Source organism: Lathyrus oleraceus, chromosome 1 (assembly GCF_024323335.1).
Source record: "Lathyrus oleraceus cultivar Zhongwan6 chromosome 1, CAAS_Psat_ZW6_1.0, whole genome shotgun sequence".
Classification (NCBI taxonomy): Eukaryota; Viridiplantae; Streptophyta; class Magnoliopsida; order Fabales; family Fabaceae; genus Lathyrus; species Lathyrus oleraceus.
The window spans coordinates 156,850,364-156,922,452 of record NC_066579.1 but is presented as its reverse complement, the minus strand read 5'-3'; positions in this window follow the sequence as shown (position 1 = coordinate 156,922,452).

Here is a 72,089-nt window from a genome sequence, read left to right as displayed (position 1 = left end):
TTGGAAAAATCCTCAACAAAAAAAAATAAGACCTAGTGACCACCATACCAAAATCAAAGGGTCACCAATATCCATGAAGAACAAAATAGGATGACTGTCATTTCAAGAGATCTTACACTGCTGAACTCTCATAAAAGTAAAGTGTGTGCTAAGTTAACTGAACGTAGGATTGGAGATCATCGTGAAGAAGGGGTGGGTTAGAATAGACTTTGAGCTTTATATCCTTTTGTTTCGATAACCATGAACCAAGCACGTTACAACCTTCAAAATACCTAATTGAAGCAAGGTTATTCTGAAAGCATATTACATCAAGGTTGTGTAAGCCGGCTCCTAGAGATTTGCTAATATTTTATTCTTACTGTATCACTCATACACTAGGTAAATCAACACCGCGTTTGGACTCATGGTCCACTCGTCACTCACTACCATAACACTCGAAGTGAATGATTGCTTTTTTAAAACTTGCATAATTATTGCATTAAAATCACCATTTCTTGAATGAACAATTCTTAAACTACAAGTCAACACTTGACATCTAGGAAATTCCAACGAGGGGAAATTCAAGAGGCACTTGATCGTTGGTGATGGCACAAATCAAAACCACCTCGTAATCCTATGAATCAGGGGCATATCATCTCTTTGATTATTTTGAGCTAAGGGTTTGCCAGCATAAGGAAAATCTCCAAGCGTCGGTTGATCAAGGAGGAAAATCGCTTCAAAACTCAATCCACCTGGGCAGGTCCCGAAAAAACTCAATCAGGGGCAAATTAGTCGAAACGTACAATGAAAACCAACTCCTAAAGATCAGTCGATCACGAAGAACCATTTCGAGAATCGGCTAATCAGGGGCAGACCATTACAAGATTTAGACATTGGAAGAAACGAACTCAGGTCGTGTCATGGGATAATCATTCCTAAAATCTCCCTTTCAAGGAGAATTCCCTTGAATACCCTTACAGACTGGGGCAAGATAAGTTATAAGGGGCAATTTCCCTTCATATCTTCATTTCGGTCAAGCAGACTGTGTCGGACAATGGCAAACTGTTTGAAATCACAACCAAAACATCGAAAGTTCACACTAGTACCACATCATATGGTGACAAGAATCCTTGGGGCACGTCAAAGGCATAATCATCATACGTTGATCATGTCTCTATGCTCAGTTACAGGCTGGCCAGACACATCAGAAGAAGAAGTCGAAATCGCCTCAGGGGCAAAGACACCATGTATCAGCAAGAAATCAAACTTGGGGCACTGAGAGTATCCACATCAGTTGTTTGAGCATCACATCATCGACTACCGAGTGTCGGGAAGTCAGATCCCTCCACCAACCAATAGTCCAACCCGCATTGACAATTACCAGAAAAAAAAACAAAGTCCATTTTGTTGGCATTCTCACAAAAACAAATACAACCATCACTGATGTCCAGAAAATGCATCGCCTTTGAAAAGGAGAGGGGAAATCCCGAATAAACCAATCATTCCTTGCAGTCAAACATACATCACATGCACCGCATGCATCACCTCATACGTAACGCATACATAACATTTATGCATATGGCACGAATTAAGATCCAAGGTTTAGTAGTAGGTACCCAAGCCAACCCTCAGTTGAGTCGTTGTTATTTTCCCTGAGTAAGTTCCTACCTTGTATCATTGGGCATTCCACATTGAACTATATCCTTTAACCTTTTGTTGATGGGACGTAACCCTCAGTCGAGTCATTGTTATCTCCTTTGGATTCCTACCCTACTGTTGGGCGTTCCCCATTAAATTACATCCCTTAATCTTTTGTTGGTGAGATGTTATCCTCAGTTAAGTCAAAAAATGTTTCTTTAAACTTCTACCTTGTTTCTCATTGAGAGTTCCTTAATGAGTTGTTTCCTTTAACCTTTTGTTGATGGAAATTACATCTTTCAGAGTATTGTTCTGCAACCTTTTGTTGTTGATACCCCCAAGCAGTCTCACCCAGTGATGTTCCGATGATACCTAACAGGTCTGTTCTATTGGAACTATGGGTCGGTAGTTTGATTTTTCCAATATTTTTCTCACTATCATCCTTTTGGTGAAAGTCCATTAGGGAATAATATTAATCATTGCCCTGTTTACGGTAACCATTATCCTTTTGGTAATGGTAAATCCCGGACATTTGTGATTTCACCATCATCCTTTGGTAACGGTGATCCTTGAAGTTCTGTCCCAACCCTCATCCTTTTGGTGAATGGCGACCTCTGCAATTATTATAGCTTACCATCATCCTTTTGGTGTCGGCGATCCTTGTGGTGTTAGGGATCCTTGTCATTTTGGTTCAACCATCATCCTTTTGTTCATGGTGAGCTCTGTTATTATGTCTAATCATCATCCTTTTGGGGATGGCGTCCAGTTCGATCTAAAGATTAGCCTTTAGGTGATAGATATTATGAAGTTCGATTTAAGCTATCATCCTTTCGGTGATTGTGACATTGGGAGAGTTCAATCTCATTGTCATCCTTTTGGTGTCAATGATATTTGAAGTTATTATAACTTATTATCATCCTTTTGGTGGTAACAAGTTTCGAAGTTATGATCTCACCGTCATCCTTTTGATGACGGTGACTGTCGACTTATAGTCATCCTTTTGGTGATAACGAGTTTTGTTGTTTGATCCTACCTTCATCCTTTTGGTGATGGTGATCATTTAGATTGTTGACTTATTATCATCCTTTTGGTGGTAAAAAGATTTGTTGTTTGATAATACCTTCATCATTTTGGCGATGGTGATTGTGTTGACTTTTTTATCATCCTTTTGGTGGTAACAAATTTTGTTGCTCGATCATACCTTCATCCTTTTGGTGATGGTGATCGTTGACTTATTATCATCCTTTTGGTGATAACAAGTTTTGTTTTAATCTTACCTTCATCCTTTTGGTGACGGTGATCATTGAAATTGTTATGACTTATTATCATCCTTTTGGTGATACCCAGTTTTGTTATTAGTTTCATCTTCATCCTTTTGGTGATGGTGACTGTCGACTTATTATCATCCTTTTGGTGGTAACAAGTTTTATTTTAATCTTACCTTCATCCTTTTGGTGACGGTGGTCATTAAGTTGTCAACTTATCATCATCCTTTTGGTGGTAACAAGTTTTGAAGTTTTGTTCTTACCTTCATCCTTTTGGTGATGGCGATCATTAGAGTTAATGACTTATCATCATCCTTTTGGTGATAACGAGTTTTGTTGTTTGAGAGTACCTTCATCCTTTTGGTGATGGTGACTTCCGACTTATTATCATCCTTTTGGTGATAACAAGTTTTGTTTTAATCTTACCTTCATCCTTTTGGTGACGGTGATCATTGGAGTTATTGACTTATTATCATCCTTTTAGTGATAACAAGTCTTGTTGTTGGATCTTACCTTCATCCTTTTGGTGATGGCGATCTTTGAAGTTGATTGAGTTAACTATCATCCTTTTGATGGTAGTCTTTTTATTATCCTTTTGGTAATGGAAAGCTTTATCAGGATAACCATCATCCTTTTGGTGATGGACATCACCCTTTTGGTGATGGAAATCTTCAGATTTTATTGTGTTTGTCTTTCATCCTTTTGGTGATAGAAAATTTTGTTGTTGATCTTACCACCATCCTTTTAATGATGGCGATCTCTGTTGTTGTTACTATAACCAGCATTCTTTTGGTGATGACTACCTTTGAAGATTGGTATTCCATCATCCTTTTGGTGATGACGATCCTGAAAATCATGGTGAATTACTATCATCCTTGTGATGGTGGCAATTAATTCTACTGTCATCCTTTTGGTGCCAGAAAACCTATTCAATTTTAATCTCCCCATTGTCCTCATGTCAATAGAGACCTTTGCAAGATTTGAGTGTTTGACTCGAGGGTTGACATTGATTTGACATTCTACCCCTAATACCTTGGTACTGTTAGAATTCGTTGCATTTTCTTTCTGCATTTCTCCATCGCATTTCAAAGGACAAAATTTGGGTCTTTTCGTATTTAATTACCTTCCACCAAGAATGTATGAAAACTGTTGTCATTCTTACCTCTAGTTCAAGTTAATTAAATAGGGGCAACTGTCATACCCCAATTTTTTCAAAGCATTTTTTAAATTTTCATAAATTTGATTTCATTTTTTATTTTGCATCATATGCACAGCATGACATGCATTTCATCATGAATAATACCAAAAATATCGATCGGAATGAATTATTGAAAATACAGTCAAATTGGTTAAATCATTTCTCAAGAACGTGCAAAATCAGCGGATAAAAAAGTTTCAAAATTAAAATTGCAAATACCAGTGTTATTAATCTACGATTCACGAGGTTTAATCTGGTATGCTCGTTATATTTTTCGACGGCTTTTTCAGTTGCATTTTAATCCGTTTGAGCCTTTTAACCGATGAAAATTTATTTCAAAATTAAAAGAAACGCTGTATTTTTTCAAGAAGTATATTTCATGCTGATTATTTTTGCGCGTCCGATTTAATTTTTTGAGCAAATTTTCACCCGACTTTTATTCATTTTTATTCATTTTAATTTTACTCTTTCGGCACAATATTCAGAAAAAATAAATAGAATTTTCCATGTCCTTATTTTATTTATATCATACTTATTTTAGAAGTTGGGAATTTTATTTGGTTCAGTTGATTTAAATGGTCTTAAATCGATTAAATAATCTAAAAAGGGCATTTTAGGCATTTCCAAAGTTGATCACAATTTGTGTTTCTTTGTGTCTTTCTTTGAGTCAATTGTGATCGTGAGATCAGGATTAATCAAAGGTCCATGTTGGTGATCCATGTACATTTCTGTTATCCAATCAAAATTAGGATTTAAATAACTAAATTAGTTAATAAAATCTGAAAAAAATATAGAATGTATATTAATTGGTTACTCACAAATAATGGCCACGTGTCGCGCAAGAGGGGGAGACTATCCACTCCCAACGGATCTTTTGGGACCACTGACAGCAAGGAGGATAAAAAAGGGGAAATAATTGAAAGAGAGGGGACGCTCGCTGATTTTTAAAGGAAAAAGGAAAAAGGAAAAGGAAAAGAGAAAAATAAAGGCTCCACTCATAACAACCTAGCTACCTCTCTCTCATAGGCTCTCTCTTTAATAAGGACTCCTGCTATCTCTCTGCGAAAAAAACAGTAAAAAAGAAAAAGGAGAGAAATAAAAAGGGATCTTCATCACTCCATTCACCTCCTTCCCCGAAGCCTCATTCGTCATCCACCGCCAGAACATCTACAACGCCCAACCCCCTTCTTCAACCTCGCTCTCCTCCCAACCGCGTCACCACCGCGCCGTCACAATCACACCCTCGTCTCCGTACCTCCGATCTTCGGAAACTTCTCACACCACCACACCTCCGTTCACGATCCACACACCACTCACCTCCGTCAACAGGCAACTCCGATGCCGCTCTCACCATTCTCACCACTGTGAATCTCCAACAACCTTCAAACCCTCCGCCAAACCACCATTGTCACGTAAACAACCAAACTACACAACACAAACCGCCGCTCACAACCTTCAACCGTCCGACCGACAACTTCACGCGGAAACCTTCCTCACCTATTCCGCCGCGAAATCTCACTACCGGATCTGATACCTGAACCACCCAACTCTCACTCAAAAAACAGCGATCCCGTGAGGTTTACCGGCCAACACAACAAATTCCATCTGGCGTAGTATTCGGTAATTTCGGTTCAAGTTTTCTTTCTATTTTGATTCTTGTCAACTGCGATTTGGCAATATTCGCTGGGTTATGTTTAGAATTTTGGATTGCACTAGTTATTTATTTCTTACATTCTAGTTTGTGCTTGCCATATGGATTTTAGTTTTTTTTTGCGTTTACAGATTACGCGTATGTCCAATATTTTTTGGTATAAGGTTTTATCAAATGGTTTGATTAAAATTGGTTTATGCTGAATGGTGGTATTGGTGATGTTGATGGCCACCGTTCCGGCCACTATAGTGTGGGTTGCTGGTAATTTGATTTTACGTTGTCCATTTGTGCTGAATAGTGGTATCGGTGGTGTTGTTAGGCATCTTTTTTCGGCCATTGTAATTAGCGTGTTGTAAATTGAATTTTATTTAGTTCATTTATGCCAAGTGTGGTTCGTTTTTTTGTGTGGTTGTTTTGGGTCCCAAATAACATTTGTTGGGCTGTCCATGATTTTTGGGTTTCAAGACTAGCATTATCATGCGGTGATTTGGTTAGAACCAAATATGGGATAATGATTAGTCCATTTGCAAGGGTGAATAGAAATATATAATTTGTAGGTTTGTCCTTGTGAGTTTTATGTACGTAAATTACTTTCAAATTAGACAAACTTTTTAAGGACATTGTGAATAAAATAATGTTGAGTTGTTGTTTAAATTCCATTATATTTAAATTGGATTCTTATACGGGTTCAGCAAATTCATGTCGCTATACCATCAAAGTTTCAATAAACTAATAGGATATTTCACCGCGTTTGGATTTTGCGAATGAAATTAACCATATTGTCATTTTGCACAAACCGGTTTGAGCACACCGATTCAATTAAACAAAACAATACCGTCGCTTAATCATTTCTCTTTAATTATAATAAATCAATTAATTGAATTTGGACGAATCAGTTAATTACTATTAATTAGTTTTAGTTAACTTAATTATTTGATTTAATTAAATAATTTTGATAATTAATCTCAATTAATTTAGTTAATCAAACTTTAATCAATTAATTTTGTTAATGGACCGACTTATCTTATCATCAATTCATAATCATTTCTAATAAATTTGATTTCATTCAATTCATCATCGGTTCAAAACCACTTTAAACCATTAAAATCACATGATTCTCGATTCAATGTCGAGTCCACTTTCCATACCTTGTAAGTCGGTTGCTTTTAAGCATCGCCATCAACATCACATAGCCTGCTCTTGGGCTTTCTTACAATGAGACCTATTCGGTTTTGAATAAATCGATTAGATGATTGATCCACTAAATAAAATCCAATTTATTTACAAACACAAATTAAAAAACCTCGATCCAATATCGAGTATTTTATTCAAAATTAATTAAAAATACCTAGGTACGATTAAATACCATTTCATAATAACGAAATGAAAAAGGGGATGGTTTTGAGCTTTAACCTCCTCTCCTCGATTATTTGAATACGAGTTCTCTTGCTCGGTTAGTCGAATGATCGTCATTTCTAATCCGCTTAAACATAAGTAAATAAAAACATTCTTACAATAAATGAAATGAAAAGGGGGATGGTTTTAAGCCTTTAACTCCTCCCCTTGATTTGTTTGAATACAAGTTTTGTTACTCGGTCAGTTAGACACTCGTCATTTCTTTACAAACTTCTAAACCCAATAAAATCAAAAAACTTTCATAATAAGCTAAATGAAAACGGAGATGACTTTGAGCCTTCAACTTCTCTCCTCAATCGTTTGAATACGAGTTCTCTTACTCGATTAGTCGAACAATTGTCATTTTTCCATAAACTTATAAATTAATCAAATCATTTTCATAATAAGTTATACAAAAAGGGAGATGGTCTTGAGTCTTCGATTCCACTCCTCAAATGCCTGGATATGAGTTGTTTTACTCAGCCATTCAAGTTACTTGTCGTTTAGTCTAAAATACATCAACCATACATAAAACTATTTTCATAATCACTCAGATGAAAAAGAAAGAGGTTTAGAGTCTTCTATTCCCTTTCTCGGCTATTAGGATATAAGTTGTCTTACTCGACTATCCGAGTAATCGTCATCCAGTCAAAATACCTTAATTATTACTAAAACCTTTTATAATTAAGGATGAAAGTGGAGATGGTCTAGAGTCTTCGATTTCTCTCCTCGGCTATTAGGATACGAGTTGTCTTACTCGATTATCCGAGTAATGGTCATCCAACCAAAAATATCTTAACACAACAAACCTATCTTTTCTCGCCCCCGTGTGAGCAAAATCAGTCAAACAAAACATCTAACGTATTAATTCAACTTGTCACCCCCCCGCGTGACCAAAACTCTATTAAAAAAACACTGTTAATCCTTTCTAATGCGCGCCACAAACTAGTTCTTAAGCCTCCGCCGAGAGTAGACAAGCTAGCGTTTAACCTTTAGAACGCGATCTACATAGTTTTTCATAAAAAACACCAACCAATCGTAGTTCCCCGAACTACGAATGCTCTGATTTCCTTATTGCACCATAAGGATACGTAGGCACAAGATTACGAGATCTTGGCGAGCACACTAATAAAAAACCTCCCTATTCCCGCTTCCGAGGTTTCCATCCATTTCTTTTGATTATTTTTACCACTCAAAGAAAACAAACAACATAAATTAACATTCAAATCGTAAATTAGAACTAAAAGGTTCTCGTTGAGTACAACGGACGTGAGGGGTGCTAATACAATCCCTTTGCGTAATCAACTCCCAAACCCGAATATGGTTGCGACGACCATTATTCTATTATCTTAAAGGTTTTATCGATATTTTCCTATTCCTTCATTGGGATAAATAAAGTTCGGTGGCGACTCTGTTCGAACAAACATTTTTCCGCGTCCATCGCGAGGGATCGCATTTTTCGAGGTGCGACAATAGGAAAAACAAATTGGCCTCCCACGGACCAGGTATTACCCTTAGTCTTGATGGTCTTCTATATTAGATAGATACCTATGTTGCTTTGATTTTGGCGAGTATGTCTTTGATCATGTTGTAAAACATGTTGAGTCCTATGTTCTTAAACATACCATTGAGTTTCCTTCTTCAATTTTTAGTATATTAAGAATGATATTATTACTAGTGAGGATTAACTTGGCACTGCAAATAGAGGTACGGAATTTCATTTACAAATTGTTTGCTGTGAAATATGTCCCTGCCATTATTCTTCCTAGTGTTTCTACTGTTGATGAATATGGTTTGGCTATTGATGAAGATATGATTGATGCCACTCTCTTGCATGGGCCTGTGAAAATTCATGTTCTCAAGGAACTAATCCATGAAACCAAGTCTCTCTAAGAAATTATTTCCACATCAACTACTAGAAAAGGTGTACGTGAAGGACTCATCAAAATGCTTACCCCTCAAGTTATTGGTGCCTCCTCATCTCAGACTACTGTTCCAAATGTTGAGAAGATTGTTGTGCTAATGGATTTGGATCAAGATATGTCCAATCATGGAAAGAAAGACAGTGATGAGGACGAGGATAAAGCCTCTTCGAATGATGAGTCTTCTAATTTGTATTAGTGATTTTCTTTGTTTTTATGGCGGTCTATTTTTATGATTGAGAATAGATTTAATTCTAGTTTGTTTTATTAGTTTTGCTTTGACTTGTTCTATTGTTTTGACTATGTTGTTTCTCCTTTATCTTTTTTGAGGCAAATAGGGAGTGAATGTTTCTATTTTCTAGAATTGTTAATTCTTTATCCCTTATGTTATGTGTACTCTGATCTATAAGAATGTGTGATAATCTTTGGATTATTGCTTTGCCTAAAAATAGTCAAATGAGGAGTTTTTTTATTACAAATGATTGGCTAATTTCTGAGACAACTTCTTAAGCAAGATGTCTCAACATTTATTACAAGATTTGGTTATATTTTAGTCCATCCAAAAGTTTGCAAAGCTTGCATTTGGAGAAATATTTTAATCCAAATCAAATTGAAGAGTATTTTATTAAATCATATATCTAAATGAAGAAGATTTTAATTGGATATGATTTAATTAAAAGATATGGATTTGGTTTTGTTAAAGAAAATTTGATTTACTGATTTTGGATTCAGTTGAATTTTCGTTAAACCTTACAAGGATTTTCGAATGGATTGCTTTTATTTTTAAGGAGTTGGTTCTCCATGTTTGAAGACTCACCTGTTTTGAATAAAGATTATTGAGCATTGTGTTTTGAGTTTTGTAGAGTCTTCGTGTTTTGACTATTGTGCAATACTCTATATCTAGAGGGTGTTTCTTATTTTAGAGAGATAAAGTATATGGTCTCTAATTGTGATTCATCACACCATATATAATTGGATCATACAAACACTTTGTAAAGTGTTTGAGTGTACGTGAGAGGATCTCAAATTCAAATTTCCCGAGTTGAGATACGTGGAACACGTCATGAATCCGATATATAGAAGGTGGAAAAACTAAATGGTAAGCCACTTCACCTACCTGACTTATGATCTGATATAGACCAATGCATCTCAGACTCAACTTCTTTGTCTTGAAAAATCCCTTCAACCCTAGCTTCAGGATATCCTTCAAGAATAAATTATCTCCCTCTTCAAACTCTACATAACTTTTCTGACGGTCATAGGCCTTCTTCATCTTCTCTTGAACCATTATTTTTTTCATGGTTTCTTTGATAACACCGCGCCTTTATTATTTCCAAAGGAAAGGGAAAAAGTATGAACAAAACCCAAAGAAGTTTTAAAACAAAAACTAATAAAAAGAGATAAGGGTTCAGGGTTAGTTATGCAAATAGAAGATATTAACACCCTAAACATCTATAGGAACCTCTTTTTTAAATCTGTGCATTTTGGCTTTAAAATGGTGTTGTTTGCAAAAGATTAGGGAGATGAGAAGAAAAATGTTTTTTTTTATAATTTTTTTTGTTTGCCAAGACTTCCTGAGTCTCATGCCTACGTACCAACAAAGTGCAATGGAGGATCAAAACCTCGTTGTTTGTGGTAAAAATAACAAAGATGTTAGTTTTGATTCATTTTTAATGAAAATACATTTTGTCATTTTAAGGAGAATACTTATCTAGTCACCCACAAGTATGAGAACTTTGCATCACCATAGAGAAGGGCTCCAACTTGGATAAAGATCAACAAGTATGCCACTAGCTCTCTTGGGTGGAAAAGAATTATCATCGATGCTATAGGGATAGGAGAATTACATTTGAACTATGGAAAAGACTCATGTCTAAGATTTGAGAAAAGTTTAAAAGAAAAAGTGCACCAAGGGAACAAAATGGTATAAATGAGTTATGCATTTTTTAGTCTTTTTGAAATTGGTATGAATATGCTTAAGATGTGTTAGCATTTATTGAGAAAAAGATTTTGAAAATCACTTGACAAAAGTAAATGTTTTTTAAGAAAATGATTCAAGTTAGGAAACAAGAAAGTTTTGAAAAAGAGAGAGGAGATTTTTAAAATTACAGAAGGAGAGGAGAAGAAGAGACTATTATAGAGCATAAAGTAAAAGCTAGGGAGGAAAGATATAACCAAGAGATAGCAAGCTTTATAACAAAAGTCAAACAAAAATTCCCTCCTTCAGATTAAGTCTCAAGCAAGCCAAATAAATAGAGAATAAATCATGTATCAGATGAAACAAAGATAACCAAGTCAAGTCTTCAAAAGAAGTCCAAAGTCAAAGGTACCAGATGAATCTCAATGTCTCAAATCAAAAGCTTCTAAAGCAAGGGTCAAGACCCTAGTTCTAAGTCCATAACTATATAACAATACTAAGGATAGTAACTATACGTGCATGAATCAAGAGAACGATTTTTTAAAGGCTTTTTCTTTATTAATATCTTTAAAAGAAAAAGAAATCCAAATGGACAAATAACAAAGAACATAAGCATAAACAATATGATATGAGATTCTAAAAATAAAAACATAAAGTAAATGTCAAAAGAATAAAGAGCATAAGATAAACGGCATTAAAGTAAAGTTAATACAATAATATGTTAGTAAGTAATGTTAGTGATCAAAAAGAGAAAGACGATTTGGTTATTTTTTGGAGAATACTCAACTAGATAAAGTCAACAAGTATGCCACTAGCTCTCATAAGTGAAAAGGAGACAATATTTTCACACAATACAATGAGGAGTATGATACTTACAAACTCACTTATGAAAATGACTTACTTTCGGGATAAATTTAGCGATATGTTAAGTAATCGTAATTAGTCTCATATAGAAGTCACACCTATCTGAGGCCAGTCAATAATAATGTTTGTGTTAATATATGCTAGAGACATGATATGTAAATCACTCTTCTAAAGCCATGTCACACAAAAAGAAAAGAGGATGAATCAAGCACAAAGGCTAGGAGGATGGTCCATTATTTCAATTCATACTTCATAGTACTTAGGACAAACTTATGCATCAATCCAAACTACCTTAAATGATCCATGATCAATTAAGAGGTAAATTTGAAATGATGAAAGTTCATCAAGCACCAATCCACACATCATGAATAAGATGGACACAAATCATCTAATTGATCAAGAGGAAAAGGAAGAGACGGAGAAGAAGAGGACAAGATAGATCACTCCCCAATTGGATTAAAGGTTTGATCAAGTCATCATCAAAATCAATCATCCATTTTGGTGGATTAGGGTTTTCATCCCATCAACACCGAAGATCCATTGAGTTTGATGAGACCTATGATCAAAACAACCATGATCCAAGGCCAACAGAAGTCAACAAAGGTCAAACAAATATAAAATGCAATGCAATAAAATAAAATGCATCAAAAACATTTTTAAAATGAAATTTAAAAGGGAAATAAAAGACAAAATCCATAAATTCCTTCAAAACACCAAATAAATGGCCAAAATAATTATGGAAGGTTAGAAATAAAATAAGAAGCATATAATAAATTTTTCAGAATTTTAAAATGCATAAAAGTATTTTTAAACTAATTAAAACAAAGGAGAAATGAGAAAATTCAAGAAAAATATAAAATCATGAAAATAAAAGAGAATTTTAGAAATGATTTTGGTATTTTTTGGATATAAAATGAATTTTAAAAGAAAATGAAATTTAAAATAAAAAATAAACAGAAATAAAATCAGAAAAAACGCGGAGCGTTAGATCTGGCTTCATTAATTGACGTGGCAGATCCAACAATCACAAGGCTGGGACGCATGGTGAAAATTAGCCAAAATAAAACACATGATCTAATTCAAATTGGACCAATAAAAAAATTTCAAATTGTAAACGTGTCTCCAAACTCAGATGACCTGAGATAAACTCCGGCCGTCTTTCCCGATGGTCTCTCACAAGAGTTTCATCGTTTGGTAAATTCATAACTTGAGATCACCACCAATGTGATCACCTCCTCATCACGAATTCAACCTCATGCTCCAAATTCGATTATCTAAAATGTGCATGAGGAATTCCAGAAAAGTTTCAGAAGCAAGAAAGCCACGGAAAATAAAATTAAATGATGAACACAATCAATCAACACAGGGGAAACCATCATAGAGTGAATTACTACATTGTGGTAACTTGTTCAAGTTTAAATGATGCTCATAACTATCTTGTCCAAATGGTGATCAGAAGTTGATAAGGCTCGATCTAGTTAGAGCAATTCAGGAGGTTTTGGAGCTTGGGAATTGTTGCAAAAGCTTCAAAGAAGACTGAAGGTGCTAATGGAATCAAGAAATTGGATTGAAATAAGCTGGAATTCAAAACACAATAGTTGAATTTTCTGGAGAAATTTCAGATTGAAGCAGGGATTCTTGGCTCTCAAAAGCTTCAAAATGAATGCAGTAGCTTCCTCTATTTATAGGGAATGTGTTTGGATCCAAATATGTGTGGAATCAAGCTTAATTCGTGCAAAACTAATTTGATTAGAATGTATGGAAAGTGTGACTTGCAATCCATCAAAACTCAGCGAAATCATGCGTTTCAAGGGTCAATTAACTTATGGAGACTTGATAAAACATGTTTAGGTCCAAAACGCATGGTAATTTGGATTGTAATTGAGAATTAGTGAAGTTCAAATTTGGACCATGGTGATTTCTTCATTTCAAGTTACCATGTTCAACTCAATGGGGCATCTTACTCAGGAGGCTTTTTGATCCCATTCTTTTTGCAATGTGTTGACATCATATCAAAGATTACAATGTTCCAATAAAGGTTGCATTTACTTGAGCACAAATTGATGGCATGTTGAAGTTGGCACGAAAAATTGGTCATGTAACTTAGAAAATTCTAAGTCCTAAGTGGATGAAAATGACCTGTAATGTCTCAATGAACTTCACGGTCTTCCAAGCATATTTTGAGTTTTATCCTTGAAGCAATCTTTGTAGAGCATCACAAATGATATTGTACAAAATGAATCAGCCTTAAATGTTGAAAATTGAAGAAGTTATAAACCTTGAAAGTTGAGATAAAGTAACTTGAAAATATGTCAAATTTCAATAAGTCCACAAATGACCTATAATGTCTCCAAAGTTTTGATGATCCTCCATGCATAATTGGCTCTTGTCATGTAAATTTAAGTTGGAAAGGATATTGATAAGAGTCATATGCAAAAATAAGCACTTAAAAATATTGAGAATTTACGGAGTTATGATCCTTGAAACTTTGACTTCAAATGTTTACCTTTTGGTCAAACCTCTTGGAATAAACTTGTGCACTTCAACTTTTATTGCATCTCGAGGTACATGGATGATCATATGAATTCGAAATAAGGTATCCTTGAATGTATTTTGACTAGATAGCTCAAAGTTTGAGGTAAATTGTTGAAGAAGGCATGGAAATAAACACATGAACCTTTGAATTTTCTTGAGGAAAAAAACCATAAGACTTTGAGATTCTCTTGATCTAAATGATATTGAAATATGCTTGAAAACCTTAGTGAACATGCTTGAGAGATAACCCCCTTGAAAACCAATTGTTGACCATACTTTGTTGAGGAATGATAACGTGAAACTGTACCATTTATTTTACTCAATTCGCATGCATTTTAGTATGATTTTTTTGTATGTTTTATTGTATTATGCCGATGTTGGTGCCCTATTTAAGGTATTTGTTGATGCAAAACTCATATGTGAGAAAGAAGTAAAGAAAAGAGAAGAAACAAAGAAAAAGGGAAGAAAAGAAGAAAATGCTAAAAATGAAAGTTCTTGGCTTGTGGCGTTGCCATGGGCTTGTGGTGTTCGCAACACCCCTTGCCACATCACTTCATACTTTTAGTACCATGGCGTTCTCAGCATTCACCATGGCCCTGTGGCGTTCGCCACAAACACGCAGTGCTATTTTTTCAGCAACTGCAAAGAACATGGTCAAAAGACTCCCTGTTTTTCCTCAACCACTTCCACACGAATTTAGGGAAGTTCAGCTCCTACTTCACCAATATAAAAAGACTGAATCAGAAGAAAAAAATATCAAAGTTTTCATCGTGTAATTTGATTTTTAGTTTTAAGCAGAAACACTCTAAAAAGTGATAGTTCTTCCACATCGGGAGACTATTGCACCTTTGTTTTTAAGTTTACAAGTTGCTTGGGTCAAGTGTGCTGACATCGTTGTAATTTTTTAGTTATTATTTGTACTCGAAGAATCCTCCGAAGTTTAATCCAATTATTATTATTCATCAGGTTTCTTTTAATTACTTAATTCTTTACTTTTCGCTTTAATTTGCAATTATGAATTTCGATTATGTTTATGTTTAAGGATTCTATGTGTATGATTAAGTTTAAAACCATGTCTGGCTAAACCTTTCGACATCGGTATGTAAGGACCGTCGTTTCGACAGGATTCTGTAATAATTAATGATAATTTTTATGAGTTATTTTTCTGGCTCTGGTTTCCACTTCTAATTTAAAAAGGTTTTTGTACGAGAGTGAAAAGTCAATAAGGTTATAAATCAACAGAGCGAGAGTTTGAGATTTTAACTGGATACTGGTTTCTAGGCATTAATCCTAAACACAACGAGTACGCTTTAGAATTAATTAGGATTTATCAATTTCCAAAAATTACTTTTAATTCAGGTGGGTGAGCGAGAGAATTTTTTCTTGGCTTAAGAGTATAGTCCAAGCCTAGAACACGAGAGTGTGAGGCAAAGTCTTTTAATTTGATATTTTCTACTGAAAAGTGATTTACCTTATTTTAATGTTAATTATTTACCGAATCCTCAAAGAATGATGTGATTTACATACCGATGCCTCTTTATTGAATATTTTAATTATATTATTATTTTCGGTTAAATTTTATTTCCCCGTCTCTCTTAATCAATCTAAGAAAATTAAAGCAATGATTAGCCTTAACTCTACGTAGTAACTTTAGATAACGATAGTTTGATCTTTGGTCCTTTGGGTTTAATGCCTTTTTAAAACTACGCGATATGACTGTGTACTTGTAGTTAGCCATTTCGATAGACATACTAAGTCGCGATCAAGTTTTTGGCGCCGTTGCCGCGGACCAATTAAGTCAATATCGTAACTCCATTGTTACACCGTATAGACTAAGGCACTATTTTCTCTATTACTATGTATCACCCAAATTTTCTCTACGATTACCACTTCCAGTATTTTGAGGAATCGCAAGATTCCCATAAATCCGACCTCGTATTATAAATCTGACATAGATGCCAATATCATTGTCAAAGAAGGTATTAGAGGGTTGACGTTGAAGTTTCTATTGGAAAAAGCCTTTTCTTTTGCTACTGCTGGTAGCATGATGGCCTTTGAAACTATTATTATCTTACTCATCTATGGTTTGGTCTTGTTTCCTAACATTGACAATTTTGTTGATGTTAATGCTATGAGGATCTTCTTGATTAAGAATCCGGTTCTGACTCTGCTCGGTGATACTTATTTATCCATTCATCATAGAACTTCTAAAGGAAGTGGAACTATAGTTGGTTGTGTGCCTTTACTATACAAGTGGTTTATTTCACACTTGCCGCAGTCTCTTGTCTTCCAAGAAAACAAGGGTTGTTTGAGGTGGTCTCAAAGAATTATGTCTCTCACCAATGATGACATAACTTGGTATTCTTCTGTTTACGACGATGTTGAGGTTATTGATAGTTGTGGGGAGCTCTCTAATCTGCCTCTTCTTGGTACATAAGGAAGAACCAACTATAATCTAGCTCTGGAAAGACGTCAATTTGGGTTCGCTATAAAGGACAAACCTAATAACACTTTGTTAGAAGGTTTATTTTTCCAAGAAGCGAAAGACACTCAAGGGTTGAAATCTAGGATAGTGCATGTTTGGCACAATATTCATATGAAAGGGAAAGGTAAGCTTTGATTGAGGAATTGTGTAGCTTTGGAGCCTTACACTAGTTGGGTGAAGAAGAGAGCAAAGGAATTCAAAGTTCCATACGCTTATGAAAGACCTATGTCCTTAGTAATGGTCAAATCTCCCAATATTAAAGGCATATAGGAGTTGTAAGAGGCTTTGAATAGGATGAAGCAAGAGAGGGATGATTGGGAAAGAAAATTTCACACCTCACACCTTGAGAAAGTAGAATTGCAGAAGCAGCTAAAAGAAAAGGACGAATTGATAGAATTACTCGAGCAATATGTTGTGAAGAGATCCAAAAGCCAAGAGGATTAATTTTCCTCTAACAGTTCGTCATCTACTCATCTCCCTACTTTCGGTGTTTGGAAAGGTATTGTTGACCAGCTCGTGATAGAGAAGGATGTTATGAAAAGTAGCTACGAAAGAGAGATCAAAAGGATTTGCAAGAAGTTTCAGCTTGGAATTGGGTCGTCATTGGACATGATTCCACAAAATCTAGTTTGTTTCTGCTTATGATCATTGAAATTGTGTTTTCGATTGTAATCCTTTCTATTATTAATAAAATGAGATTTTCAGTACATTAAAATGCGTTATTCCAATTACGATATTTGAAACTTATATCTTAAAAGTTCCTTGAAAAATAATAATAAATAATATAACATTTGCATTTGCATATCATGCATCATCTTGCATCTTGGACTTGCTTTGAGCTAGTTCTCCAGGTGTCTTATTTCTTTCTTGGTCTTTATTCAGAAAAGTTGTTGTATCGGTACAATACTCAAGCTAATCAGTTGAAAAAGATGGACCGCCTAGAGGAAGAGAATCGTGAGCTCCGTGAAGAGGTGACATCTTTGAGGGACGATTGCGAAAGTCTTACTGCTATGATGGAAGCTTTGACAGCTACTTAGAATTAGCCTCCACCTCCTCCTCCAACTCCGCTTTAAAGGACCGCGATTTCCGATATTGTCTCTATGCTCGTCTCAATGGCTATCATCATTGATCTATAGCACCACATGCCTTCTGGTTTCCCTTAAGGCATGCCTCCCAACTTTGTGCCTGAGGGGTACCAACCTGAAGTTCTAGTGGCTCAACCTAAGATATTTGTACCACCTCTTGTGGCTCACGATGTTCCTTATGTCGAAGAACCTATTTTTCACACTGACCAAAGAGATACTATTGGTGTCTGTGAGAGAATGGACGAGTTCCAGGATCAATTTCAGGCTATGCAGAAAGAGATTCAAGCTTTAAGGGGGAAAGATCGGTTTGGGAATAATGGTCATGATTTGTGTTTGAGGTCCCTAATGTAAAAATTATGCATAAGTTCAAGGTTCCGGATTTTGAAAAGTACAAAGACAACTCATGTCCTCTGAGTCATCTGGTGATGTACGCTCGTAAGATGTAGACTCAAACCAATAATCATCAGTTGTTGATCCACTACTTTCAAGACAGTTTGACTGGGGCTGCTTTGAAATGGTATATGGGGCTAGATAGTACTTAGATCTAAACATTCAATGACCTAGGTGAGGATTTTGTTCGCCAGTACAAATATAATGTTGACATGGCATTGGACAGAGATCAACTCCATGCTATGTCCTAGAAAGATAAAGAGACTTTCAAGGAGTACGTGCAAAGGTGGTGCGAGATTGATGCACAGGTTAGTCCTCCGTTGGGGGAGAGAGAAATGACCAAGCTATTTTTGAAGACATTGAGTCTGTTCTATTACGATCGGATGGTTACAAGTGTGCCTAGTGACTTTACTGAAATTGTGAATATGGGTTTGAGGTTAGAAGAAGGTGTCCGTGAAAGACGGTTGAAAGAAGGTAGTTCATCTAATGGTTCCATAAAATATAGGAATGGTTTACCCAAGAAGAAGGAACACAATGCAAACTCTATCTTGCAAGAGAGACGTAGAAGACTTCCAAGGAACAGTCAACATCATCAACATGTGGCATCAGTTACTCCAGTGATTAATTATGTTCCAGTTTCTCAAGCAGCACCGAGTTATCAACCACGTTTCCAACAACGCGTGAATCAACCATATCAGCAAAATCGTGTCCAAAGGCCTGTGCAATTAGACCCCATTCCAATGACTTATGCATAGTTTTTTCCAGCTTTAATTCAGAATTTTTTTGTGCAAACACGGACTCCACCAGTTGTTCCGAAAGAGCTTCCGTGGTGGTATAAACCTGACCAACATTATGCATTCCACCAAGGAGCACCTGGCCATTATATTGAGAATTGTTTCTCCTTGAAGGCTGAGGTAAGAAGGTTAATGCACAGTCGTATCTTGTCATTTGAAGATTCTAATCCCAATGTACAAGTTAATTCGTTGCCCAAACATGGCAATGCAACTGTGAATATGGTCGCAGGATGTACTGGGAGGTACTGAGTTTTCAACGTCAATCTAATCAGAAGGTCCTTGGTTGAAATGTACGCTACTTTTTGTGAGTTGAGTTATTATGAGCATGACCATGCTTCTTTCCAAGTTTGTTCCAGAGATCCCCGAGGATGTGCTATTGTAAAAAGAGACCTGCAAGAGATGTTGAATCATAATCTTATTCAAGTTTAGAGGGACAGGTATGAAGATGAGCATGAGGTGAACGTCATAGTTCCCCATTTTAATATCCCATAACCAGTTTTTATTGTGTATGATGGTCAAAATATTGTTACTACTCCATTGATTATTCGTTTGGCGGGCCCTACAACTTACGAGTCTGATAAATTTATGCCTTACAAGTATAATTCTACTATGGTGGAAGACGACAAAGAAGTGCCTATTTCTGCTTTTCCGTCTATTGTGAACATCACTGATGTAAGTGGTGTGTGTAAGACCCTAATTTTGACCCTAAGATCCCTCATGTTATTCTCATCATATGCATTAACATTGGGATCACAACTTGACATCCTCCTTACACCTCATTCATGGGGTTTGCATTGGGAGAGATCACCAAGCACACTTGATTGTATCATAATTCATTTTTCTTTGTTTACTAACCAAAATACAAAAAATATGTCATTGTATAGCTTAACTCTTTTGTAGGAAGTGCACATGCTCACCTATGCTTTATCAAGCTCACATCTAGGGTTTAAGACCCTCGTTGCAAGGAGCTCAATCAAGAAGTGGTTTACTATGGCTCTAAGTATCATATATGGATCCCCATGATCGTCACATGTTATTTTATCAAGAAATCATCAAGAGTTTGAAGTTGGTTTGCCTTGGAAACCCTAGTTCATCTGGGTATCTTATGTGACTTCTTCAACAAGTTTCTTCACCAATTGGTGAAATATTTCAAGGGATATTTCACATTTCATCATCTTATTCATATATTAACCTAGATGAGTCCCAAAAGTCAATATAATATCAATTTAGCAAGTCGGTTCATGGTGGTTGACTAGAGGAATTCAACTGGTCAAAATTGGGGTTCCCTAGACCATATCTCCTACAACTTTTGTCATATGAAAATGATTCCAAGAGAAAAGATACAATAAGTAACTTTACAAACAAATTTCATGTTTAGGTCAAGAGCTAGTTATGCTTGTAAGTCATTTTTTATGGTGAAAGATTATAGGTCATTTTGTCTAAACCCTAATTTGGAGGTCAACTTCCCAAGACCATAACTTGCTCAATTTTTATGAGATGAAATCAATTCAAGTTGCATGATCAAATTCAAGATGTCTACTTCAACTTTTATGTCTGGAGTAAGTGAAAAATAAACTTGAAAATACATGTGATAAAGAGAAACATTATAGGTCATTTTGGGCCAATACCATTGAACAAGTGATTTTTCTCAACTTCTAAAATGCATAACTCCTTCATGTTAAATCCAAATGAGGTCAAATTTGTGACAAAGATGAAGGTATTTGAGATAGCTACAACTTTTGTGAAGGAACGTTTTTCATTTGAAGCCCATAGAAAAATTTACTCAAGGTGGAAGAAGTGAACATATGGCTTGATACTTAGAATTTATTTTGATATGTTTAATTTTCCAAACTTCCACCTCAAGATTCATCGTGATCCAAGCTTAAAATGAAAATGTTTTCAACATGAAAGTTGTTCCTCTTGATCTAACCTTTCCAAAATGTCCAAATTCATCTCATTTGGACAAATTATGAGTGACTTGCGCATGGCTCAAAGTTGAAGAACCATTTGGAAGATTTGGAGTTCCACTTTTCATACACAATTGCATGGCCTTTCCACATGATTTCAGCATTGCTTACACATGATTTTGGACCTAAATGCATCATTTGATGGGCCTATCACACGCCCATGTAAGCATGCAAGTGAGATTCCAACTTTTGGCCAAAAATGGAAGTGTGAAATTATCAATCTCCTTGGCTATAAATAGAAGCCCTCTTGCTCAGAATTAAGGACCCTGGCGCGCAAGCTTTGAATCAGAAACCCTAAACCCTCACATTCAAAGGATAAGCTTAATGTTTTTCTTTGAAAATCGAGTTTGAATCTCTCACTCTTTTTGATATTGAAACTCCAAGAGTCCTTCCATCTCTTTGATCCATTTCCACTCCATCAAGCATCTGAAGCAAGGCCAAGCATAATTGAGAGCAAGATCGTGTCAATCTAAAGCTACATTGAAGGTGATTTTCATAATTTTTCATCTCTTCGATTCTCACTCAATTCTCCATTATTCTTGTTGATTTTTGGTTGTCTGAAGTCCTACCAATGTAGGCAACAAGATTAAGTTGCTTAGAGGTCAAATCGAAGTAACTCAGATCATGATCCTCAAATTTCAACTCCCTGTATCTTTCTATATACTTGGAGTTATGAAAAATTGAGGCCAGATTCAAGCTCCTGAGTTTTTTTTTTAAATTCATGTCCTCCTTTTTCATTTTGGTGATGGTTGATGGTGGACTAGTCTGGTGAGGTCCACCGGAGAAGAAGACCGGAGCTCTGGCTCCGGCGATGTATTGACATCCTTCTGAACCACATGATCCTTTCAAATTATTTTAATCTAGGGCGTCCAAAGTGATTACCACGCGTGTGAGACATTTGACTTGGTGTATGGTGGAACGTGCACTCAGATCCACTTGATTTGCCACCTCAATTAATGAGGGAGATCAAGTGGTCAACGTTTTTTTGTAATTTCTGATTTTTATTATAATTGCCTTATTTTCATTAATGCATATTAATTTTAATATTGATCCAAAAAATATGAGACTTTCACCAAAAAATTTCAAATTTTTTCTCTTTCATTTTCTGAACTAAAATTATTTTTTGGATCAATATTAATATTTTTCATGATTTAATTGTTTTTGTGCATATTTTTAATTGTTTAAAAATACTTTTAAGTTTCCAAAAATTATGAAAAATTTTCTCCAAGGTCCTTTGACCTTGTTTGCCCTATGATAAATCTCGGCCATTTATTTGGTGTTTTGAAGAGGTTTTAGGTTTTTGATCAACCATAATTTAATTTAATGCATTTTTAATTGATTTTTAATTGTTTAATTGTGAATAAATTGTGTTGAGTTACTTCCATTGACTTGTTGAGATTGACTATTGTTGTTGGGCCTTGGTCAAGGTTGATTTGACTTTCTTGGAGTAAGATCATTGGATTTTGGGGATTGATCAAATGTATATTTCATCTCCCATAATGAATGAATGATTTTAATTTGATAAAAGTCCTCCCATGAACAATTTGTGTTTGTCTCATTTCCCCTCCCTCTTCATCTTCAAACCCCTTCTATCTAATTAATTTCATTGACCTATGATATCTCTATATCCTAAGGCTAATTGGTTCATAAACCAATACAAGTATGGATGAGATTAGGTCCACCATTTTGCCATTTTCTTTTAAGTGTGGTATGTTTTAGGAGTATGGTTCGTTATACCATATCTCTAACATGCATTAACACTAAAATTTCTATTGCCTAACCTCAGATAGTTGTGACTTCTACATAAGTCCAATTACGATTGCTTAACATAGCGCTAAACTTTGACCCAAAAGCATAGCATTCTAGTACGTGAGATTGTAAGTCTCCCCACTTTCATGGTATTGTGTGGAAACTTGGCATTTTTTCCTTCCTTTGGAAGATGTCTTGGTTCAAGGATCCATGATTGTGAGTAGAGCGTTGAGTATTCTCCAAAGAATGACTTAAAAAAGAAAAAAGAAAAAACAATACTAACATCTAATAAACTAACATTTGACTAACTTTTAATTTCAAGCCATTTACTTTTATGCACTTTAAATTCAAGTCTTTTATCATTTGCCATTATCCATACCATTTAACTTGTTTATTTTAATGTCATTTTTACTTTGCTCACTTCAGCCATATATTGTGATTGTATATACTTGTTTGTGTATTTTGTTTGTGTTTGTGGTCTTTTGACCTTAACGTACATAATAACAACAAAAACTCTAAAAAAAATATTTGTGTGGACTGTTGGATGTGATCTGAGACTTGGACTTAGAATTAGGCAACAGTCCCTATGCAAAAGGACTTGGCCAATGCCAAATTTTCTGAAACAAAGTCATTGTGAATTGAACTTTCATCTGATGCAATAATTGAGATCCATGGAAGCTTAAGAAGAAGTATGTAATCTGATGCATGGGAGCTTAAGAAGAAGACTATAAAGTTGCTATCTTGAACCAAGTCCTTTGGGTTTCTATATGACATTCTTGTCTATTGGATTCCATCCCATTGGTCAGATCTTTTCAACTCTTAACTTTTAAATTTTTGCTTAGGATTAGTCTCTACATCTCCTCCCATTTCTTAAATTTCAAATCTCTCCCTCTTTTCAAAATATTCTTTGCTTGTGATTTTTAAACTTATACTCTTTTGCAAATTAGAAACTTTGGCCTTATGCCATTGCATTTTTAAACTCCCTTTCTTAATCAAACTTGTAAGTGGACTTAACTATACTTGACTTAAAATTTCAAAATACAAAAAGAACTAACACTCATTCAAACTCTTTTAAGCGTTTTGTGCCTCTTTCAAACTTAATTTTTTTTTTGTTAAAAGCAATTCACTCACTTTGAAATTGTTACCACGAACTATGAGGTTTTGATCCCTCATTTTATGTTGGTACGTAGGCACAAGTCTGAAGGTCTTGCCAAACACAAAAATATAATTAATGAATTCTTTTCTCACCCCCACACTCTATTTATTGCAAACATCTTTTTTTATACCAAAACACATGTACACACAAAAAACGACTTCCTAGGAGTACCTAGAACACTCTGGGTGATAACACCTTCCCTCTGTGTAACCGACCCCCTTACATGTAATCTCTGGCATTTTATTAGTTTTGATTTGAAAACTTCTTATCTTTGTTTTGTTCGTACTTTTCTCTTTTCCCTTGGAAATAATAAAAGCGCGGTGGCGACTCTGGTTTAATTGACGTTAAGTTTATCCATAGCTTAATGGTCATGAATTTACCGCTACAGACTTTTAAGTGGCGACTCTATTGGGGAGTAGTCTCCAGTGGGTTTAGCCTACTTTTTTGTGTGTATATAATTGTGTATTTGATGTTTGTATATTGGTTTGTATGATATAATTTTCTTGTTGTGCTTGGTGATCTCTGAGTGGTGACATAAGTTCTAACTCGAACTTGACTGCAATTAAGATAGGAAGATGGTATAGTCATGTTCGACTTGTGTGGAGTAGTCTTTAACAAGTTGGCTTGAGACCCATCTACTCAGTGGAGACCCTTTTGGAGTTATGAATGTCACACAAGTTATTTGTTGTTAGGCATTACTTTCTCTGATTTGGGATCCGAGAAGCTGAGGATCGTAGAAAATTTAACCCAACTTTTCCTATTTAGGATGTAGTGCTGAGACTGTTCAAGTGTAGATTTGATAACAGTTGTTACGCGATACTACACTCAGATGAGTTTCTCTAAAGAATATTATGGGTTAATGACTCAGTCATCCTAACCTGTAATATTCGATAGATGGAATTAAGACTCTAGGAACTTTTTAGAACATGATCTACAGGTTTTATCCTTAGTACACTCCTTTGGGATGGTTCTTAGCCTGACTCCATGCTCGTGACTCACAACAAACCCTTGATTCTTGGTTGATCCAATCAAGACTTGTCAATATCAATGGAACTTGGGTGTTGATAAGGTGAAAACCATAATCCACCAAAATGGATGATTGATCTTGACAATGACTTGGTTCATCCATTGACCTTTGTTTGTTTGCCTTGTGTGTGATCCCTTATTTGTGATTGTTGCATTCATGCATTCATGCACATCATAACATTCATCACATGAAAAATAACTTCAAGTAACTGAGGTTTTATTTGCAAATATTTTTAGACCATGGATTATGGACGAAGGAACACTAAGAAGTGCAGTTTCATATGTCCAGATTTGAAAGAGTTAAGGAAGCTATCATATTTTATATTAGATCCCTTGGACTTCAAGCAACGTCATGGGAAACTTCTATCTGTATTATCTGCTGATGTAGTTGAAGGACTCTTGAGTGTGTTGGTTTAGTTCTATGATCCTCTCTACCGTTGCTTCACTTTTCCCGATTATCAGCTCATGCCTATGTTAGAGGAGTATACCCATCTCTTGGGAATACCTGTTTCTAACAAAGTGCCTTTTAGTGGATTGGAGGAGATTTCCATATATCATATTATAGTTGAAGCTCTTCATCTGAAGAAGTCTGAGATTGAGGCTCATTGGATGAAGAAAGGAGGAATCTTTGGGTTCACATTTGAGTTCCTTATTAAGGAAGCTAATGCCTTTGCTCAAGCCAGTAGTGTGGATGCTTTTGAAGCTATATTTGTGTTTCTCATCTATGGGTTGGCTTTGTTCCATAACATTGACAGTTTTGTTGATGTTAACGCCATTAGAATCTTCTTGATTGCGAATCTTGTACCTACTCTATTGGGTGATATGTACTTCTCTTTGCATATAAGGAATTCTAAAGGTGGTGGAACTATTATGTGATGTGTTCCTCTTCTGTACAAGTGGTTTATTTTGAACTTGCCTCAGACGCCTGCTTTTGTGGAGAACAAACAATGTCTAAGGTGGTCTCAGAGACATATATCTCCCATTAATAATGGTATAGTTTGGTATGATTCTTCGTCGAGTAGCTTGGATATTATTGATAGTTGTGGTGAATTCTCTAATGTGTCTCTCATTGGTACACAAGGAGGAATTAACTACAACCCTACTTTGTCTCGTCATTAAATTGGGTTCCCCTTGAGAGATAAACCTAATAACACTCAATTAGAAGGTCTTTTCTATCAAGAGGGTAAAGATCCCCATCATTTGAAGCATAAGATAGTTCATGCTTGGCATAATGTGCATAGGAAAGGAAGATCCGAGCTTGGTCCGTGCAACTGTGTAAATTTGGAAGCTTACACTTATTGGGTGAAGAAGAGAGCTTTGGAGTTGAAGATGTTGTATTCTTGTGAGAGACCTATGTCTATGGTTGTGGTTGAGCCATTAACTCTCCCTAACCAAGATGTAGAGGAGTTGGAAGACGCACTCGCCAATATGAAGCAGGAGAGAGATATGTGGGAAGAGCGATTCCATGCTTTGAGCAGAAAGCATGAGGAGTTGCAACTTGAGTCTAAGGACAAAGATGCACTTATTGAACTTCTTGAAGAACGAGTAGTGAAGAGGCGGAGAGAGCCAGAGGGTCCATCTTCCTCTAGTATTCCTCAACCTTCCGGTGCTTGGAAAAAGATTGTTGATCAAATTGTCCTCGAGAAGGCTCAGATGAAGATTTCTTTTGAGTCCGAGATTCGACACATCCGAAGGAAGTACGCGCCTACAGCCAGATCATCTGACACCATTGTTAGGGGATCCTTAGGATGACTAGTTTCCTTTCTCTTGTATTTGTATTTTGGTTTCTGAAATTGTACTCAGTGTAATGCTTCCAAATTATATGAATAAAATAGATTTTTTATGGTCAATCAAATTGTTACAATTATTATAATATATTTGCAAATAAAATAGTATGTTCCTTGAAAATAAAAAAATCAAAGCATTGCATTTCATGCATCATTTGCATAAGCATCTTTTTCTCCCCCCAGATATCTTATTAGTTATTCTTCTGTACTTCAGCCAAGCTGACTCATCGATATAATACTCGCGCCAATCATCCAAGAATCATGGAACACTTGGAACAAGAAAATTGAGAGCTGAAGGACGAGATTGCCCGCTTGACTGCCATGATGGAGTCAGTTCTAGCTGCTTAAAGTCAGTCTTGTCCAACGCCTGCAACTCCTCCTCCTCAGAGGACTATCATTTCAGAGGTTGCTACTTCAACCGTGCCTGCCATATATCATTCTGAGCCGTCTGAGGGTCCGAATGTTTATGAGAAGATGGATGAGATGAAAGACCAATTCCTCGAGCTGCGAAAGGAGTTGAAGACCTTGAGGGGAAAATATTTATTTGGTAAGAGTGATGCGGAACTTTGCTTGGTTCCTAAAGTCAAGATCCCGATGAAGTTCAAAGTCCCTGACTTTGAAAGTATAAGGGAAACACCTGTCCACTTAGCCATCTTGTCATGTATTCCAGGAAAATGTCGACTCAAAATGATAATGATCAATTACTGATTCATTACTTTCAAGACAGTCTGACTGGTGCCACTCTGAGGTGGTACATGGGTTTGAATAGTGCGAGTGTCCGCATGTTCAATGATTTGGGTGAGGCCTTTGTAAAGCAGTATAATTATAATGTGGATATGGCACCGGATAGGGACCAGGTGAGTTCGTTGTCTTAGAAGGACAAGGAGACGTTTAAAGAGTATGCCCAAAGATGGAGAGAGCTTACTGCTCAGATCGACCCTCAATTGGAAGAAAAGGAGATGACCAAGATCTTCCTCAAAACCCTGAGCTCGTTTTACTATGAGCGAATGATTGTTAGTGCCCCTAGTGACTTTACCGAAATGGTAAACATGGGGATGAGATTAGAAGAAGGTGTCCGTGAGGGATGGTTGTCTAAGGAAGAGGTATCTTCGATCAAGAGGTATGGTAACAATTTCACTAAGAAGAAGGAGGGCAAGACCAATGTTGTGTCAGTTGGGAGGCAGAGGAGGCCTCATGTCAGAAGAAATCCGCAACCCCGTCAACATCATCATCAAGTATCATCCGTTATTCTAGTGTTTTCAAACAATCAATCAGTACCAGTTCAACAACAATGTCAACAATAGCCACAACAAAGAACCAACAACTACAACAACAACACCAATAATCAACAACAACAGAAGTTTGAGAGGAAAAAGGTCTCTTTCGAACCGATTCCTATGCCATATGTTGAACTGTACCCATCCTTGGTTCTCAAGAACCTACTCCAACCAAGAAATCCGCCAAAAATTCCAAAACCACTTCTATGGTGGTACAAGCTAGAGCTTCAATGTGCCTTTCATTAAGGGGCCCCTGGCCATGACATCGAGAATTGCTACCCGTTGAAATACGAGGTCCAGAAGCTAGTGAAGAGTAGGATAGTGTCTGTTGAAGACCGTGCGCTGAATGTTAAAGCTAATCCATTGCCTGCTCATGGTAATCTTTCTGTTAATATGGTAGATGGTTATCCAGGGAGTTTCCGAGTATTTGATGTGCGACGTATTCGTCGATCTTTGGTTGAGATGCATAAGACCATGTGTATTATTAGTTATTGTGAGCATGATCACGATAGTTGTACAATTTGCAGTGTGAACCCCCGTGGGTGTTCGGTTGTCAAGAGAGATATCTAGAAGTTGATGGATGAGAATGTAATCCAGATTCAACAGTCAAGGGATATAGTTGATGTCAACATGATAGTTCCTGTGTTCAAGATCTCTGGGAGGGTGGTAATTCAGTTTGATAGCAGCAACAGTAATAGTGTTAATACATCGGTATCACCTTTAGTGATACGGTTAGTGGGTCTTGTCCCGTATGCATCCGATAGAGTTGTCCCATATCAGTACAATGCGACTATGTTGGAGAATGGTCAAGAGGTTTCGTTGCCTAAGACCAATTCTTTTGTGAGCATCGCCGATATAGCGAAGGTGGCCCGTAGTGGTCGTGTTCTTGGGTCTGTTTTCCCAAAAGATGTAGAGGGTGTTGGTAAGAAGGTAGAAATGCCTACAGTGGATCCTGTTAGTGCTCCAAAGTGTCAGTCTGGTGAATCCAGCAGTCTGAAGCCTGACGATGATGATGAGGTACTCCGTTTGATAAAGAAGAGTGAGTTTAATGTGGTGGAGCAGCTGCTCCAGACCCCCTCCAAAATTTCAGTGTTGTCTCTGCTCATGAACTCTGAAGCACACAGAGAAGCATTGCAAAAAGTATTGGAGAAAGCTTATGTGTAACATGATGTGACAGTAGATCAATTTGACCATATTGTGGCTAATATCACCTCCTGCAATAATGTGAGCTTTTATGACGAAGAACTTCTCGAGGAAGGCAGAAATCACAACCTGGCACTACACATATCAATGAATTATAAGGAGGATGCGTTGTCAAATGTGTTGGTTGATACCAGTTCTTCATTAAATGTACTCCCAAAGTCAACTGTGTCCAGATTGTCGTATCAAGGAGCTCTGATGAGATACAGTGGAGTGATCGTCAAAACTTTTAATGGTTCTCGCAAGACTGTTATTGGTGAGGTGATCCTTCTAGTGAAGATAGGTCCGAGTGATTTCCAAATTACTTTCCAAGTAATGGATATCCACCCGGCCTATAGTTGCTTGTTAGGAAGGCCACGGATACATGAGGCAGGAGCTGTTACATCCACTTTGCATCAGAAATTGAAATTTGTGAAGAACGGAAAGCTCGTTATCGTTGGTGGAGAGACAGCTTTGTTAGTAAGCCACCTGTCGTCTTTCTCATATGTTGAAGCTGAGGATGAGATTGGAACTTTGTTCCAAGCTCTATCTATTGTTGAAGAAAAAAGAGTTGGGGCACCTATGTCCTATTTTAAAGACGCACATAAATTTGTTGAAGATGGTAGTTTTGATCAGTGGGGTCGGATGGTAGAGGTCGCCGAGAACAAGAATCGTGCCGGTTTGGGATTCCAACAAAGGTCGTCTGTGATTAAAGTAGAATATGTGCAACCCAACTTCTATAGTAGAGGGTTCATTCATGGCATGAGCAACACTTAGCTGCAGTGATTGAGGAGGATGAAGACGAAGACTGCAACAATTTTGTGGCACATGGAAGAGCTTGCAACAATTGGACCGCTGTCGATGTTCCTGTTATTGTTCTTCTATTATTTTTGAAAATCCTTCTCCTATGCCTAAGGGAGAAGTGAACATTGTTAGGCATCTTTCAATTTGATCATTAATAAAGTGCAATTATATTCATCGACATCTATGATGTTTTATTTTTACTTTTTGCTTTTCTGAAAATGGTAATCACAAAAAACATAAATAAATAAATAATAGTTATCAATCTGCATAATATTTGGTCACAATTCACTTCTCTAAAATCAAAATATAAAATTATTATGCAGGTTGGTTTCTAAACCCATTGAATACAATGATCCTACTCCTTATCCAAACTTTGAATTCCCTGTGTTTGAGGCTGAGGAAGAAAGTGATGAAGAAGTGTCTGATGAATTGTCTCGTCTACTTGAAGATGAGGAAAAATCCATTCAACCGTTCGAAGAGCAGATCGATTTAGTCAACTTGGGTTCTGAGAATGATGTGAAGGAAGTCAAGATTGGGTCTCAACTGTGTCTAGAGGTTAAGAAGGGGTTGATTGATCTTCTTCGAGAGTATTTATATGTGTTTTCTTGGTCCTATCAAGACATGCCTGGTTTTGATTATGAGATTGTGGAGTATAGACTGCCGTTGAAGACAGAATGCCAGCCAGTCAAGCAGAAGTTGAGCAGGACTCATCCTGATATGGCAGTGAAGATCAAAGAAGAAGTGAAAAAGTAGATCGATGTCGGTTTCCTTGTTACCGCTGAGTATCCGCAGTGGGTGGCCAACATTGTGCCTGTCCCGAAGAAGGATGGAAAAGTCAGTATGTGTGTTGATTATAGAGATTTGAAGAAAGCCAGTCCAAAAAATGATTTCCCTCTGCCACACATTGATATGTTGGTAGACAATACATCTAAATTCAAAGTCTTTTCATTTATGGACGGATTTTTCGGTTATAATTAGATTAAAATGGCACCCAAGGATATGGAGGAGACCACATTCATTACACCCTGGGGAATATTCTGTTATAGAGTGATGCCTTTCGGTTTAAAGAATGCTGGTGCAACTTACCAGAGACCAATGACCACTCTTTTTCATGATATGATGCACAAAGAGATCGAAGTTTATGTTGATGATATGATTGCTAAATCTAGGGATGAAGAAGAGCATGTTGAGCATTTGTTGAAGCTATTCCAGCATTTGAGGAAGTACAAACTCCGCTTGAATCCCAATAAGTGTACTTTTGGTGTTCATTCTGGTAAGTTGTTGGGCTTTATTATCAATGAGAAGGATATTGAGGTTGATCCTGCCAAGGTCAAAGCAATACAAGAGATGCATGCGCCCAAAACTGAGAAGCAAGTCAGAGGTTTTCTTTGCCGCTTGAATTATATCTCAAGATTCATTTCGCACATGACAGCCACGTGTGCACCTATATTCAAGCTTCTTCGGAAAGATCAGTCTTGTGTTTGGACCGAAGACTGCCAAAAAGCTTTCGAAAGTATCAAAGAATATCTGCTTGAGCCTCCTATTCTGTCTCCGCCTGTTGAAGGAAGACCGTTGATCACGTATTTGACTGTGCTTGAAAAGAGTATCGGTTGTGTTCTTGGTCAGCAAGACGAAATTGGAAAGAAAGAATATATTATTTACTACCTGAGTAAGAAGTTCACCGACTGTGAGACTCGATATTCTATGCTAGAGAAGACTTTTTGCGCATTGCCTTGGGCTGCTAAGCGTCTGCCTCAGTATATGTTGAATCATACCACTTGGTTGATATCCAAAATGGATCCAATCAAGTATATTTTTGAGAATCTTGCTTTAACTGGGAGGATTTCCCGTTGGCAGATGTCATTGTCCGAGTATGATATTGAATACCGATCTTAAAAAGCAATCAAAGGTAGTATCTTGGCTGACTAATTGGCTCACTAACCGATTGAAGATTAACAGTCAGTGCAGTATGATTTTCCTAATGAAGAGATCTTGTACTTGAAAATGAAAGATTGTGATGAACCATTGCTTGAGGAAGGGCCAGAACCTGGTTCCCATTGGGGCATGGTATTTGATGGAGCTGTTAATCAGTATGGTAATGGCATTGGGGCAGTGATTATTACTCCTCAAGGCACGCATTTTTCATTTACAGCTAGATTGACTTTCAAGTGTAAAAATAATATGGCTGAATATGAAGCTTGCATTACGGGGCTTGAAGAGGCCATTGATCTCGGAATCAAGTATTTGGACGTCTATGGAGATTCAGCTTTGGTTGTGAATCAGATCAAAGGTGAATGAGAGAAGAATCAACCCGGTTTGATACCAAATAGAGACTATGCGAGGAGGATTTAAACTTTCTTTATAAAGGTTGAGTTTCATCATATCCCTCGAGATGAAAACCGGATGGCAGATGCTCTTGCAACGTTGGCTTCAATAATCGTGGTGAAGTATTGGAATGAAGTTCCTAATTTGACTATGATGTGTCTTGATAGGCCAGCGCATGTGTTTGTTGTTGAAGAGATCAAAGATGAGAAGCCGTGGTATTTTGATATCAAATGTTTTCTCCAGAGTTAGATCTACCCGTCTGGGGAATCTTTGAAAGATAAGAAGACTTTGAGGAGATTAGCTGGCAATTTCTACCTAAATGGTGATGTGCTTTACAAGAGAAACTTCGATATGGTTCTGCTCAGATGCATGGATAGACACGAAGCAGACTTATTGATGACTGAAGTCCATGAAGGTTCCTTTTGTACTCATTCAAACGGACATGCTATGGCAAAGAAGATGTTGAGAGTAGGTTACTATTGGCTAACAATGGAATCTGACTGTTGCAAGTTTGTGAAGAAATTCCATAAGTGTCAAATTTGTGCATATAAGATTCACGTTCCTCCGACACTGTTGAACGCCATTTCCTCCCCATGGCCCTTCTCCATGTGGGGAATTGATATGATTGGCATGATTGAGCCTAAAGCGTTGAATGGACATCGTTTCATTTTAGTAGCTATTGACTACTTCACAAAGTGGGTTGACGAGGCATCATATGTGAATGTAACCGAGCAAGTTATTGTAAGGTTTATCAAGAACCAGATTATATGCTGATATGGTATGCCAAGTAAGATCATTACTGATAATGGATTGAACTTGAATAATAATATGGTGGAAGCTCTTTACAAAGACTTCAAGATTGCACACCATAATTCTTCTCCCTACAGACCTAAGATGAATGGGGTTGTTGAAGCTGCAAACAAGAATATGAAGAAGATCATTTAGAAGATGGTTGCGACATAAAAATATTGTCACGAGATGCTCCCATTTTCTTTGCCTGGGTACCGTACATCCGTCCGTACTTCAACAGGGGCAACCCCTTTCTCATTTGTGTATGGTATGGAAGTTGTGCTCCTGGTAGAGGTTGAGATCCCATCATAGTGTGTGCTGATGGAAGCCAGGTCGACTGAAGCTGAATGGTGTTACACGAGGTTTGACCAGTTGAATTTAATGGAAGAGAAGAGGTTAACTGCCATGTGTCATGGTCAATTATATCAGCAAAGAATGAAGAAAGCTTTTGATAAGAAGGTCAGACCTCGTGTGTTCCGAGAAGGTGACCTTGTGCTCAAGAAGATTTTATCTTTCAAACCAGATTCTAGGGGAAAATGGACTCCTAATTATGAAGGCCCATACGTTGTTAAGAGAGCCTTTTTAGGAGGTGCTTTGATTCTTACAACTATGGATGGTGAAGAGTTCAGGCGTCCTGTGAATTCCGATGCAGTCAAGAAATACTTCGCCTAAAAAGAAAAGAACAGCTCGCTAAGTTGAAAACCCGAAAGGGCGGCTTAGGAAAAAATGAGCGTCTCGATGGATTGAAAACCTGAAAGGGCGATCCAGGCAAATGTTAGAGACATAAAATAGAAAAACTATCCCGATAAATTGTGTACCCCCCACCTTGGGGCAATTTATGCAAAAGTTAGGGATTATGGCAAGTAACTGCATCCTGTTGATCTTCAGTCTTGAAGACTTTCTTGAGCACAATATTTGGTTCTGATTCATCTTCAGCCAAAGCCAAGAGCACAGTGGATATTGAAGGCGGTAGAAGGAATAGTGATCATTGTATTCAATGTAGCCCTTTTCCATGTAAAATAAAATTTTTCAACTTTTGTAAAGATCTATGGAGTCTTGTCATTTACAGACTACCATCCTATTAAATAAAGTTGAGCTTTTTATCCAATTGTTTCTACTCTTATTTATTCAGCTAAATAGAATTAAATTTTATTATGATCATTTTGAAATTAAAGATCATGCTTTCTTAAATAATAAAAGCAGTTACTTTAAGAGCAATCGATTTCATTTAAGGGATGACCACAGCGGTCCGAGAATAGGTAAGCCCTAAAATGCGAAGCATTGTTGGTTTCCCCCAAGCAGTTGGTGTGATCTTTGTTTCTTCCCCTGCAGCTTTTCAGCATCTCTAGCCGAGTTTTGTTTATTTCCCCAGCCGAGGTTTGTAATTTCCTCCCTCGAGTTGTAGGCACGTTATTGCAGCATTTGGCATAGTTTCAGCAGAATTTTGTTTCCTGCAAGTCGCCATCAGAGTTATCCCTAACCTCGGTTAGCCCCGACTTTTGAGCAGTACTTACGATCCTCTGTAAGGTTGTCTCCCATTTGATATGGTATTGACCTAAAATCCCCCGCAGACTTGATAGCACAGATCTTCGGCAACCTTCTCCTTCTCCCCAGCCAGGCTTGAGCCTCTGAGGTGGATGATTCTCTCCACCAGTTGCTTCCCTCCTGTAAGGATTTATTGAGAATTATACCGATGATTCAGACCGGCAACATTTGTATCCTTTGTGATTGTTTTGTCAGCATAATCATCATATATACATATACATATACATTCAGAGATTTCATTATTTGCATGCACTTTATGATCCACTGTTTCTCTGATCTTCTGCTATGGTGGTATCCTTTGTCCGCCCCATGTAGATTTGGTTTGTCTGTCCTCTTTCAACTATAGAGTGTCAGACCCTTAAGCATAAAGAATTTAACCTTTCTCATTCCCCACTGAGTTATTTCCTCGTGGATGGTCATTATTTCAACTTCCTCCCCAGTTGATTATTTGGATGGAATCACTCCCTTGAGTTATATCCTCATCGGGTTGAGTCTTTGATTGACCGTTTCTTTCTAGATCTTACCTAGATAGATGTTTTTGGTCCCCTGAGATTCTATTACCCAGTAGTTGGTAATATTCTTCTCAATTTGCAAGTATTTCACTTTTGCCCAATGCCCGACAAAAGTAACCCTTTTTCTTCCCAGTGGACTCGTTTTCATGTTTCCTCAGAAGTCTATCCTTGATATGTTCATCCTAACCGAGGACGGATATTTTCTTCCCCCGCTTTGAGTCTATCCTTGATATGTTCATTCTAACCGATGACGGATATTCTCTTTTTGGTGTTCTACCTAGTAAAAAAGGTAGTTGTAATCCCTATTTCTTTCCCTAGAAGGTTAATCCTTGATATGTTCATCCTAACCGATGACGGATTTCCTCTTCTTTGTAGTCTTCTGCCCAGTAACTGGTAGTTGTAAATCCTGCTTCCCCTCAGAGTCTATCCTTGGTATGTTCATCTTAACCAATGACGGATATTCTCCTTCTAGTATTCTATCCAATAACCGATAGATATAATTCCTACTTTTTCAGGCAGTTTATCCTTGATATGTTCATCTTAACTGGTGACGGATATCCTTCTTAATGTCTCTAGTTGAGTCTATCCTTGATATGTTCATCTTAACCAATGACGGATATTCTTCCCTTTGAGTTTATCCTTGATATGTTCACTTTAATCAGTGACGGATATTCTCTTTCTTTGTGGTCTTCTGCCTAGTAACCGGTAGTTATAAATCCTATTTGGCTTTTCCCCAGCGGGTTATTCTTACCCAATAATTGGTAATGAATACACCTTTTGTTTCCGCCGGCGAGTCATCCTTGATATGTTTACCCTAACCGGTAACGGATGTCCTCCCTGTCATATTTTGTTATCCCATTATCCAATAAGCGGTAGTGGATAATATACTTCTGTTACTCCTGTGTTGAAGATCATTTCATCCCCAGTTGAGTCTTAGTGCATATTTTCTCAGTGAAATCGCCTTTCCTTGCTTGGTTCGAGTGTTTCGGCTCTATTCTGATCTACCCGTTTCCCCGGCAGATGTCAATTCTTCCCCGGCTGAGTCTTTCCATGGATTTATTTTCTTGGAATCCCTCGTGTCCCCCAACAATTTTAAAGTCGTAGCCTGGCCTACGCACAACCTTTTTTTCCCCAGAGTCTCTGTCTCCCTAGTGAGCTTTCCTTATGGAATACGTTATACTCCTGCGGACTTTCGGTCTCTCCGGATTCTTTTCCTTTGTGGCAACATTTCCCCGCAAAGATTATTTTAACATTCAATCATATGAATCATGAGGTCTCTTAGGGACCAAAATTTATTTCTATATGTTGTTGTTTAAGTCCATTCTACTAAGTTGATGTGAAGATTTTAACCTTCATCTCCTCAGCTAGAACGTCCTTAAATAAGGGCAGTTGTAAGACCCCAATTTTGACCCTAAGATCCCTCATGCTATTCTCATCATATGCATTAACATTGGGATCACAAATTGGCATCCTCATTACCCCTCATTCATGGGGTTTGCATTGGGAGAGATCACCAAGCACACTTGATTGTATCATACTTCATTTTTCTTTGTTTACTAACCAAAATACCAAAAAAATGTCATTGTATAGCTTAACTCTTTTGTAGGTAGTGCACATGCTCACATATGCTCTATCAAGCTCACATCTAGGGTTTAAGACCCTCATTGCAAGGAGATCAATCAAGAAGTTGTTTACTATGTCTCTAAGTATCATATGTGGATGCCCATGATCTTCACATGTTATTTTGATCAAGAAATCATCAAGAGTTTGATGTTGGTTTGCCTTGGAAACCCTAGTTCATCTGGGTATCTTATGTGACTTCTTCAACAAGTTTCTTCACCAATTGGTCAAATATTTCAAGGGATACTTCACATTTCATCATCTTATACATATATTATCCTCCATGAGTCCCAAAAGTCAAGAGAATATCAAGTTAGCAAGTTGGTTCATGGTGGTTGACTAGAGGAATTCAACTAGTCAAAACTGGGGTTCCCTAGACCCTATCTCCTACAATTTTTTATCATATGAAAAATATTCCAAGATCAAAGTTACTCTAAATTATATTACAAACAACTTTCATATTAAGGTCAAGATCTAGTTTTGCTTGGAATGTCATTTTTTATGGTGATAGATTATAGGTCATTTTGTCTAAACCCTAATGTGGAGGTCAACTTCCCAAGACCATAACTTGCTCAATTTTTATGATATGAAAGAAATTCAAGCTGCGTTATCAAATTCAAGATGTATACTTCAACTTTGATGTTTGGATTAAGTGCAGATTCAACTTGAGAATACATGTGATAAAGGGAAACATTATAGGTCATTTTGGGCCAATACCATTGAACAAGTGATTTTTCTCAACTTCTAAAATGCATAACTCCTTCGTGTTAAATCCAAATAAGGTAAAATTTGTGATAAATTTGAAGGAATTCGAGAGAGCTACAACTTTTATTAAGGAATTGTTTTCATTTGAAGTCCATAGAAAAAGTTACTCAAGGTGGAAGAAGTGAACATATGGCTTGATACTTAGAAATTTTTTTGATATGTTTAATTTTCCAAACTTCCACCTCGAAATTCATCATGATCCAAGCTTCAAATGAAAAAGTGTTCAACATGAAATTTGTTCCTCTTGATCTAACCTTTCCAAAAAATTACAAATTCATCTCATTTGGACAAAGTATGAGTGACTACCGCATGGCTTAAAGTTGAAGAACCATTTGGAAGATTTGAAGTTCCACTTTTCATACACAACTGCATGGCCTTTCCACATGATCTCAGCATTGCTTACACATGATTTTGGACCTAAATGCATCATTTGATGGTCCTATCACACGCCCATGCAAGCATGTAACTGAGATTCCAACTTTTGGCCAAAAATGGAAGTGTACAATTATCAATCTCCTTGGTTATAAATAGAAGTCCTCTAACTCAGAATTAAGGACTCTGGCGCGCAAGCTTTGAATCAGCAACCCTAAACCCTCACATTCAAAGGATAATCTTGAAGGTTTTCTTTGAAAATCGAGTTTGAATCTCTCACTGTTTTTGAGATTGAAACTCCAAGAGTCCTTCCTTCTCTTTGATCCATTTCCACTCCATCCAGCATCTGAAGCAAGGTCTAGCATAATTGAGAGCAAGATCGTGCCAATCTGAAGCTACAATGAAGGTGATTTTCAGAATTTTTCATCTCTTCGATTCTCACTCAATTCTCCATTATTCTTGTTGATTTTTGGTTGTCTGAAGTCCTACCAATATAGGCAAAAAGATTGACTTGCTTAGAGGTCAAATTGAAGCAACTCAGATCATGATCCTCAAATTTCAACTCCTTGTATCTTTCTATATACTTGGAGTTAGGAAAAATTGAGGCCAGATTCAAGCTCCTAAGCATTTTTTCTTTAAATTCATGTCCTCCTTTTTCATTTTGGTAATGGTTGAGGGTGGACCAGTTCGATGAGGTTCACCGGAGAAGAAGACCGGAGCCCTGGCTCCGTCGATGTGTTGGCATCCTTCTGAACCATATGATCCTTTCAAATTGTTTTAATCTGGGGCGTCCAAAATGATTACCACACGTGTGCGACATTTGACTTGGTGTATGGTGGAACGCGTGCTCATATCCACTTAATCTGCCACCTCAATTAATGAGGGAGACCAAGTGGTCCACCTTTTTTTGTAATTTCTGATTTTTATTTTAATTTCCTTATTTTCATTAATTCATATAAATTTTAATATTGATCCAAAAAATATGGGACTTTCACCAAAAAATATCAAATATGTTTCTCTTTCATTTTATTTATTAAAATTATTTTTTGGATCAATATTAATATTTTTCATGATTTAATTGTGTTTTGTGCATATTTTTAATTGTTTAAAAATACTTTGAAGTTTCCAAAAATTATAAAAAATCCCCAAGGTCCTTTGACCTTGTTTGACCTATGATAAATCTCTTGACCATTTATTTGGAGTTTTTTGTAGTGGTTTTAGATTTTTGATCGACCAATATTTAATTTAATGCATTTTTAATTTATTTTTAATTGTTTAATTGTGAATAATTTGTGTTGAGCTATTTCCATTGACTTGTTGAGTTTGACTATTGTTGTTGGGCCTTGGTCAAGGTTGATTTGACTTTTTTGGATTAAAATTATTGGATTTAAGGGATTGATGAAATGTATATTTCATCTCCCAAAATGAACAAATGATTTTAATTCGATAAAAGTCCTCCCATGAACAATTTGTGTTTGTCTCATTTCCCCTCCCTCTTCATCTTCAATCCCCTTCTATCCCATCCATTTCATTGACCTATGATATCTCTATATCCTAAGGCTAATTGGTTCATAAACCAATACAAGTATGGATGGGATTTGGTCCACCCTTTTGCCATTTTCTTTTAAGTGTGGTATGTTTTAGAAGTATGGTTCATTATACCATATCTCTAACATGCATTAACACTAAAATTTCTATTGTCCGGCCTCAGATAGTTGTGAATTCTACATAAGTCCAATTACGATTGCTTAACATAACACTAAATTTTGACCCAAAAGCATAGCATTCTAGTAAGTGAGATTGTAAGTCTCCCCCCTTTCATGGTATTGTGTGGAAACTTGGCCTTTTTTCCTTCCTTTGGAAGATGTCTTGGTTCAAGGATCCATGCTTGTGAGTAGAGGGTTGAGTGTTCTCCAAAGAATGACTTAAACAACAAAAAATAAAAACAATACTAACATCTAATCAACTAACATTTGACTAAATTTTAATTTCAAGCCATTTACTTTTATGCACTTTAAATTCAAGTCTTTTATCATTTGCCATTATTCATACCATTTAACTTGTATATTTTAATGCCATTTTTACTTTGCTCACTTGAGCCATATATTGTGATTGTATATACTTGTTTGTGTATTTTGTTTGTGTTTGTGGTCTTTTGACCTTAATGTACGTAATAACAACAAAAACTCTAAAAAAAATATCGGTGTGGACTGTTGGATTTGATCTGAGACTTGGACTTAGAATTAGGCAACATTCCATGAGCAAAAGGACTTGGCCAATGCCAACTTTTCTGAAACCAAGTCATTTTGAATTGAACTTTCATATGATGCAAGTATTGAGATCCACCTGAGTTCATCTGCTACATGGTCTTGATGAAGTTGTTACTTTGAACCTGTGTCCAATTCCTTATTCTGAGCCATTCAAGGAGTATGTCATCTGATGCATGAGAGCTTAAGAAGAAGACTATGAATTTGCTAGCTTGGATGTGGCTATATTTATTTGGTGTCTTGCTCTTCATCTTGCTATTTGGGTATTGATATTGCTTAATTCTAAAGTCCAAGTGTAAATTGGGTTTCTATATGACATTCTTGTCTATTGGATTGCATTCCATTGGACAGATCTTTTCAACTCTTAACTTTTAAATTCTTGCTTAGGATTAGTCTCTCCATCTCCTCCAATTTCTTAAATTTCAAATCTCTCCCTCTTTTCAAAATCTTCTTTGCTTGTGATTTTTAAACTTAGACTCTTTTGCAAATTAGAAACTTTGGCCTTATGCCATTGCATTTTAAAACTCCCTTTCTTAATCAAACTTGTAAATGGACTTAACTATACTTGACTTAAAATTTCAAAAGACAAAAAGAACTAACACTCATTCAAACTCTTTTAGGCCTTTTGTGCCTCGTTCAAACTTTTTTTTGTTAAAAGCAATTCACTCACTTTGAAATTGTTACCACGAACTACGAGGTTTTGATCCCTCATTTTATGTTGGAACATAGGCACAAGTCCGAACGTCTTGTCAAACACAAAAATATAATTAATGAATTCTTTTCTTACCCCCACACTCTATATATTGCTAACATCTTTTTTATATCAAAATACATGTACACACAAAAAAAGGCTCCCTAGGAGTACCTAGGACACTTTGGGTGCTAACACCTTCCCTCTGTGTAACCAACCCCCTTACCTGTAATCTATGGCATTTTATTAGGTTTGATTTAAAAACTTATTATCTTTAATTGACGTTAAGTTTATCCATAGCTTAATGGTCATGAATTTACCGCTACAGTGTGACCCGAAGTGGTTGGATATTTGTTGTTGCAGCTCCTAAGAGGACTGAAGATATGGTGATAGAGAAATCAAATTCATAGAAAAATCCTGTTATATAATACGGCCAATCCAATATTGTGAATCAGAATACTAATCAAGATAAAGTGTTGAAATTGATCAAGAATAGTGATTTCAATGTGGTGGACCCGTTGTTGCATACTCAATCCAAGATATATGTGTTATCCCTACTGATAAGTTTGGAATCACACCGAGAAGCTTTGTAGAAAGTTCTAGAGCAAGCATATGTGGACCATGACGTGACAATTGATCAGTTTGATGGCATTGTGGCCAATATTACCACATGTAACAATTTGAGCTTCAGTGATGAAGAGCTGCCCGAGTAGGGGAGGAATCACAATTTGGCCCTACATATCTCTATGAACTATTAAGAAGATGCCATATCCAATGTGTTGGTGGATATTGGATCCTCTTTTAATGTTTTTCCTAAGTCTACGTTGTCTAAACTTTCTTACCAAGGTGCTCTGATAAGATTCAGTGGAGTTGTTGTGAAGGCCTTCAATAGCTCAAGGAAGACTCTAATTAGAGAGGTTGATCTCCCAATAAAGATAGGTTTGTGCTTATTTCAGATCACTTTTCAAGTGATGGATGTTCATCCTGCCTATAGTTATCTCTTAGGGCGTCTGTGGATTCATGAGGCTGGGGAAATTACATCAACTCTACACCATAAGCTGAAGTTTGTGAAGAATAGGAAGTTAGTGATTGTGGGTGGTGAGCAGGCCATGTTCGTAATTCATCTCTCCTCGTTTTCCTATATTGGTGCTGACAAAGCTGAAGGGACGTCATTTCAAGCTCTTTATGTTAATAATATTGTTATTAAGAAGGATGGTGAGTCCATGTCATCCTTAAAAGATGCCCGGTTTATGGTGGAGAATGGTCAATCTGCTAGATGGGGACAGATTGTTGAGCTTGCTGAGAACAAGAATAGAGTTGGTTTGCGTTTTTCACCCGGTGCAACCTGAAGAGATCTGAAGCAAATTCAAGAAGTGTTTCACAATGTTGGTTTTATTCATTCCAAAGATCAGTTTGTTATCGCCGTCTTAGAAGATGACGAAGAGAAACAAGTGTCATACTTTGTGACACGTGGATCGGTGTGCCAAAATTGGATTGTTGTTGATGTTCCTTCTGTCATTCACTTGTCAAAGTAATATATTTATTTTTTGTTATTTTCAAAATCCTTTCACTATGTCCAAAATGAAAGTGAATCTATGTAGGCTTTGTTTCAAATTTCATTATCATTAATAAAATGTTATTTCGTTTATCCATATTATGTTTTTCCTTTTTGCTTGTTCTGGAAAATGATAACATAAAAAACAAAGTAATAATCATTTTTATATTTGCATCCCAATGTGCGTTTATTTGTTCATATTCTAAAATGAAGCATAAAATCATTGTTCAGATTAATTATTAAACCCATTAAAAACAATGACCATATGCCCTCTTCCAAATTTGAATTTCCTATGTTTGAAATGGAAGAAGAGGATGATGAAAAGATTCCTGATGAGATTTCTCGATTTCTTGAGCACGAAGAGAAGACCATTCAACCTCATAAATAGCCATTGGAAATGATTAATCTGAGTTCTGAAGATAACAAGAAAGAAGTCAAGATTAGGGCACTGCTTTGTCCAGATGTTAAGAAGAGGATGGTAGAGCTTCTTAGAGATTATGTGATGTGTTCGCTTGATCTTATCAAGATATGCCAGGTATTTATACCTATATTATGGAGCATCGATTTTCGTTAAAGCCAGAGTGTCCTCCGGTTAAGCAGAAGTTGAGAAGAACTCACCCTGATATGGCTGCCAAGATTAAATAAGTTCAAAAGCAGATTGACATTGGGTTCCTTATTACTGCTGAGTATCCTCTATGGGTGGATAACATTGTACTCGTTCCAAAGAAAGATGGTAAAGTTCGGATGTGTGTTGATTACAGAGAGTTGAACAAAGTCAGTCCAAAAGATGATTTTTCTCTGCCACACATTGACATGTTGGTAGACAATACGACTAAGTTTAACGTCTTCTCCTTAATGGATGGATTGTACGGTTATAACCAGATTAAGATGGCACCCGAAGATAAGGAAAAAACAACATTTATTACACCCTTGGGAACATTCGGCTATAGAGTGATGCCTTTCGGTTTAAAGAATGCTGGTGCAATGTACCAAAGATTCATGACTACTCTTTTCAATGACATGATGCATAAATAGATAGAAGTATATGTTGATGATATGATTGCTAAGTAGAAGACTGAAGAAGATCATGTTTAGTATTTTTTGAAGTTGTTTCACCGGTTGAGGATGTTTAAACTCCGGTTGAATCCTAATAAATGTACTTTCGGTGTCTGTTCAAGGAAGTTGTTGGGTTTCATTGTCAATCAGAAAGGTATTTAAGTAGATCCTGATAAAGTTAAAGCTATTCAAGAAATGCCAACGCCGAAGATAGAAAATCAAGTCAGAGGGTTCCTCGGGCGTCGGAATTATATATCCAGATTCATATCTCACATGACTGCCACGTGTGGGCCAATTTTCAAGCTTCTCCATAATGATCAAAGTTGTGTTTGGACATAAGATTGCAAGAAAGCTTTTGAAGGCATCAAGGAGTATTTGCTTGAACCTCCTATTTTTTCTCCTCCAGTGGAAGTAAGACCTTTGATTATGTATTTGACTGTGTTAGAAGAGTTCATGGGTTGTATGCTTGGATAACAAGATAAAACTGGTAGAAGGGAGCATGCCATCTATTATCTGAGTAAGAAATTTATAGACTGTGAGTCTCGGTACTCCATGCTTGAGAAGACTTGTTGTGGTTTAGCCTGGGCTGCCAAATGTTTAAGCCAGTATATGATCAATCATACCACTTGGTTGATATCCAAAATGGATCCAATCAAGTATAATTTTGAAAAGCCTGCTTTGACTGGAAGGATAGCTTGATGGCAGATGATATTGTCTGAATATGACATTAAGTACCGTACTCAGAAAGAAATTAAAGGAAGTATTCTTACGGATCATTTGGTTCACCAACCGATAGCTGATTATCAATCCATCAGGTTTGACTTCCCTGATGAAGATGTTATGTACTTGAAAGCTAAAGATTGCGATGAACCATTTCCTGGAGAAGGGTCATATCCTAGATCCCTGTGGGGTTTAGTGTTTGATGGAGTTGTTAATTCTTATGGTAATGGAATTGGGGCAATCATTATTACTCCTAAGGGTTCTCATATCCCTTTTACTACAAGATTGATGTTTGATTGTACGAATAATATTGAAGAATATGAAGCTTGCATCATGGGTCTTGAAGAAGCCATCGATTTGAGGATTAAGATCCTGGATGTATATAGAGATTCGGCCTTGGTGGTCAATCAAATTAAAGGAGAATGAGAAACTCATCATCCCGACCTAATTCCTTACAAAGATTATGCAAGGAGGTTGTCAACTTTCTTTAATAAAATAGAGTTTCATCATATACCTCGTGAAGAGAATCAAATGGCGGATGCTCTGACTACTCTATCTTCTATGTATAAAGTAAAGCGGTGGAACAACGCGCCCAGTATCACAATTATGCTCCTTGATAGACCTACTCATGTGTGTGCAGTAAAAGAAGTCACAGATGATAAGCCCTGGTATTATGATATTAAATATTTCCTCCAAAGTCATGAGTACTCGTTATGGGCATCCAATAAAGATAAGAAGACTTTTAGAAGATTGGTTGAAAATTTCTTTCTAAATGAAGATGTGTTGTACAAGAGAAACTTTGACATGGTTTTGCTCAGATGTGTGGATAGACACGAAGTAGACATGTTAATGAAAGAAGTTCATGAAGGATCCTTTGGTACTCATGCCAATGGACATGCAATGGCTAAAAATATGTTAATGGTAGGTTACTATTGGCTGACAATGGGATCTGATTGTTGTAAATATGTGAAGAAGTGCCATAAATGTCAGATTTGTGATGATAAGATTCATGTGCCTCAAACACTTCTCAATTTTATTTCATCTCCATGGCCTTTCTCTATGCGGGGTATTGACATGATTGGTATGATTGAACCCAAAGCTTCGAATGGACATCGTTTCATCCTGGTAGCTATTGATTACTTCACCAAATGGGTTGAAGTAACATCTTATGCTAATGTGACCAAGCAGGTTATGGTCAGAGATATCAAGTATCAGGTTATTTGCCGATACGGTGTTCCAAGTAAGATCATTACTGATAATGGGTCGAACTTGAATAACAAGATGATGAAAGAGATTTGTGATGACTTCAAGATTGAACATCATAACTCTTCTCCCTACATGCCCAAGATGAAAAGGGTTGTTGAAGTCGCAAATAAGAACATTAAGAAAATTATCCAGAAGATGGTTGTGACATATAAGGATTGGCATGAGATGCTCACATTTTCTTTGCATGGATATTGCACGTCTGTCTGCACTTCAACAGAGGAAACCCATTTCTCTCTTGTGTATGGCATGGAAGCAGTGCTCCCTATGGAGGTTGAGATCCCATAAGTGTGAGTCTTGATGGAAGCCAATTTGTCTGAGGCTGAATGGTGTCAAAGCAGATATGATCAATTGAATTTGATTGAAGAGAAACGAAGGATATCCTTGTGTCATGGTCAATTATATCAAAAGAGAATGAAGAAAACATTTGACAAGAAGGTTCGACTTCGTGTATTCAGAGAAGGTGACCTTGTGCTCAAAAAGATTTTGTCTTTCAACACTGATTCTAGGGGAAAGTGAATTCCTAATTATAAAGGCCCATATGTTGTTAAGAGAGCTTTCTCTGGTGGTGAATTGATTCTTACAACTATGGATGGTGAGGAGCTCCCTCGTTCTATGAATGTCGATGGAGTCAAGAAATACTTCGTCTAAAAAATAAAAAGAACATCTTGCTAAGTTGAAAACCCAAAAGGGAGGCTTAGGCAAAAATGAGCGTCTCGGTGGATTGAAAACTCGAAAGGGCAGTCCAGGAAAAAGTTAGAGATATAAACAGAAAATAATGATCTCTGTAGATTGACCCTGAAAAGGAAATCTAGGAAAAAGTTAGGGATTATGGCAAGTAAGTGCATCAGGCCAGACTTGATCATTTGAAGCAACAATGCCTATCGTAGGACCCTTTTCTATCATTCTCGACCCAAGTCCAGAGCATAGTGGAATTCAAAGTTGTTAGGAAGAATAGTGGTCATTATATTTCAATGTAGCTCTTTCCATGTATTTACCATTTTCCAACTTTGTAATGATTCACGGAGTCACGCCATTCGCATACTATCAAAAAAAATTGAGCCTTTCCCCAATTTGTTTGCTACTCCTATTTTGTTTTTGTTTATGAAATTTCATTTATTTTTTATGATCATTTTTTGAAACAAAAATATTTAAACAATCATATTTTTTTGAAAATTTACAAAAAAGATATGTATTTTTCCTCGACTTGTGAATACAAAATAGGAATGTTAATGGCGATCCCAAGGATGGTAAGATCCTGAAGAGTGGAATTCAGTGACTTCCCCAGGACAAATCTTCTTTCATAACAGTCTCCCCATCATTAAATTGCAAGAGTGGTGTGATCCCTAACTAATCTCTGCCAGCATCTCCGTCTTGATTGAGATTAGTCGAGTATCTTTTTGTACTATGTTATCACTCTCGCGCCTTTGCATTTGTTTTTTCAGCATAATCATATGCATGTGCATAGAATCATGATATTTATTTGCGTGTTTTTTCATTTTGTAATAATTCCTAACCACTCTCTAGGACTTTTCTCCTCGTATGGTGTGTGCGTCCTCTCTCCAATTGAGTGTCGACCTTAAACAAAAAAAGTTTATCCTTTTTAATTCCCCACTGAGTCTGATCCTCGTGGAAAATTTTGCTTCAGTTTTTTCCTCCAGTTCATTATCTGGATGGGATAAATCCCTCATTGAGTTCATGCCCTCATTCCATTGAGTCCTCTTTGACCGCTTCTCTCCATTTCATTCCTAGTCTAAACTTTGGTCCATCTCTGATTGGTTACTTTTGTTAAGCTATCACTTGGCTGGTAGTTAGTAATCATTCTATTTGAGCTTATTACCTTTGTTGATCTATCACTCGGATGATAGTAGGTAATATTCCTTTTATCTCTGATAGGTTACCTTTGTTAAGCTATCACTTGGCTGGTAGTTGGTAATCATTCTGTTTGAGCTAATTACCTTTGTTAAGCTATCACTCGGCTGATAATAAGAAATATTCCTTTTATCTTTGATGGTTACCTTTGTTAAGCTATCACTTGGTTGGTAGTTGGTAATCATTTTGTTTGAGCTTATTACCTTTGTTAATCTATCACTAAGCGGATAGTAGGTAATAATTCCTTTTACCTTTAATTAGTTACCTTTGTTAAGCTATCACTTGGATGGTAGTTGGTAATCATTTTGTTTGAGTTTATTACCTTTGTTAAACTATCACTCGGATGATGGTAGGTAATATTCTTCTCCTATTGGAGTTAGGGTTTTTCCTTGTTGATGATTGCTTTTCCCCAAAAAAGTCTTACTTTGGTAAGTCTTCCATGTTGGGTCTTTAGTTCATTCTCTAACCATGCATAAGTTATTTTCGAGCTTTCCCTTTTCCCCCTACAGAATTTTGTTTGTCCCCATCAATATACCCCTTTGGAATCTGTCTTTCCCCTGCGGAATTTCAGTCTCCTCTCGCCTCCAATAGTTCTTTGTCTCTTGTGGTGCTATATTCCCCATAGAGATTATTGTTTGCATTCATATCATATCATAAACATCTTGCGGTATCTTAGGGCAAAAAATTGGGTCTTCAATATTTAAGTCTCTTCAATATTATCGTGACGAAGATTTCAACCTTCTTATCTCCAAATTGAAGAAACTTAAATAGGGGCATCTGTCATACCCTAATTTTAACCCTAATATCCCACATCTCATTTGTGTCTTTTGCATACAAACAAGGTCACATCTTGGCCCTTCCCCTATCCATCTTTGGGTTTGCTTCTTGCATGGATCAGTAAGCACCTCTTTGTTTACCTTTATGTTTATATGTTTATTGCTTATCTAACCATTAAAAAATACCAAAAATATTTCTTTTTCTCTTAAGTTTATTGTTCAAGGTAGGTCTCCTCAAGTCAGAAGCATCTCAAAGTTTGGTGGCTTATTTCTCAAGAAAAGTCTAAGGTTCACGTGTTTATTTCCATGCCTTCTTCAACAAGTAACTTCAAGATTTTAGAAATATAATCAAGTTACAATCAAGGACACCTTATTTTGAGTTAATTTGGTCACCCATGTGCTTTGGAATGCAAGGAAAGTCCAAATACACAAGCTTGTTTCAAGAGGTTTGACTTAAAAGTCAACAAGTTGAAGTCAAAGTTCCAAGGATCACAACTCCTTTAATTCTCAACATTTTTGAATTCCCCTTTTTGCATATGACTCTTCTTAACATCCTATACAACTTATCTTTACATGACAAGAGCCAATTATGCTTGGAGGATCATCAAACGTTTAGAGACATTATAGGTCATTTGTGGACTTAGTGAAAATTTGACCTATTTTCAAGTGACTTTTTTCCAACTTTCAAAGATCATAACTTCTTCAATTTTCAACATATGAAGATGATTAGTTTTTCACAATGCCATTGGTGATACCCTCTAAAAGTTTTCTTCAAGGACCAAGGTCAAATTATGCTTGGAAGGCCATGGAATTCATTGGGACATTATAGGTCATTTTCAGCCATGAAGCACTCAAATTTTTCTAAGTTATGGAACCAGTATTTTATGCCAACTTCAACACACCATAACTTTGTGCTCAAACATCCAAATGCAACATTTCTTGGCTCATTGTAATCTTGGCCACGATGTTAACACATTGCAAAAAGAATGGGATCAAAAAGCCTCTTGAGTAGGATGCCTCATTGAGTTGAACATGGTGACTTGAAACTGAAGAAATCACCATTGCCCGAAATTTTATCATGACTAAACTCGAATCCAAGCCAAATTAGCAAGTTCTTTGGTCCTAAACATGATTTAACAAACCACCAAAAGTTAATTGACACTAAAAACGCATCATTTGGCTGAGTTTTGAGGAGTTTCAAGTCACACTTTTCACACACTTGGATCAAATTCGTTTTGCACGAATTCAGCTTCGTTCCACGCGTATTTAGATCGAAACACATTCCCTATAAATCGAGGAAGCTATTTCCTTCATTTGAAAGCTTTTGATAGCCAAAGAACCCCTGCTACAACTTGAAGATTTTTCTAGAAAATTCAACTATCGTGTTTTGAGTTTCAGCCTGTTTCAATCCATTTTCTTGATTTTTTAGCTCCATCGGCATCCTCTAAAACTTTTGCAACAATTCCCAAGCTCTAAGACCTTCTGAATTGCTCCAACCACATCGAGTTTCAACAACTTCTGATCACCATCTGGACAAGGTAGTTCTGAGCCTCATTTGAACTCAAACAAGTTACCACAATATAGTCATTCACTCTCTGATGTTTTCCCCTAACTTATCTGGTGTTGACTGATCATGTTCATCATTTAATTTAATTTTTGATGGCTTGCTTGTTTCTGAAACTTCTTTGAAATTCCCTTTGCTTAGTTCACATAAACGAATTTGAGGCATAAGGTTGAATTCGGGATGAGAAGAGGATCACAATGGTGGTGTTCTCGTGTCTTGAAGTTACCAAATATTGAAACTTCATCTAGAGCTCACCGAAAAAGATGACCGAAGTATTTCTCAGGTGGTCTGAGTTTGGACCAGACACGTTGGCATTTTGAAATGTTTTGATTGGTTAAATTCAAATTGGATCATGTGTTCTGATTGGAGCGCGTTCCATCGTGTTTCTCATCATTTGGAATGTTGGATATGCCACATTAATTAATGAGGCGTGATCCAACGCTCCTGGTTTTTTCTGATTTTAATTCTTTTTCTTTTATTATTTTAAATTTCTTTTTCTTTAAAAATTCGTAGTAATTTCATTTTTTATCCAAAAATTTCCAAAATAATTTCTAAAATTCTATTTTATTATTTTTCATCTGATTTTTATTTTTCCACATTTTATTTAATTGATTTTCTATTTTTCATGAATTTTCTCTTTTCTCCTTTGTTTAAATAGGTTTAAAAATACTTTTCAGCATTTTTAAATTCTGAAAATTTTATTATATGTTTTCCATTTTATTTCTAACCTTCCATAATTTTCTTGGCAATTTATTTGGTGTTTTGAAGGACTTTGTTGATTTTTCATTTTATTTCCATTTTAAAAATCATTTAAAAATACCTTTAAATGCATTTTTATTTCATTTAATTGCATTTTAAATTTGTTTGACATTGTGGACTTCTGTTGGCCTTTGATCATGATGATTTTAACTTCAAGTCTCATCAAATTCAATGGATCTTGGGTGTTGATGGAATGAAAACCCTAATCCACCAAAATGGATGATTGATTTTGAAGATGACTTGATCAAATTTGTGATTCAATTTGGGTGTGACCTCTCTTGTCCTCTTTCTTCTTCATCCCCTTCTTTTCCCTTTGATCAATTGGATGGATTTGTGTCCATCTTGTTCATGATGTGTGGATTGGTTCTTGATGAACTTTTATCATTTTAAATCTACCTTTTAAGTGATCATGAATCATTTAAGGTATTTTAGATTGATGCATAAGTTTGTTCTAAGTATCATAAAATACGGATTGAAATAATGGACCATCTTTCTAGCCTTTGGGCTTGATAATCCCTTTCTTTTTCTTTTCTTGTGTGGCATAGCTTTAGGAGGATGATTTACATATCATTTCTCTAGCATGTATTAACACAAACATTATTATTGACCGGCCTCAGATAGTTGTAACTTCTACATAAGTCCAATTACGACTGCTTAACATAGCGCTAAATTTGTCCCAAAGGCAATGCCATTTTTATAAGTGAGATTGTAAGTCTGTTATTCCTCATGGTATTGTGTGAAAAATTTTCTCCTTTTCCATTTGTTATAGCTAGTGGCATACTTGTTGATTTTATCCAAGTTGGATCCCTTCTCACAAAGATGTATAGGTTCATATTTTTATGCTTGTGAGTGGATAGTTGAGTGTTCTCCAAAAAATGACTGAAACATCTTTTCATCTTTCACTAACATTTACTAACATCTTATTATATTAACTTTATTTTAGTGTCATTTACTTCATTATTTTATCTCTTTTTATTTACTTTATGCTTTTATTTTAGCATCTCATCTCATATTTGCTCTTTGTCCATTTGAACCTTTGTTTATGTTTATGCTCTTTTTCCTTTGTCCATTCGAACTTTCATTTTCTTTTAAAATACATTAATAAAGGAAAAAACCCCTAAAAAGAACTTGGTTATCTCGATTCATGGGCTTGTGTTTACTATTCTTGGCATCTTTGTGGAGTTATGGACTTAGAATTAGGATCTTGACCTTTTCTTTGGGACTTGTGACATGAGACCTTGGAATTCATCTGATACCTTTGACTTGGGATTTCCTTTTTAAGACTTGGATTTCTTACTTTGGTTTCATTTGACACATGGATTATTATTGGCTTATTTTGCTTGCTTGAGGCTTAATCCAAATGAAGGAAATTCTTGCTTGACTTATGTCATAAAGCTTGCTATATATTGGTTAGATATATCCTCCCTAGCTTTTACTTTATGCTTTAGAATAGTCTCTCACCCCCCCCCCCCTTCTTTAATTTTAAAAATCTCCTCTCTTTTTCAAAACCTTCTTGGTTTCAAACTTGAACCATTTTCTCAATAAACCTTGACTTTTGTCAAGTGATTTTCAAAAACTTTTTCTTAATAAATGTCAATCTATCTTAAGCATACTTAGACCAATTTCAAAAGACTAAAAAATGCATAACTCATTCAAACCATTTTGTGCCCTTTGTGCAATTTTCCTTTTTAAAACTTTTTCTCAAGGCATTAGACATGAGTCATTTTCATAGTTGTGTTATAACTATCTTATCTCCAGAGTATTGATGATAATTCTTTTCTATCTGTGAGAGCTAGTGGTATACTTGTTGATCCTTATCCAAGTTGGAGCCCTTCTCATGATGATGCAGAGTTCTCATACTTGTGGGTGACTAGTTGAGTATCCTCTTTAAAATGAAAAAATGTCTTTTCCATATAAAAATGAACCAAAACAAACTCTTTTTGTTATTTTTACCACAAATTACGAGGTTTTGATCCTCCATTGAACTTTGTTGGTACGTAGGTATGAGACTTTAAAAGTCTTGAGAAACACCAAATCATAATAAAAATGCTTTTTTTCCCATCCCTCCAATCTTTTAACAAACAACACCTTTCTCAAGCTAAAATATGCATATTTTCAAAGAGGTTCCCATGGAGTACCATGGATGTTTAGGGTGTTAATACCTTCCCTTTACATAACTAAACCCTGAACCCTTGTTCTTTTTTTATTAGTTTTGTTTTAAAACTTCTTTGGGTTTTGTTCGTACTCTTTCCCTTGTCCTTTGGAAATAATAAAAGCGCGGTGTGAATCTTGCTTTGCGAGTTAAGTTAAGCAATATCTTAATCTCAAAAATTTTACCGCCACAGGTGGAAGCAGTCTCATACGCGAATGTTACCAAGAAACTAGTGGTCTGTTTCTTGAAGAAAGAAATCATATGTCAGTATGGGGTTCCAAACAAAATCATTACCGATAATGGTTAAAACCTTAACAACAAAATGATGAAAGAACTATCCAAGAACTCCAAGATCGAACACCACAACTCATTTCCGTATCGACCAAAGATGAATGGTGTTGTTGAGGCAGCTAATAAGAATATCAAGAAGATCATGCAAATGATGATGGAAACCTACAAGGATTGGAATTCAATTATCCTTTTTACATTGCATGGCTACCGTACTTTTGTGTGTACCTCCACTGGGGAAACCCCTTCTCCCTCATTTATGGCATGGATGCAGTTTTGCCTGTTGAAGTAGAGATCCCCTCCTTAAGGATTTTGAACAATGTTAAGCTCGATGAAGATGAGTGGGTACAAACAAGATTTGATCAGTTGAACCTCATTGATGAATAGCACTTGGCAGCCATCTGCCACAGCCAGCTATAATAAAAGCGTCTCAAGAGGGCATTCGACAAGAAGGTTTTTCCTCGAAATCTTAAGGCTGGAGATTTGGTTTTGAGGAATATTCTACTGGCTCACACCGACCTAAGGGGCAAGTGGACGTCAAACTATGAAGGCCCATACATTTTAAAAAAGGTTTTCTCTAGAGGAGCCTTAATACTCGCAACTATGGATGGTGAAGATCTTCTATCCCCTGTGAATATGGACGCGGTCAAAAAATACTACGCTTGAAAAAAAAAAACCTGATAATTTAAAAACTCGAAAGGGCAGCTTATGCAAAAAAAAAAGGGTATCCTGGTAGACTGAAAACCCGAAAGGGCGTTCTAGGAAAAAATTAGGGATTCATAAAGGCGAGAGGCTGCAGTCCGCAAAGAATATTTCATATTCCCCAGCAAAGTCAATCCAATCACCTTCTTCAAAAGCAAGATTCGAGGACCTTCGAAGACATAGGGACTATAGCAGAATTCAAACTCAGTTGAAATTCAAGTTTTTCTCATTGCCATTAATGTTTTCCATTTCTTTTTCGCAATCACCTCTTTTAGGAATTGTTTCTTCTTGTAAATCACCCATTCAAAGGTTCATTTTTAATAAAATTTCTTCCATCAGTTGTGCTCAATATTTTGTTTTCTCTGCTTTGTTTGTGAAATATGGATTTCTTTAATAAAATATTGCATGCGAAATTTTAGGGTTAAAATTAAAAAAACTTCTCCAAAGGAAAACATCGAAGTTACTTTCCTTTAAAAGTATCTAAAGGTAACTATAGTTCCAATGAGCTTCGCACACCTAAACACTACACAATCCTTTGGAATCAGCCAGATCCTTGTCAAGATGATCATACTTGGCACAATCCATAAACCTTGCATTTGTATACTCCCAGCAGCCCGAGCATACATCGGCATTTTCGCATACATAACATTTCATCATAAGTATATTATCTAAGTCACATTCAAATCTTACTCAAGAGAAATCTCATTTCTCCCCGGAAGTTGCTATGGACCATTATCTATAGGAATTAGGTATTCTAGTTGTTGCTAGAAATCATCGTTGAACCTAAATTTCCCCATCAGAGTCAGGTATTTCAATCGTTGTTAGGAATCATCACTGAACCTTCAATACTCCCCTGCTAGAGTCAGGTATTCCAGTCGTTGCTAGGAATCATCACTGAACTTTCAATCATCCCCAATTAGAGTCAAGTATTCCCATCCGTTGCTAGGAATCGTCACTGAACCTAAAAATTTCCCAGCAAAAGTCAGGTATTTTAGCTTTTGTTAGGAATCGTCACTGAACTTTCAATCTTCCTCAGCACGAGTCAGTTATTCCAGCCGTTGCTAGGAATCGCCACCGAACATATGTTTTCCCCAAGAAGTTGTTAGGGATTATCATCTTTAGAATTCAATTATCCTAGACGTCGCTAGGAATCGTCACTAAATCTAAATTTTTCCTTGTAGAAGTCAGGTATTCCAACTATTACTAGGAATCGTCACTGAACTCTAATTTCACCAGCCATTGCTAAGGGATGTCACCACTTTCAGGCCTTCCCAACCATTACTAGGGATTGTCTTTGTCGGTTTCAGAATTTCCCAACTGTAGCTAGGGACTTTCATTCCATACCTTCTCAGCCGTTGCTAGGGATTGTCTTTGTCAGATTCAGATCTTCCTAGTTATAGCTAAGAAGTATCACCACCTACTACATAAGATTTTTATCCCCAGCAGAGTCATCTCTCCCCACTTGTCTCTTATTTAAATAAATACTTATGTTGCACATCATAATATACATTGCATATCATACATATCGTAACATAATAATCATATACCTAAATCATATTCAATCCCCAGCAGATGACTTCATACCAAAGTCATTTGTCATCACATAAACACTTCCTTACACATATCCATCTCCATACCATCTCCATCCCCAGCAAGGATTTTTTTTGGATATTCTTAGTATTTAATTCTCTCCTACCTCGAATGCTTGAAAGTTGTTCTATGCATACATTCAGGTCCGACAAGATTAAATAGGGGCATCTGTCATACACCCAAATCCATCCTATCTTCATATCATCTTAACAACCCTAATGAATAAGCATCACATCCATCATTTCCTATGAATTTACACTCATAACAAAAGGGAGCATAAACTTAAGCCATGTTTGTTCAAATATAAGAACCACAACTTGATGTTGTTGGGGGTGTTCCCAAGCCACCCTAAACCCTAATTGATCTTTCAATCACTCTTTGACCTTGTAAGACTACACAAATCATTCCTTTCATCTATAAAAACCCTACATTGGTTGGTGAGCCTTGATTGGAAGCCTTGTTTGTTCATCTGGTCATCCAAGGACCTCAACCCTAGTCCTTTGATTCCTTGTGACTTGTAAAAGTCATCATTTGAATTTGTGCCTTGGAATTTATCTTGGAAACCTTAATATCCAAACTTTGATCATACCTTAATTTTGTGAATTACTCCAAGACACCTCTTGTACCCCAAACCCTAGCTTGTTTGGTTCTTAGTCTCTGAGAAACCTTGTGACCCAAGAAACCCTAATTTGTACCCCTTTGCTTATAGGTTTTTCCTTATTTTACCACCTCATCATTGATCAATCCATTCACATTCAATTCAATCTATTTTCAACCATCATCCACCAAACATACATCCATTTCATCTATGATACAAGTGAATGTTTGTTTTTGAACTTTGAACTTGTGAACCATTGATTACATCCATGAGCATGACCTATAATCCTCCCACCAAGCATCAAGGCTTTTTTTCCATCAAGATACAATCATTTGATCTTCAAACATTCATCATGGTGCCTTGGAATTCAAGAAAACTCAAAATTACATTTTTAGGGCATGATGGTTGGTCATGTTTTTGCAAGTTTGGCCTGCCATTTGGTCCAAACCTCATAAATTTTTCATCTTATAACCTTTTAAGGATCTTGTTTTAGCCAAATGTCCTAATTGAATCCCTCTTTAACATTGTTTCAAGGCTCAAGACCTAATTCATTAAGTAAGGACCTCAATTGGCCAAGTTGGTCAAGATGCCTAGTCAAGCCTAGGAACATGTCCAAGACCTTCATTTTACACCAATTCCATTTCCACACCATAACTTCTTTTGACCTGGTACTTTTTGCAACTTGTTAAAGGCATGTCCTCCTTCATTCAAAATGCACGAGCCAATTTTAATTGGCCCAAGTGCAAAGTTGAGGTTTGATCATGATGCATACACCAGACCACACTAGCCAAACACATGTCCATTCATTCATTAATCCTGCAATCCATATTTGTTTCATTTCCTTTTGATCCCAAATGCATATTGTATCATTATGTGACAAATTTAGAAGCCAAAAGGAGAGGAACCAAGGCACATGAATCTATACCGAGCCAATGTCAAAAAGCAATTTTCCCCAAATTGGCGAAAAGCCAAAACCATATCAGCACATGTTGGGTCCCCCTTTGTCTTACCAAATGGATGCAAGTTGCAAAGAAAGCTGAGGGAGGCACATTTCATACCAAAGCACAGATCACACTTGGCCAACAAGCTCTCTTTTTTGTTATTTTTCGGGCTCCATCAGTTTCTGCATTTCCTAACCTTCAACCAAATCACTCCAACACCTTCCCTATAAATAGAGGATCATGTTCCATGCATTTCCTAAGCTTGAGAGCCAAAGAACCACTGCTGCAAACTCATTATTCTCTCTTCCAAAATAGAGTATCGGGTTTGAAGTTTCAAGAAACCTCAACACCACTTAAGCATCCAAACACCTTCACCCAACATCCATAAAGTTATCTGAATCCCTAGAACCACTTGAAACCACCTCACCTGAGTTGCTCATACTCGTTGAAACTTCCATCTGAAACTGATTCTTATAAGCTAGTTAGCTTCATCATTTCCATCCAAACAAGTTACCATTCCATTCTATTTCACTCACTAATGCCAAGCCCCATGGTTTGAGCTTTGATTACTCAACATCCACCATTTAATTTAATTTTTAGGTTTATGTTTTCATCTGAGTTCTTGAGAAATAACCCATACTCAAAGATAATCAATGACTCATGAGTATGGAGAAGGCAACAATGACATGAGTGAAAGTAAAATCCATGTTTGATTCCTTCAAAAAACTCGAGTTACAGAGGTTAGATTTATGAAAATCTCAAGGTTGAATATGACATAGACTCGTTGCTTTGCGTGTGTTTCCATTATTTAAATTTAGAAAATGTTGTTGGCATGTTCTGATTGGTTGTTGTGAGTGACATGTCCCCTGAGTGTGTGTGTCCTCTCAATCAACATGCGTTGGTGTGCCTCTTAATCCTAACCATTCAGCACGTTTACTTTGCATAGGTGACTTGATCCTGTGGCCATGATTTGTCCATGTGTATTTATTATTTATTATATGAAACACACTCATTGTCACCCAACGGCGCTTGGCCTAGTGGAAAAGGGGTTGAACCATGATCCCAAGGTCAGGTGTTCTACCCTTAACTCCCCCATTTGTTTATTTTCTCACTTTTCCTTTTTATTTTGTTTACTTCTTCATTTTTACTTATTTTATTTTTCATTTTAATTTCCTTTTTTCACCACTTATTTCCTTTTAATCTCTCATATTTGCAAAGATACTTATAATGTTTTCCACCCATATATTTTATTCACATTATTTATTTTATTTTGACCATTTTTATTGACATTTATACCTTTGTTGTTGATGACGGTTATTGAGATCTATTGGTCATGGTCTTTGGTTTCTTCTGGTTGATACAATATTTAACATTTCAAACATATCAATGAATGATCAAGGGATCATTCATGATACTTTAGGGTGTTGATATATTTCCCATATTTAACCATATTTAAACCATTTGACGCATAGATGAAACCTTACTTGTGATCCTCACTTACTTATCCATTTGATTGTCTTGTTTCCATTAACCATTAACCATCTAATACTTGTGTTTGAATGTTCAACTTGTACATTATTTAACTTGTGAACTTGTAATTATTTGAGTGATATAATATTCCATTTGTCAAATCATTGATAGGTGAACTTGGGGTTGTATAAATTTCTTTGGTTCAAATCTATTGTTAGATGATCAAGGATCATCTTCAATACTTTGCATCAATGATATGTTATCCCTTGATGTGTCATATTTTGAGTTCTTTGACTTGTGGATAGATAATCCCTAAGTAGTTACTCTGTACATTTTATTACTAACCACTAACTATTCATCACTAACCATTGTTATTGTTCATCTTGTGATTTATTTTCTTGTCAACTTTATTGTATTGTAGTTTACTATCAAGCACCCATCATTGTCATCATTGTATATATATATATATATATATATATATATATATATATATATATATATATATATATATATATATATCCTTATTCATATTTATAATTGTCATTTTACTTATTGTCATCATAATAAAAAAATAACAAAAACATGATGAAATTAAAAGACCAAAAAGATGCATTCATCTGTAATCAACGGTTGGACTTAGAGGATTTCACTAGGACCCTTGCTTGAGGACTTTGCCTTAACTTGGATTCTCATCTTTAACTTGCAATCTTTTATTGTAAGAATGGAATTCATGGCACTACCCTAGGGACACATGACTATAAGACCATTATCTATCTGTTAGCATAGGTCATTTTGCACACATAAGGCTTTCTCTTGGGCTACCTTATAATGAGACCCTTTATTTATTGCTTTGCTATCTTATATATATCCATTGTATCACCATTTCATAATAAAAAACAATAAACCCTTGATCCAATGTCAAGTGGAATTTTCTTAATCAAACTCCAAAAATACAATAAAAAATACGATTAGTATTATGCGCCACGGGCCTTAAGTGGTGAATAATGAGTAAGGATGGAGCTCTCCTACCCTTACTCTGATTATTTTAGACACAAGACGCTTGACTTGTTTGTCTAAAATATTCGTCTCCTCCCATAGTCTTTAGTGCAATCTAATCATAAACAATCTTTTCATAAACCCTAAAAATAACTTCAACTCATCAAACCTCATTTTTGCTCCTTAGTGCATCACTTTGAAAACCCTTTTTCAAGGTAAAATCAACTAACACACAAACTTAAACACATAACAAACAAAACTAGACTTGACTCACTTAGGGAGGAATACCCAACATATTCTTCATCCGTCGTACCTCAAAAAATGAGAACATGACCTCGGGAAGCGCATCGCACGCTCGCGGAATGGACTAATAGAGTCGCCATCGAACTTTATTTATTTCCATAAAGGGAAAGGCAAAATATCTATAAAACCCAAAAATAACGACTAAGATATTGGTCGACGCAACCAAATTAGGGTTCGGGAGTCGATTACGCAGGAGGAAGGTATTAACACTCCCTTCACGTCCGTTGTGCTCAACGGGAACCCTTTGGTTAGTTATGCGCGTGAGTGTTAGCTTAAAATGTTATGCTTTCTAAATTATTAAAAGGGAAAAATAAAAGGCAAAAAAGGTTAATTTTTTATTAGGGTGCCTGACGAGACTTTGAATCTTGCTCCTACGTGTCTCCAGGTACAATTGAGAACTCAAGGCTTATGTAGTTTTGGGTAGAAAGTGTTTGTTTGTTGGTCGATTTTAGCAAAAGCTATTTTGTATCAATCGGTAGAAAAACATTGCTTTCTACCTAAAACAAGTGGAGAAGGGAATGTTTGCATCCGACCTAATGGATAGACACATCAACATTCGCGAGAAAATGTCGCTAGCTTACTCACACATATAAGTGGACTAAGTGATGTCTTGCATCATCTCGATATAAAATACCTTTAGTTTGTGAAAATGGTTTGAAAGTTATCGCACGACGGGGAGAAAAGAGTTTGATTGGTTTGAATGTATTTTTGGTGATTACAAGAGTTTGGACGACCGAGAACTATATCTCGTTTTCCAACTCTTGGGAACACGTGGACTACACCTCGTTCCTTTTTCCTCTTATTTGAGAAAGAGTTTTGAAATTGTTAGGTGTTTTTGGTTTCATTAAGAAAGTGCACTAGATGTTGATCGAGACTTATTACGTTTTGTGGAATTGATTGGAGGATTATGAGTGTTTGGATTGACGAGAATTACATCTCGGATCCTAACTCTCATGATCTCATGGACTACACCCCGTTCCTTTTCATACAATTTATTGAAAAGTGTTAAATAGTGGTTAAGTGTTTTTTTTAATTGGGAAAATGAGCTTGATGTTGAATCAAACATTTGATTATTATTTGCAAAAAGGTTAGTTTGAGGGTTTGAAAATGATTTGAATGTGGAATATTTGAGAAATTGGGAGAGTGGAAATGGATTGAAATGGTTTGATTTGATAAAAATACTCGATGTTGATTCGGGCGTTTATTATTTTTTATTCATTTTGAAAATGGTTGATTTTATTATTATTTTGTTATCTAAATGGTTAATTTGTCTAACTAATGGTAAACAAATAGATACAAATTACAATCAAAGGGATGAGGAATACACTTGTCAATGGGGAGTAAGAAAGTGATAAACATACAAGCCATTACACAAGTGAATGTAAGGACAAGGATCTCATTGTAAGAAGGCCCAAGAGTAAGCCACGGGACCGGAAGCCAACCGAAATAGAAAGCAACTGAATTTAGCTCTAAGTTAACTTAAAGTAGATTCATTTAGGAATCATTCTATAAGAAGCCGAGCAACTAGACCTATGCACCCAAACTATTTTCGAAAGCTAAGTTTTATTTTAAGCTTCCGAAATCACAATGCAATGAAATCGATGCAATAATTAAATCAATAATCTATTCTACAAATAAAAGCAAATAAACAATTCAACTATGATCAATAAATCAATTAGAATTTAATCAATTAATTATTAATATAAATAAAATAATTAAATCAAACAAATGACAAAAGATAAATAAACAAATAAAAGGAGTGCAAAAACAAATGGGCAAGGATGCAAACATTCAAAACAACTTGGGTTCAAGAGGCCCATAAATAAACCCTAATAAAAGAAAAATGAAAAAGAGAAACAATAAACCAAAATAAAGATGATTAAAAAAAAGAAAGAATGTTGTACACAAAAGGGGGTGGTTACTTTGGGAAAAAAATAAATTTCAAAAGTCTCCAATAATAAATTGACATGTGGTATGCATTTATTATTAGAAAACAGGAAATATAATGTGTCTCTCGATGTTGTTACAAAGTAAAAAATAACACCCTTTTTTTGAAAAAAAATTTAGCATGGCCCAAATCAGAAGATGACATGTGGCCATGCTAAAGTAAAAAAACAAACCCAAACAAAATGTTTTTCTGTCTCCACTCAAGTGAAAATGAAACTTGTGATGATGAATGGATATCGTTGTTTTTTATGTAAATGTGAATGAGACCAAAACAAAGTTAAGTCGATTTTGTGATGGTGTTTGTTATGGAGGTAAGGGAGAGGTTGAATAAAGCTTGATTTTGTGGTGAAGAAAAAGTATGTGAGTGAAGAAGAATGAGATATCTTCAGTACGGTTTAGGAAGATTTATGTGGTGTGTTGAAGTGTATGATTATTAATTTGTAAGATTTTGAAAGAAATTGAGGAAAAAGGTGAGGATATGAAAGTGTGTTTGTGAGTGAAGATTTATGAGGTCATGTTTCAAAGTGAAACAAGGATGAAACCATAAAGAAAATGTTGGGGTGAGTGTTAAGAGTGAAAATGGAGATGTAAGGTTTATGTTACTACATCATGAAGAAAAAAAAGTGGATGAAGATTTATTGTTTGGAGATTTAAGGTGGTGGTGAGTCAAAAATTACAGGTTATTGTGTTTTTTTATGTGGTGGTTGTTCATGAAAAATGTGACGAGGAAGATTGAAAAGCAAGGTTGGGCGGGGCAGTTTTATTGGGTGGTTTGTGAAGTTTGTAGGCGTTGCAAGGTTATGTAGGTGATGAAGATTTGAGATGTGGAAGGTGGCCGTAAAATGGACGTCATGAGGTGGAGGGAGCATTAGTTGGAGATTTGAAGGGTGAGTATTTTGTGCTCGTTTTTGGAAGAAACATGTTTTCACGGAGAATAATGAAGCAGGGAGGAAGTAGGCAGTTTGTGGTGTTCGTGCAGTGGTTTATAGTAGTTTTTTAGGGAGGTTGAGGAACTTTGATGGTGAAGTGTAGATGGTTTGTAATGATGATGAGAGAAGCATGTAGGCTTTTTTATCTGAAGTTGGTGTAAGGATTAAGTAGAGGGTTGTATGGTGAGTTTTTATGAAAATGACGATGGATGAAGATATGAAGAGAAGAAGTGAGTGTAGTATTTATGAAGGGGATGATATAAAGTATGCACACTCATGAACAGTAGCGAATAGTGAAAAAAGAAAAGCCTCACCTTCATGTTTCAATCTTCCCTTCTGTTTATTACTGATATGGAAAAAATAATACTTTTATTTCAACCTTTTGGGAGAGCATGGATCTATCTTTTTCAGCGCCGCTCTATCTATCATCAGTCATAATTCTTGTGGTCTCCCTTCATGTTATGGCCAAGTGTATATATAGTAGGACAAACTAGGGTTACAAGTTTTAAAAATACCAACATTACCCTTTAATGAATATTAGTAGCATAAAATGAGTAAATTCTCCTATGCCATAACCACAAATTTTCAGTTAAAAGACAAATTTCAGATGAAGGTAGTTTATTAAAATTTGACCCTTTATAAAGATGAATTAAAAGTTATATTGTTACCTTTGTCACGTAACAGGCTAATACTTAGCAAGTTATGATTTAAATATTCAACTATAAACGCATCCCTAATTTTTGGATTGGGGGTAAACAAGGTTTTATCTTCAGCCATATGTGTTGTAAGTCATCAATTTTTTATTTTCTAAAATATTTTATTTTTTAGACTTGACAGATATGCCATAATTCTCATCAAAAGATGAACAATAAAGGGAAGGAGATTTATAAAATAAAAGAATTTGTTCTCCTCTAAGACAATTTATTTCCTCTAATAGTTTTTTTTAAGAGGGGATATATTTTACTTAGAGACATAAACACTATTTTTTAATTTGCTTGACTAGATATCTAGCTTTTTACAGATGAGGAAGCGTTCATGATAAGTAAAATAGGAAGTTAGATCATTTGCCTCGTTCGCTTCAATATCTGTTGGAGAAGTCAATGGTATTATCATCCTAAGTTATGCATGCCTTCTTTGTTTAGACCTTTTGAGCTTTTCATCTCTCTTCTACTTTTGAGGAAAATTTGGCTTCATATGACATTTTTATCATCATTAGATGAAAGTTGACACGAACAAAGATATTTCTTCATTTTTGTGTTAAATGTTTTGTGGTTGATTGTCATGTGTAACAACCCGTATAATATATGTCTAGAATAATATCATACAAGTGTTAATAATTGGTACTGATCCAACATAAGTGCCTAATGGCAACAATATATATATATATATATATATATACATGTCCAAACTAAAACATCAATGGAACATGTTATACAATAGTGCCTAAACAATAAAAAATCTAAGAACTATGTGCAATATCTTCACTGCACACAACTCCACAGCGGAAGATCATGATAAACAGCATCCCTTGAAACATCCATAAACAACTTCTCATTGATTCAACATGTAAGGATTACCTGAAAAAATAACAACAATAGTGGGATGAGATAATAATCTCAGTGAGTTCTCCTATCCTATGGGTCCACTCGGCTCTACAGGGTTTTCTAATCAATATTCAACTCATATCCGACTTAAGTCAACAAGGGAACGAAGACTTGAGCGATAGGGAAACTATCTCGCAATTATATGGCAACATGCATCTGAGTTCTCATAACTCAACCACGATCATTATTCAGATCACGAAACATCAATTCTCGAACAGACTTACGTCTAAGCCAGGCCCGATTCATGCATGCTCGTATGATTCGGCTTTCGTGATGGATATCAGGTTCCCCTATGGGACTCGAACCCACTTTTAAGAACCATCACTCGTATGGGACTCGAATCCACTTTGAGTATCTTTCACCATATGGAACTCAAACGCACTTAGGTGTCCACCTTTCCCCCATGTCCTCCATGGTTGGGGCTCAAACCCAATTGAGGCTTGAATCATTGGTCCCACATCCCAATGCTTACACGTCTAAGCATACCAATATAGATATGTACCATCACATAAAAACACACATTCTGAATACATGATCGATTCCACCATCATCAGTTCCACGAACCATAACAAAATTCATCAATCACTGGTGACTTCATTCACCATAATATACAAATAATAATATGGCATGTTCCATACAATGCATCTCATTCTCAATCATGGCAATAATTCGTCCACGACCTCCACATAAGCGTCGCACGAATGAATACCGTATTCTCGCATTATCTAGATTATAAACCTCACTCATGACCTAATTTCAATCCTAGGTTAACTCACTAGATTCATCACGTAACTTTCACCATTAACATGTATTCAACATAAACATATCATCACAATTGATTAATGGATGGAAGAATGCATTTAGAAACACTTAAGAAATGGATTTTGAGGTTTTTAACTTGAGTCAATCGATTGGTTGGGGAAGCCCAATCGATTGGTTCCACTCACATTTCTGTTTTTCAAAATTTTCTGAGTGTCAATCGATTGATCTTGAGTGTCAATCAATTGATCTTGCTGAAAATTTCCACTGTTCATATACAACAAGTTTGTGCAATCGATTGACATGCAGTGTCAATCGATTGGTCCTGTAAAAATTTCATTTTTTTTCTAAACCAAAGGATGTCAATCGATTGATAACAGGGCCAACCGATTGGCTCACTCATATTTTCATTTTTCCACTTCTCAGAATACCATTTTCCTTTGTAACTCCATTTCCAATCAAACCCACACTCCTTCTTCCAACACCATTTTCCTCTGTAACTCCATTTCCAATCAAACCCACACTCCTTCTTCCAACACATCCATCTCACTACATGCTCATATACACATGTACAACAAGAATCCCAAGTTCATAACTACAAGGATTTCAACATCATAACATAACCATGACAAATCATATTATCATACCAATCATAAAAACACATCAAGACACATGTTCATGGAAATCAACAAGAGCAAGAACATATTCATCTTATAACATGGATATTCATGAATTGTCTAACATTCTACAACCCTAACTTTTCTAGAAACCTAAAGTTTCTAACCAGAACTCACCTAGTAGAAGAAGAAGATGAAGTTTGGTGAGGATGATGAGTAGAAAATGGTGATGATGAGCTTTTCCTTCTTCTCCTCCAAGCCTTTCTTCCTTCTTTCTCTCTTCTTCTTTCTTCTCTCCTTCTTATCCTTTCTTCCTTTCTTTCTTTCTGATAACTCTCTCTCTCTCTTTCTACCTACTCTTCCTACTTATCCATTTCTTCTTTCTTTTCCAATCACCACCATACAAATACAATATAATATATATAAATAATATATAATATTAAGTAGTAATATAAAATATCTCAATTGATATTTTATCTTCCAGTACCAATTGACCAATTATCAATGTTATCAAAAATATCCTCTCTTGCACTTATTAATATTGGTTTGTCTCTTTTATTAATAATTAATCTCTTCAGAGTTTACTGGTTACCTTATTGGTCCCAACTGATAACACTTAGAGCACGTATGAGCTCAAATTGTTACAATTGATAATAGATACAGTACCTAGGAACTCAATTGATCTCAACTGATAACTAATTGAGCATTTAAGGGAATATGGGATATTACATCATGCCTCATGAACTTCTTAAACTTTCAAAATAACAAATTCATATCTTCATCGGTTTCATAATCTTTTCCTTCTTCAAATTTGAGTGAAAGAATTTTATTCTTATCACCTTATTCATTCCCATCTAGACTTTTAGGTTTAATCTCATGTTTTTTAAATTTTCCAAACAAGGTCTTAAGATTCAGAAATCAATGTGACATTAGGTTGCCACTGTGGTTTAGACATACAAGGATTTTTTTAATTAAATCTTCATTTAGAAAAATTTTGCCCGAAATTTTCAAGTAATTAATAATGTGAATAGATCATTTTTCTATATCTTGAATATTTTCCTCAGGGTTCATTCTAAAAAATTGATACTCATAGTTCAATGTATTCAATCTAGCCTTTTTTTAACCTCGGTTGTACCTTCATGGGTAACTTGAAGGGTGTTCCACATTTCTTTTGTGAAATTACAATGAGAAAAACAAAAAACAAAACTCATCAATTCCCATAAAGGTAGTGATAATAGTTTTAGATTTCAAATGGCAGTGCATCTTTTTTTATCCTCTCTGGTCTAAAGACCTCTCAGTTTTTTACATGACACCATCAACTTGATGTGTGAAAACAAAATGACCATTTTTTAAAGTGACCTAGATATCACAACCCATCCCTTTTATAAATATTTTCATCATATCTTTCCAATAAGAATACCCCTCTCCATTAAAGGATGGAGGTTTGTTTAGTTTCGTTTGAAGTCATCATACGCATACCTCTTTAGACGATTAGTCTTATAAGAAGAGTTAGACTATTATGCCAATTTTTGACCAACTGAATTCAAACACAAGAGGGGGGAGGTGAATTGTGTTATTTAGTTTTATAAATATTTTTGCAAAATATTGATTTTAAACTTACTCAATTTTAAGAAAGAAGAGGGACCAGAGAACTACATGCGAAAGATAAATTGCACAAATATAAAAGAGAAGTGGTATATAAATCATACTAGAATTTATATTGGTTCGGCCTTAAACAGTGCAACTAAATCTAGTCTCCAAGAGTTTCCTATTGAGATTTATACTAACATATTTGAGCTTTTACACCACATTTAGAACAAGCCCTCCTAACATCACACTTTTACACAGATTAAACTTGCAACCTTTATATCACTGACAATGTTACAAGAAAATTAAGCTCTTAAATTACAACTACAACACAATCTTATTAGAACAACAAAATTATACAACTCTTTTTAATATTTTCACTCTCTTGACAATAAGATACTAGAAAGTGTATAGAAATACCTTAAGTGAAAAGAGTGTGTGAGGAAGAAGAGTAATAAATCACTCAAATTGACATTAATGTGACCAATGATGACTTATTTTTGAGACGAAACATTAGTGACACGTGTTGGAGGCGTGCTGAGAATTTCCAAAAGTTTTGGGGGAGCTTACAAGTCTTCTTTAAGTGAGTGTTGGTGGCATCATTCTCTTTAAAAAAGGCTTTCTCATTTCCCTTTTTCCACTTTTTTGTTCACTTTGTTCTCTTGAATTCTGCAAGCATCACTTATTTTTTATCTACCCAAGCTTCACTTCCACAAGCTCATTCCTCCCCGTTCCCCTCCTTCTCGGGAATGGATTTTATCCATTTTTTTTATTTTATAATGATTTTGGTTAGGGATCGTAGGAAAAGACTCTCAATAGGGTCTAGGTTAATGTAAGATGTGGAATTTCGAGGGTTTTAGTTGTGGAACGTTGATGGTGGTAGTGATTTATTTGTATTCTTCTACTTTCCCAAGAACAAAGAGAGAATGGATGCCCCTTCTGTCGTATATAAAGAGGCTAGGGATATTAGGTCCTCATATATCAGTGAAGAGCAGATCATATCCTTCCAGAAATAAGTGGAGATTCATTCTTCTGAAGACGAAAGGTCGGCCATCTTGGAAGCATAATCTTAGTTTGGCATGCCAAAAATCTCTTTGGCAATACCCTTAGCATTCAAATACTCCTTTCCATGTTCAATATACTTTTATTCTTCCTTTCAAGTATTCTATTATGTTGTGGTGTATAAGGTTCAATGATTTCATGCTCCGTGCCTTCATCGTTACATAATTTTTCAAATTCCATAGATGTGTATTCACCTCCACCAATGGTTCTCAATTTCTTAATATTGCATTCACTTTGTTTTTCAACATGCGATTTAAATCTTTAAATTGTGTGAATACATCACTCTTTCTTTTCATCAGATAAATCCACATGTGTCTTGTAAATTCCTCTATGAAAGCTAGGAAATAGCAGTTACCTCTATTTGATCTCACTTAAAACGTTTCACATATATCAGAGTGAACACGCTTCAACTTTTATTTTAACTTCATAGGCAAGTCATGTTTGGATGAATCCCTTACTTGTTTTACTCTTTAACACTCTTCACACCTATGACTTGGCTTCTCTATTTGAGATAGACCATACACCATTTTCTTCACGTTGAGCATACTTAAACTTCTGAAGTTCAAGTGTCCATACATGTGATGTCATAATCAGTTTTTGTCTTCTTTCACAGTTGAAACAAGAAATTAATGATCAACCATATTGATTTCAACCTTGAAGGTTATTTTGTTTTCTAATGGCGTTCTCAAGACCAATCTTCCTTTACCATCATACACCCTCATCTGATTATATACCATGTCATGTTGTAACCTTTTGCAAGTAATTGACCTATGCTTATCAAGTTACTTGTCATAGAAGGTACATACAATACATCATAAATGGTTACCATATTTTCTCACCACAATTGTGTTTCCCTTTCCTTCTGATGTAGCATGCCCGCCATTTGCAAATAGCTCAATCGAACCTGACTCTTTGATATAAAAAAGTCCTTCCCATAATTGTTGAAATTCAAGTCCTAAAGTGCTAACGTCCCACATCGACTAGGAATGGTGGAAATGTTGAGTTTGGAAGAGAGGTGACTCATACCCCTGTTGCATTAAGGTTTTGGATGGATATGTGATGTCAATGTCTAATAGATCCTGAACGTTTGCCCCATAGACAGTTCCGGTGCTCCCTGGACTCCCCAACAAGTGGTATCAATGCCCGATTGACTCGGTGGGAGAGCTGAAGTGGATCCTAATGTGGGTTAAGGCTAGTGATGTGGGTGACTCACACTTTTGGGGGAGATTATTGGGATTCAAGTGTGGAAGTGTTAAAGTCCCACATTAACTAAGAATGGAGAAAATGTTGAGTTTATAAGAGAGGCGACGCATACCCCCGTTGCCATAAAATTTCAGGTGGATATGTGGTGTCAATGTCTCATAGATCATAAATGTTTGACCCATTGATATTTTTGGTGCTCTCCGAACTCCTCAAGAATCACCTTTGACTTTTTCTTCTATTTATGTTAACAAGTCATGTAAATTAATCACTTGGACTTAGAGGATCCCATTTAGGACCTTTGTTTGGAGCCTTTTCCTTTACTCTTTTATGATACTTTGTAAAGACTTGGGTTTAATCTGTACTTACATTCTGGTTGTAAGAATGACATCATGGCCCCACCTTAGGGGGATATGTTTATAAGACCATTATCCATTGTTTAGCATAGGTCACACTTTTTCACACACAAGGCTTTCTCTTGGGCTGCCTTACAATAATATATTTTTATTTCCTTGTTTGTTACTTTGCATTCATTTTGCATAAGCCAAATTTCTCAATCAAATAAACAAACTCTTAATCCAACGTCAAACGGATTTTTCTTAATCAAATTCAAAACACTTAATAACTACGATTAGTATTGTGCACCATGGGCCTTAAGTGGTGGAGAATGAGTGAGAATGGAGCATTCATACCCTCACTCTGATAATTTTGGACGCAAGACGCTTGACTTGTTGTCTAGAATATTCACCTCCGCCCCTAGACTTTAGTGCAATCTAATCACAAACTTATTTCATAAACCCTTGTTCAAGGTAAAATCAACACAACCCATAAAACCTAATTTTTGTGCCTTAGGGCATCCACTCCGAAAACCCTTTTCTCAAAGGCAAAATCAATCAACAGATAAACATTTTCTACTCCGAACTACGGAGCTCTGATTCCTCATCCTCAAATGAGTGATACGTAGGCACAAGGGCCCCAATCCTTGAGGAGCACTATAATAATAGAAACCCCTCTCTTTCACACATATTCTTTTGAAAAATAAAACAATGATACATAAATCTTCATGTATGTAAAACAACCCAAATGGTTCTCATGGAATACCATGGACGTGAGGGGTGTTAATATCTTCCCCCTGCGTAACCGACTCCCGGACCCTAATCTCGGTTACGAGACCTGAATATTTATCATTTTTCCAGCGCTTCCCTGCGCTTATCTTTTTGAGCATTTTATCGACTATTTCCCCTCGTCTCTTCGATAGAGGCCCATAAATAAAATTCGGTGGCGACTCTTCTGATCTTTTGTTGAGTCCGTCCAGTTCACTCGCTAATTCCGAAACCCCGGTGGCGACAACGTCCCACATCGACTACGAATAGCAGAAATATTGAGTTTAGAAGAGAGATGACTCATACCCCTCTTCGCTTAAGGTTTTGGATGAATATGTGATGTCAATGCCTAATAGATCATGAACATTTGGCCCATTGACACTTTCGGTGCTCCCTGGACTCCCCAACAAGTGGTATCAAAGCCCGATTGACTCGATGGGGGAGCGGAAGTGGATCCTAATGTGGGTTAAGGCTAGTGATCTGGGTGACTAACACTTATGTGGCAGATTGTTGGGATTCAAGTGTGGAAGTGCTAAAGTCCCACATTGACTAAGAATGGAGAAAATGTTGAGTTTATAAGAGAGGCTGACACATACCTCTATTGCCTTAAAATTTCAGGTGAATATGTGGTGTTAATGTTTCATAGATTATAAACTTTTGACCCATTAATATTTTTCGTGCTCTCCGAACTCCTCAAGAATCACCTTTAACTTTTTCTTCTATTTCTCTTACCTAATCATCTTGCCACGCTTAAATAATCTATAATTATCATTCATGTACCTTTTTAAATAAATTAAATAAAGTTACCAAAATCACAAAACATTAAGTTGATAAGACAATTCAATCGCATAGCATGAATTTGTACCCATGATATCAAATTTTAAAGTGTGTTGTGGTGCGTCTTTGCATATTACTCTCATGCTATAGAAATATTGTTATCTAATAAAAATATTGTATCTTTTTTAATATGAATGTAACAACCTAAACCAATATTAATTTTAAATACATTTCTCTCAATATCATAAGTTATCTTAAGGAAATAAAAAAAAACATTTTGGCTGTACTTCCAAACAAAGAAACAGCACACAATTAACATAATAATTCCATGGAATCAAAGTAAAATCTTCAAAGAGCATTATTTTGAAACTCAACAAACCATGAGACCGACACATATTTTACATATAATATTAACAATAATGCAGATAACTTATTTTTATAATTTGTTCACGTTTTGAATAACTCCAAAAACTTCATTAATGTTCCACCAAAACTTTAAGTACATGTGTCTGTTTATATTTGAATCATTATAAAGCAAATTATTTAGTTTGGACATGTCAAAGACAACTTAAACATGCACTTAGGAACTCCTCATATTTAATTATAATTCAGGAAAAAGTCATTAATCGAGATAGATACTATTTTAGTTATTTAAAGTAATGAAAAAATTACAATTTTTTAGTTTTTAAATGGTATTTGAAATTATTTAAATTCAGTTTTGATAACATATTTTGTAAAGTCTTCATTTAAGAAAGTGCGCAATTAATATTTTAATATAGTTTTAAATATAGATGATATCAATAGTATTGCATTTTCATCACACTGTTCTATGATTATTGATTATTAGGGATCTTTATGGGTGTGGGTCGACCCACGAATCTGTTGATTCAAATCAACCCAATTTGTAAAATATGCGAACCACTTTATTTACGCGTATACTCAGTTAAAT